Raw genomic sequence first — 72,089 nt, 5'->3', positions numbered from 1 at the left:
CCATTCCATTCCGTTCTACTCGGGTTCATTCCATTCCATTCCTTTCCGTTCCGTTCCGTTCCATTCCATTCTGTTCCATTCCGTTCCATTCCATTCCATTCCATTCCATTCCGTTCTAATCGGGTTGATTCCGTTCCATTCCATTCCATTCCGTTCCGTTCCGTTCCGTTCCGTTCCGTTCCGTTCCGTTCCGTTGCATTCCGTTCCGTTCTACTCGGGTTGATTCCATTCTATTCCATTCCATTCCATTCGATTCCATTCGATTCCATTCGATTCCATTCCATTCCATTCCATTGAATTCCATTCCATTCCATTCCATTCCATTCCATTCCATTCCATTCCATTCCATTCCATTGAATTCCATTGAATTCCACTCCATTTAATACCATTCCATTCCATTCCATTCGATTCCATTGAATTCCATTCCACTCCATTCCATTCCATTCGATTCCATTGAATTCCATTCCATTCCATTCCATTCCATTGAATTCCATTCCATTCCATTCCATTCCATTCCGTTCCATTCCGTTCCATTCCGTTCCATTCCGTTCCATTCCATTGAATTCCGTTCCATTCCTTGGAATTCCATTCCATTCCGTTCCATTCCGTTCCATTCCATTCCGTTCCGTTCCGTTCCATTCCATTCCATTCCATTCCATTCCATTCTATTCCATTCCATTCCATTCCATTCTACTCGGGTTGATTTCATTGTATTCCTTTCCATTCCATTCGAATCCATTCCATTCCATTCCATTCCATTCCATTCCATTCCATTCCATTCCGTTCTACTCGGGTTCATTCCATTCCATTCCTTTCCGTTCCGTTCCGTTCCATTCCATTCTGTTTCATTCCGTTCCATTCCATTCCATTCCATTCCATTCCGTTCTAATCGGGTTGATACCATTCTATTCCATTTCATTCCGTTCCGCTCCGTTCCGTTCCGTTCCGTTCCGTTCCGTTCCATTCCCTTCCGTTCTACTGGGGTTGATTCCATTCTATTCCATTCCATTCCATTCGATTCCATTCGATTCCATTCGATTCCATTCGATTCCATTCGATTCCATTCGATTCCATTCCATTCCATTCCATTCCATTCCATTCCATTCCATTCCATTGAATTCCGTTCCATTCCATTCCGTTCCATTCCATTCCATGGATTTCCATTCCATTCCATTGAATTCCATTCCATTCCATTCCATTCCATTGAATTCCGTTCCATTCCATTCCGTTCCGTTCCGTTCTGTTCCGTTCCGTTCCGTTGCATTCCGTTCCGTTCTACTCGGTTTGATTCCATTCTATTCCATTCCATTCCATTCCATTCCCTTCGATTCCATTTGATTCCATTCCATTCCATTCCATTGCATTCCATTGAATTCCATTCCATTCCATTCCATTCCATTCCATTCCATTGAATTCCATTCTATTCCATTCCATTCCATTCCATTCCATTCCATTCCATTGCATTCCATTCCACTCCATTCCACTCCACTCCACTCCACTCCACTCCACTCCAATCCCCTCCACTCCACTCCATTCCATTCCATTCCATTCCATTGAATTCCATGGAATTCCATTCCGTTCCATTCCATTCCATTCCATTCCATTCCATTCCATTCCATTCCATTCCATTCCATTCCGTTCTACTCGGGTTGATTCCATTCTATTCCATTCCATTCCATTCGATTCCATTCGATTCCATTCCATTCCATTCCATTCTTTTCCATTGAATTCCATTCCATTCCATTCCATTCCATTCCATTCCATTCCAGTCCATTGAATTCCATTCCATTCCATTCCATTCCATTCCATTCCATTCCCTTCCACTCCACTCCACTCCACTATACTCCATTCCACTCCACTCCATTCCATTCCATTCCATTCCATTGAATTCCGTTCCATTCCATTCCATTCCATTCCGTTCCATTCCGTTCCATTCCGTTCCATTCCGTTCCATTCCATTGAATTCCGTTCCATTCCTTTGAATTCCGTTCCATTCCGTTCCATTCCGTTCCATTCCGTTCCGTTCCGTTCCGTTCCATTCCATTCCATTCCATTCCATTCCATTCCATTCCATTCTATTCCATTCCATTCCATTCCATTCTACTCGGGTTGATTTCATTGTATTCCATTCCATTCCATTCGAATCCATTCCATTCCATTCCATTCCTTTCCATTCCATTCCATTCCATTCCGTTCTACTCGGGTTCATTCCATTCCATTCCTTTCCGTTCCGTTCCGTTCCATTCCATTCTGTTTCATTCCGTTCCATTCCATTCCATTCCATTCCATTCCGTTCTAATCGGGTTGATACCATTCTATTCCATTCCATTCCGTTCCGCTCCGTTCCGTTCCGTTCCGTTCCGTTCCGTTCCATTCCCTTCCGTTCTACTGGGGTTGATTCCATTCTATTCCATTCCATTCCATTCGATTCCATTCGATTCCATTCGATTCCATTCGATTCCTTTCGATTCCATTCGATTCCATTCCATTCCATTCCATTCCATTCCATTGAATTCCGTTCCATTCCATTCCGTTCCATTCCATTCCATGGAATTCCATTCCATTCCATTGAATTCCATTCCATTCCATTCCATTCCATTGAATTCCGTTCCATTCCATTCCGTTCCGTTCCATTCTGTTCCGTTCCGTTCCGTTGCATTCCGTTCCGTTCTACTCGGTTTGATTCCATTCTATTCCATTCCATTCCATTCCATTCCATTCCATTCGATTCCATTCGATTCCATTCCATTCCATTCCATTCCATTCCATTCCATTCCATTCCATTGAATTCCATTCCATTCCATTCCATTCCATTCCATTCCATTCCATTGAATTCCATTCTATTCCATTCCATTCCATTCCATTCCATTCCATTCCATTACATTCCATTCCACTCCATTCCATTCTCTCCACTCCACTCCACTCCACTCCAATCCCCTCCACTCCACTCCATTCCATTCCATTCCATTCCATTGAATTCCATTGAATTCCTTTCCGTTCAATTCCATTCCATTCCATTCCATTCCATTCCATTCCATTCCATTCCGTTCTACTCGGGTTGATTCCGTTCTATTCCATTCCATTCCATTCGATTCCATTCGATTCCATTCCATTCCATTCCATTCTATTCCATTGAATTCCATTCCATTCCATTCCATTCCATTCCATTCCAGTCCATTGAATTCCATTCCATTCCATTCCATTCCATTCCATTCCATTCCATTCCATTGCATTCCACTCCACTCCACTCCACTATACTCCATTCCACTCCACTCCATTCCATTCCATTCCATTCCATTGAATTCCATTGAATTCCATTCCATTGAATTCCATTCCGTTCCGTTCCGTTCCGTTCCGTTCCGCTCTACTCGGGTTGATTCCATTCTATTCCATTCCATTCCATTCGATTCCATTCGATTCCATTCGATTCCATTCGATTCCATTCCATTCCATTCCATTCCATTCTACTCGGGTTGATTCCATTGTATTCCATTCCATTCCATTCAAATCCATTCCATTCCATTCCATTCCATTCCATTCCATTCTACTCGTGTTCATTCCATTCCATTCCTTTCCGTTCCATTCCGTTCCATTCCATTCTGTTCCATTCCGTTCCATTCCATTCCATTCCATTCCATTCCGTTCTAATCGGGTTGATTCCGTTCCATTCCATTCCATTCCGTTCCGTTCCGTTCCGTTCCGTACCGTTCCATTCCGTTGCATTCCGTTCCGTTCTACTCGGGTTGATTCCATTCTATTCCATTCCATTCCATTCGTTTCCATTCGATTCCATTCGATTCCATTCGATTCCATTCCATTCCATTCCATTGAATTCCATTCCATTCCATTCCATTGCATTCCATTCCATTCCATTGAATTCCATTGAATTCCACTCCATTTAATACCATTCCATTCCATTCCGTTCGATTCCATTGAATTCCATTCCACTCCATTCCATTCCATTCGATTCCATTGAATTCCATTCCATTCCATTCCATTCCATTGAATTCCGTTCCATTCCATTCCATTCCATTCCGTTCCATTCCGTTCCATTCCGTTCCATTCCAATCCATTCCATTGAATTCCGTTCCATTCCTTTGAATTCCGTTCCATTCCGTTCCATTCCGTTCCATTCCGTTCCGTTCCGTTCCGTTCCGTTCCATTCCATTCCATTCCATTCCATTCCATTCCATTCCATTCCATTCCATTCCATTCCATTCTACTCGGGTTGATTCCATTGTATTCCATTCCATTCCATTCGAATCCATTCCATTTAATTCCATTCCACTCCATTCCATTCTACTCGGGTTCATTCCATTCCATTCCTTTACGTTCCGTTCCGTTCCATTCCATTCTGTTCCATTCCGTTCCATTCCATTCCATTCCATTCCATTCCGTTCTAATCGGGTTGATACCATTCTATTCCATTCCATTCCGTTCCGTTCCGTTCCGTTCCGTTCCCTTCCGTTCTACTGGGGTTGATTCCATTATATTCCATTCCATTCCGTTCGATTCCATTCGATTCCATTCGATTCCATTCGATTCCATTCCATTCCATTCCATTCCATTCCATTCCATTCCATTCCATTGAATTCCGTTCCATTCCATTCCGTTCCGTTCCGTTCCGTTCCGTTCCGTTGCGTTCCGTTCCGTTCTACTCGGGTTGATTCCATTCTATTCCATTCCATTCCATTCGATTCCATTCCATTCCATTCCATTCCATTCCATTCCATTCCATTCCATTCCATTGAATTCCATTCCATTCCATACCATTCCATTGAATTCCGTTCCATTCCATTCCATTCCATTCCATTCCATTCCATTCCATTCCGTTCCATTCCATTCCATTCCATTGAATTCCATTCCAATGAATTCCATTCCATTCCATTCCATTCCATTCCATTCCATTCCATTCCATTCCATTCCACTCTACTCGGGTTGATTCCATTGTATTCCATTCCATTCCATTCGAATCCATTCCATTTAATTCCATTCCACTCCATTCCATTCTACTCGGGTTCATTCCATTCCATTCCTTTCCGTTCCGTTCCGTTCCATTCCATTCTGTTCCATTCCGTTCCATTCCATTCCATTCCATTCCATTCCGTTCTAATCGGGTTGATACCATTCTATTCCATTCCATTCCGTTCCGTTCCATTCCGTTCCGTTCCGTTCCGTTCCCTTCCGTTCTACTGGGGTTGATTCCATTCTATTCCATTCCATTCCGTTCGATTCCATTCGATTCCATTCGATTCCATTCGATTCCATTCCATTCCATTCCATTCCATTCCATTGAATTCCGTTCCATTCCATTCCGTTCCGTTCCGTTCCGTTCCGTTCCGTTGGGTTCCGTTCCGTTCTACTCGGGTTGATTCCATTCTATTCCATTCCATTCCATTCCATTCCATTCCATTCCATTACATTACATTCCATTCCATTCCATTCCACTGAATTCCATTCCATTCCATACCATTCCATTGAATTCCGTTCCATTCCATTCCATTCCATTCCATTCCATTCCGTTCCATTCCATTCCATTCCATTGAATTCTATTCCATTGAATTCCATTCCATTCCATTCCATTCCATTCCATTCCATTCCATTCCATTCCATTCCATTCCATTCCATTGAATTCCATTGAATTCCATTCCATTGAATTCCATTCCATTCCGTTCCGTTCCGTTCCGTTCCGTTCCATTCCGCTCTACTCGGGTTGATTCCATTCTATTCCATTCCATTCCATTCGATTCCATTCGATTCCATTCGATTCCATTCGATTCCATTCCATTCCATTCCATTCCACTCCATTCCATTCCACTCCACTCCACTCCACTCCACTCCACTCCAATCCACTCCACTCCATTCCATTCCATTCCATTCCATTCCATTTCATTCCATTCGATTCCGTTCTACTCGGGTTGATTCCATTCTATTCCATTCCTTTTCATTCGATTCCATTAGATTCCATTCGATTCCATTCAATTCTATTCCATTCCATTCCATTCTATTCCATTGAATTCCATTCCATTCCATTCCTTTCCGTTCCATTCCATTCCATTGAATTCCATTCCATTCCATTCCATTCCATTCCTTTCCATTCCATTGAATTCCATTTCATTCCATTCCATTCCATTGAATTCCGTTACATTCCATTCCATTCCGTTCCGTTCCGTTCCGTTCCGTTCCGTTCCGTTGCATTCCGTTCCGTTCTACTCGGGTTGATTCCATTCTATTCCATTCCATTCCATTCCATTCCATTCCATTCCACTCGGGTTGATCATAACATTCCGTTCCGTTTCGTTCCGTTCCGTTCCGTTCCGTTCCGTTCTACTCGGGTTGATTCCATTCTATTCCATTCCATTCCATTCCATTGAATTCCATTGAATTCCATTCCATAGAATTCCATTCCATTCAATTCCATTGAATTCCATTCCATTCCATTCCATTCCATTCCATTCCATTCCATTGAATTCCATTCCATTCCATTCCATTCCATTCCATTCCATTCCATTGAATTCCATTTCATTCCATTCCATTCCATTGAATTCCGTTCCATTCCATTCCATTCCGTTGCGTTCCGTTCCATTCCGTTCCGTTCCGTTGCATTCCGTTCCGTTCTACTCGGGTTGATTCCATTCTATTCCATTCCATTCCATTCCATTCCATTCGATTCCATTCGAATCCATTCGATTCCATTCCATTCCATTCCATTGAATTCCGTTCCATTCCATTCCATTCCATTCCATTCCATTGAATTCCATTGAATTCCATTCCATTCAATTCCATTCCATTCCATTCCATTCGATTCCATTGAATTCCATTCCACTCCATTCCATTCCATTCGATTCCATTGAATTCCTTTCCATTCCATTCCATTCCATTGAATTCCTTTCCATTCCATTCCATTCCATTCCGTTCCATTCCGTTCCATTCCGTTCCATTCCGTTCCATTCCATTGAATTCCCTTCCATTCCTTTGAATTCCGTTCCATTCCGTTCCGTTCCGTTCCATTCCTTTCCGTTCCGTTCCATTCCATTCCATTCCATTCCATTCCATTCCATTCCATTCCATTCCATTCCATTCTACTCGGGTTGATTCCATTGTATTCCATTCCATTCCATTCGAATCCATTCCATTCCATTCCATTCCATTCCATTCCGTTCTACTCGGGTTCATTCCATTCCTTTCCTTTCCGTTCCGTTCCGTTCCATTCCATTCTGTTCCATTCCGTTCCATTCCATTCCATTCCATTCCGTTCTAATCGGGTTGATTCCGTTCCATTCCATTCCATTCCGTTCCTTTCCGTTCCGTTCCGTTCCGTTCCGTTCCGTTGCATTCCGTTCCGTTCTACTCGGGTTGATTCCATTCTATTCTATTCCATTCCATTCGATTCCATTCGATTCCATTCGATTCCATTCGATTCCATTCCATTCCATTCCATTGAATTCCATTCCATACCATTCCATTCCATTCCATTCCATTCCATTCCATTCCATTCCATTGAATTCCATTGAATTCCATTCCATTTAATTCCATTCCATTCCATTCCATTCGATTCCATTGAATTCCATTCCACTCCATTCCATTCCATTCGATTCCATTGAATTCCATTCCATTCCATTCCATTCCATTGAATTCCGTTCCATTCCATTCCATTCCATTCCGTTCCATTCCGTTCCATTCCGTTCCATTCCGTTCCATTCCATTGAATTCCGTTCCATTCCTTTGAATTCCGTTCCATTCCGTTCCATTCCATTCCATTCCGTTCCGTTCCATTCCATTCCATTCCATTCCATTCCATTCCATTCCATTCTACTCGGGTTGATTCCATTGTATTCCATTCCATTCCATTCGAATCCATTCCATTCCATTCCATTCCATTCCGTTCTACTCGGGTTCATTCCATTCCATTCCTTTCCGTTCCGTTACGTTCCATTCCATTCTGTTCCATTCCGTTCCATTCCATTCCATTCCATTCCGTTCTAATCGGGTTGATACCATTCTATTCCATTCCATTCCGTTCCGTTCCGTTCCGTTCCGTTCCGTTCCGTTCCCTTCCGTTCTACTCGGGTTGATTCCATTCTATTCCATTCCAATCCATTCGATTCCATTCGATTCCATTCGATTCCATTCCATTCCATTCCATTGAAATCCATTCCATTCCATTCCATTCCATTCCATTCCATTCCATTGAATTCCATTGAATTCCATTCCATTTAATTCCATTCCATTCCATTCCATTCGATTCCATTGAATTCCATTCCACTCCATTCCATTCCATTCGATTCCATTGAATTCCATTCCATTCCATTCCATTCCATTGAATTCCGTTCCATTCCATTCCATTCCATTCCGTTCCATTCCGTTCCATTCCGTTCCATTCCGTTCCATTCCATTGAATTCCGCTCCATTCCTTTGAATTCCGTTCCATTCCGTTCCGTTCCGTTCCATTCCGTTCCGTTCCGTTCCATTCCATTCCATTCCATTCCATTCCATTCCATTCCATTCCATTCCATTCCATTCCATTCTACTCGGGTTGATTCCATTGTATTCCTTTCCATTCCATTCAAATCCATTCCATTCCATTCCATTCCATTCCATTCCATTCTACTCGGGTTCATTCCATTCCATTCCTTTCCGTTCCATTCCGTTCCATTTCATTCTGTTCCATTCCGTTCCATTCCATTCCATTCCATTCCATTCCGTTCTAATCGGGTTGATTCCGTTCCATTCCATTCCATTCCGTTCCGTTCCGTTCCGTTCCGTACCGTTCCATTCCGTTGCATTCCGTTCCGTTCTACTCGGGTTGATTCCATTCTATTCCATTCCATTCCATTCGATTCCATTCGATTCCATTCGATTCCATTCGATTCCTTTCCATTCCATTATATTGAATTCCATTCCATTCCATTCCATTGAATTCCATTCCATTCCATTCCATTCCATTCCGTTGAATTCCATTCCATTCCATTCCATTGCATTCCATTCCATTCCATTGAATTCCATTGAATTCCACTCCATTTAATACCATTCCATTCCATTCCATTCGATTCCATTGAATTCCATTCCACTCCATTCCATTCCATTCGATTCCATTGAATTCCATTCCATTCCATTCCATTCCATTGAATTCCGTTCCATTCCGTTCCATTCCGTTCCATTCCGTTCCGTTCCGTTCCGTTCCATTCCATTCCATTCCATTCCATTCCATTCCATTCCATTCTATTCCATTCCATTCCATTCCATTCTACTCGGGTTGATTTCATTGTATTCCATTCCATTCCATTCGAATCCATTGCATTCCATTCCATTCCATTCCATTCCATTCCATGCCGATCTACTCGGGTTCATTCCATTCCATTCCTTTCCGTTCCGTTCCGTTCCATTCCATTCTGTTTCATTCCGTTCCATTCCATTCCATTCCATTCCATTCCGTTCTAATCGGGTTGATACCATTCCATTCCATTCCATTCCGTTCCGCTCCGTTCCGTTCCGTTCCGTTCCGTTCCGTTCCCTTCCGTTCTACTGGGGTTGATTCCATTCTATTCCATTCCATTCCATTCCATTCCATTCGATTCCATTCGATTCCATTCGATTCCATTCGATTCCATTCGATTCCATTCCATTCCATTCCATTCCATTCCATTCCATTCCATTGAATTCCATTCCATTCCATTCCATTCCATTCCATTGAATTCCATTCCGTTCCATTCCATTCCATTCCATTGAATTCCATTCCATTCCATTCCATTCCATTCCATTCCATTGAATTCCATTGAATTCCATTCCATTGAATTCCATTGAATTCCATTCCATTGAATACCATTCCATTCCGTTCCATTCCGTTCCGTTCCGTTCCGTTCCGTAGCGTTCCGTTCCGTTCTACTCGGGTTGATTCCATTCTATTCCATTCTATTCCATTCGATTCCATTCGATTCCATTCGATTCCATTCGATTCCATTCCATTGAATTCCATTCCATTCCATTCCATTCCATTCCATTGCATTCCATTCCGTTCCATTCCATTCCATTCCATTGAATTCCATTCCATTCCATTCCATTCCATTGAATTCCATTGAATTCCATTCCATTGAATTCCATTGAATTCCATTCCATTGAATTCCATTCCATTCCGTTCCGTTCCGTTCCGTTCCGTTCCGCTCTACTCGGGTTGATTCCATTCTATTCCATTCCATTCCATTCAATTCCAATCGATTCCATTCGATTACATTCGATTCCATTCCATTCCATTCCATTCCACTCCATTCCATTCCACTCCACTCCACTCCACTCCACTCCACTCCAATCCACTCCACTCCACTCCATTCCATTCCATTCCATTCCATTGAATTCCATTGAATTCCATTCCATTCCATTCCATTCCATTCCATTTCATTCCATTCGATTCTGTTCTACTCGGGTTGATTCCATTCTATTCCATTCCTTTCCATTCGATTCCATTCGATTCCATTCGATTCCATTCGATTCCATTCAATTCCATTCCATTCTATTCCATTGAATTCCATTCCATTCCATTCCTTTCCATTCCATTCCATTCCATTGAATTCCATTCCATTCCATTCCATTCCATTCCTTTCCATTCCATTCCATTCCATTGAATTCCATTCCATTCCATTCCATTCCATTCCATTCCATTCCATTGAATTCCATTTCATTCCATTCCATTCCATTGAATTCCGTTACATTCCATTCCATTCCGTTCCGTTCCGTTCCGTTCCGTTCCGTTCCGTTGCATTCCGTTCCGTTCTACTCGGGTTGATTCCATTCTATTCCATTGCATTCCATTCCATTCCATTCCATTCCACTCGGGTTGATCATAACATTCCGTTCCGTTTCGTTCCGTTCCGTTCCGTTCCGTTCCGTTCTACTCGGGTTGATTCCATTCTATTCCATTCCATTCCATTCCATTGAATTCCATTGAATTCCATTCCATTGAATTCCATTCCATTCAATTCCATTGAATTCCATTCCATTCCATTCCATTCCATTCCATTCCATTCCATTCCATTCCATTCCATTGAATTACATTCCATTCCATTCCATTCCATTCCATTCCATTCCATTCCATTGAATTCCATTTCATTCCATTCCATTCCATTGAATTCCGTTCCATTCCATTCCATTCCGTTCCGTTCCGTTCCGTTCCGTTCCGTTGCATTCCGTTCCGTTCTACTCGGGTTGATTCCATTCTATTCCATTGCATTCCATTCCATTCCATTCCATTCCACTCGGGTTGATCATAACATTCCGTTCCGTTTCGTTCCGTTCCGTTCCGTTCCGTTCCGTTCTACTCGGGTTGATTCCATTCTATTCCATTCCATTCCATTCCATTGAATTCCATTGAATTCCATTCCATTGAATTCCATTCCATTCAATTCCATAGAATTCCATTCCATTCCATTCCATTCCATTCCATTCCATTGAATTCCATTCCATTCCATTCCATTCCATTCCATTCCATTCCATTGAATTCCATTTCATTCCATTCCATTCCATTGAATTCCGTTCCATTCCATTCCATTCCGTTCCGTTCCATTCCGTTCCGTTCCGTTCCGTTGCATTCCGTTCCGTTCTACTCGGGTTGATTCCATTCTATTCCTTTCCATTCCATTCCATTCCATTCGATTCCATTGAATTCCATTTCATTCCATTCCATTCCATTGAATTCCGTTCCATTCCGTTCCATTCCGTTCCGTTCCGTTCCCTTCCGTTCTACTCGGGTTGATTCCATTCTATTCCATTCCATTCCATTCGATTCCATTCGATTCCATTCGATTCCATTCCATTCCATTCCATTCCATTCCATTGAAGTCCATTCCATTCCATTCCATTCCATTCCATTCCATTCCATTGAATTCCATTGAATTCCATTCCATTTAATTCCATTCCATTCCATTCCATTCGATTCCATTGAATTCCATTCCACTCCATTCCATTCCATTCGATTCCATTGAATTCCATTCCATTCCATTCCATTCCATTGAATTCCGTTCCATTCCATTCCATTCCATTCCGTTCCATTCCATTCCATTCCGTTCCATTCCGTTCCATTCCATTGAATTCCGCTCCATTCCTTTGAATTCCGTTCCATTCCGTTCCGTTGCGTTCCATTCCGTTCCGTTCCGTTCCATTCCATTCCATTCCACTCCATTCCATTCCATTCCATTCCATTCCATTCCATTCTACTCGGGTTGATTCCATTGTATTCCATTCCATTCCATTCAAATCCATTCCATTCCATTCCATTCCATTCCGTTCTACTCGGGTTCATTCCATTCCATTCCTTTCCGTTCCGTTCCGTTCCATTCCATTCTGTTCCATTCCGTTCCATTCCATTCCATTCCATTCCATTCCGTTCTAATCGGGTTGATTCCGTTCCATTCCATTCCATTCCGTTCCGTTCCGTTCCGTTCCGTTCCGTTCCGTTCCGTTCCGTTGCATTCCGTTCCGTTCTACTCGGGTTGATTCCATTCTATTCCATTCCATTCCATTCGATTCCATTCGATTCCTTTCGATTCCATTCCATTCCATTCCATTGAATTCCATTCCATTCCATTCCATTCCATTCCATTCCATGCCATTCCATTCCATTCCATTGAATTCCATTGAATTCCACTCCATTTAATACCATTCCATTCCATTCCATTCGATTCCATTGAATTCCATTCCACTCCATTCCATTCCATTCGATTCCATTGAATTCCATTCCATTCCATTCCATTCCATTGAATTCCATTCCATTCCATTCCATTCCATTCCGTTCCATTCCGTTCCATTCCGTTCCATTCCGTTCCATTCCATTGAATTCCGTTCCATTCCTTGGAATTCCGTTCCATTCCGTTCCATTCCGTTCCATTCCATTCCGTTCCGTTCCGTTCCATTCCATTCCATTCCATTCCATTCCATTCTATTCCATTCCATTCCATTCCATTCTACTCGGGTTGATTTCATTGTATTCCATTCCATTCCATTCGAATCCATTCCATTCCATTCCATTCCATTCCATTCCATTCCATTCCATTCCGTTCTACTCGGGTTCATTCCATTCCATTCCTTTCCGTTCCGTTCCGTTCCATTCCATTCTGTTTCATTCCGTTCCATTCCATTCCATTCCATTCCATTCCGTTCTAATCGGGTTGATACCATTCTATTCCATTTCATTCCGTTCCGCTCCGTTCCGTTCCGTTCCGTTCCGTTCCGTTCCATTCCCTTCCGTTCTACTGGGGTTGATTCCATTCTATTCCATTCCATTCCATTCGATTCCATTCGATTCCATTCGATTCCATTCGATTCCATTCGATTCCATTCGATTCCATTCCATTCCATTCCATTCCATTCCATTCCATTCCATTCCATTGAATTCCGTTCCATTCCATTCCGTTCCATTCCATTCCATGGATTTCCATTCCATTCCATTGAATTCCATTCCATTCCATTCCATTCCATTGAATTCCGTTCCATTCCATTCCGTTCCGTTCCGTTCTGTTCCGTTCCGTTCCGTTGCATTCCGTTCCGTTCTACTCGGTTTGATTCCATTCTATTCCATTCCATTCCATTCCATTCCCTTCGATTCCATTTGATTCCATTCCATTCCATTCCATTGCATTCCATTGAATTCCATTCCATTCCATTCCATTCCATTCCATTCCATTGAATTCCATTCTATTCCATTCCATTCCATTCCATTCCATTCCATTCCATTGCATTCCATTCCACTCCATTCCACTCCACTCCACTCCACTCCACTCCACTCCAATCCCCTCCACTCCACTCCATTCCATTCCATTCCATTCCATTGAATTCCATGGAATTCCATTCCGTTCCATTCCATTCCATTCCATTCCATTCCATTCCATTCCATTCCATTCCATTCCATTCCGTTCTACTCGGGTTGATTCCATTCTATTCCATTCCATTCCATTCGATTCCATTCGATTCCATTCCATTCCATTCCATTCTTTTCCATTGAATTCCATTCCATTCCATTCCATTCCATTCCATTCCATTCCAGTCCATTGAATTCCATTCCATTCCATTCCATTCCATTCCATTCCATTCCATTCCATTCCACTCCACTCCACTCCACTATACTCCATTCCACTCCACTCCATTCCATTCCATTCCATTCCATTGAATTCCGTTCCATTCCATTCCATTCCATTCCGTTCCATTCCGTTCCATTCCGTTCCATTCCGTTCCATTCCATTGAATTCCGTTCCATTCCTTTGAATTCCGTTCCATTCCGTTCCATTCCGTTCCATTCCGTTCCGTTCCGTTCCGTTCCATTCCATTCCATTCCATTCCATTCCATTCCATTCCATTCTATTCCATTCCATTCCATTCCATTCTACTCGGGTTGATTTCATTGTATTCCATTCCATTCCATTCGAATCCATTCCATTCCATTCCATTCCTTTCCATTCCATTCCATTCCATTCCGTTCTACTCGGGTTCATTCCATTCCATTCCTTTCCGTTCCGTTCCGTTCCATTCCATTCTGTTTCATTCCGTTCCATTCCATTCCATTCCATTCCATTCCGTTCTAATCGGGTTGATACCATTCTATTCCATTCCATTCCGTTCCGCTCCGTTCCGTTCCGTTCCGTTCCGTTCCGTTCCATTCCCTTCCGTTCTACTGGGGTTGATTCCATTCTATTCCATTCCATTCCATTCGATTCCATTCGATTCCATTCGATTCCATTCGATTCCTTTCGATTCCATTCGATTCCATTCCATTCCATTCCATTCCATTCCATTGAATTCCGTTCCATTCCATTCCGTTCCATTCCATTCCATGGAATTCCATTCCATTCCATTGAATTCCATTCCATTCCATTCCATTCCATTGAATTCCGTTCCATTCCATTCCGTTCCGTTCCATTCTGTTCCGTTCCGTTCCGTTGCATTCCGTTCCGTTGTACTCGGTTTGATTCCATTCTATTCCATTCCATTCCATTCCATTCCATTCCATTCGATTCCATTCGATTCCAATCCATTCCATTCCATTCCATTCCATTCCATTCCATTCCATTGAATTCCATTCCATTCCATTCCATTCCATTCCATTCCATTCCATTGAATTCCATTCTATTCCATTCCATTCCATTCCATTCCATTCCATTCCATTCCATTCCACTCCATTCCATTCCATTCCACTCCATTCCATTCTCTCCACTCCACTCCACTCCACTCCAATCCCCTCCACTCCACTCCATTCCATTCCATTCCATTCCATTGAATTCCATTGAATTCCTTTCCGTTCAATTCCATTCCATTCCATTCCATTCCATTCCATTCCATTCCATTCCATTCCGTTCTACTCGGGTTGATTCCGTTCTATTCCATTCCATTCCATTCGATTCCATTCGATTCCATTCCATTCCATTCCATTCTATTCCATTGAATTCCATTCCATTCCATTCCATTCCATTCCATTCCAGTCCATTGAATTCCATTCCATTCCATTCCATTCCATTCCATTCCATTCCATTCCATTGCATTCCACTCCACTCCACTCCACTATACTCCATTCCACTCCACTCCATTCCATTCCATTCCATTCCATTGAATTCCATTGAATTCCATTCCATTGAATTCCATTCCGTTCCGTTCCGTTCCGTTCCGTTCCGCTCTACTCGGGTTGATTCCATTCTATTCCATTCCATTCCATTCGATTCCATTCGATTCCATTCGATTCCATTCGATTCCATTCCATTCCATTCCATTCCATTCTACTCGGGTTGATTCCATTGTATTCCATTCCATTCCATTCAAATCCATTCCATTCCATTCCATTCCATTCCATTCCATTCTACTCCTGTTCATTCCATTCCATTCCTTTCCGTTCCATTCCGTTCCATTCCATTCTGTTCCATTCCGTTCCATTCCATTCCATTCCATTCCATTCCGTTCTAATCGGGTTGATTCCGTTCCATTCCATTCCATTCCGTTCCGTTCCGTTCCGTTCCGTACCGTTCCATTCCGTTGCATTCCGTTCCGTTCTACTCGGGTTGATTCCATTCTATTCCATTCCATTCCATTCGTTTCCATTCGATTCCATTCGATTCCATTCGATTCCATTCCATTCCATTCCATTGAATTCCATTCCATTCCATTCCATTGCATTCCATTCCATTCCATTGAATTCCATTGAATTCCACTCCATTTAATACCATTCCATTCCATTCCGTTCGATTCCATTGAATTCCATTCCACTCCATTCCATTCCATTCGATTCCATTGAATTCCATTCCATTCCATTCCATTCCATTGAATTCCGTTCCATTCCATTCCATTCCATTCCGTTCCATTCCGTTCCATTCCGTTCCATTCCAATCCATTCCATTGAATTCCGTTCCATTCCTTTGAATTCCGTTCCATTCCGTTCCATTCCGTTCCGTTCCGTTCCGTTCCGTTCCATTCCATTCCATTCCATTCCATTCCATTCCATTCCATTCCATTCCATTCCATTCCATTCCATTCTACTCGGGTTGATTCCATTGTATTCCATTCCATTCCATTCGAATCCATTCCATTTAATTCCATTCCACTCCATTCCATTCTACTCGGGTTCATTCCATTCCATTCCTTTACGTTCCGTTCCGTTCCATTCCATTCTGTTCCATTCCGTTCCATTCCATTCCATTCCATTCCATTCCGTTCTAATCGGGTTGATACCATTCTATTCCATTCCATTCCGTTCCGTTCCGTTCCGTTCCGTTCCGTTCCGTTCCCTTCCGTTCTACTGGGGTTGATTCCATTATATTCCATTCCATTCCGTTCGATTCCATTCGATTCCATTCGATTCCATTCGATTCCATTCCATTCCATTCCATTCCATTCCATTCCATTCCATTCCATTCCATTGAATTCCGTTCCATTCCATTCCGTTCCGTTCCGTTCCGTTCCGTTCCGTTGCGTTCCGTTCCGTTCTACTCGGGTTGATTCCATTCTATTCCATTCCATTCCATTCGATTCCATTCCATTCCATTCCATTCCATTCCATTCCATTCAATTCCATTGAATTCCATTCCATTCCATACCATTCCATTGAATTCCGTTCCATTCCATTCCATTCCATTCCATTCCATTCCATTCCGTTCCATTCCATTCCATTCCATTGAATTCCATTCCATTGAATTCCATTCCATTCCATTCCATTCCATTCCATTCCATTCCATTCCATTCCATTCCATTCCACTCTACTCGGGTTGATTCCATTGTATTCCATTCCATTCCATTCGAATCCATTCCATTTAATTCCATTCCACTCCATTCCATTCTACTCGGGTTCATTCCATTCCATTCCTTTCCGTTCCGTTCCGTTCCATTCCATTCTGTTCCATTCCGTTCCATTCCATTCCATTCCATTCCATTCCGTTCTAATCGGGTTGATACCATTCTATTCCATTCCATTCCGTTCCGTTCCGTTCCGTTCCGTTCCGTTCCCTTCCGTTCTACTGGGGTTGATTCCATTCTATTCCATTCCATTCCGTTCGATTCCATTCGATTCCATTCGATTCCATTCGATTCCATTCCATTCCATTCCATTCCATTCCATTGAATTCCGTTCCATTCCATTCCGTTCCGTTCCGTTCCGTTCCGTTCCGTTTGGTTCCGTTCCGTTCTACTCGGGTTGATTCCATTCTATTCCATTCCATTCCATTCCATTCCATTCCATTACATTACATTCCATTCCATTCCATTCCACTGAATTCCATTCCATTCCATACCATTCCATTGAATTCCGTTCCATTCCATTCCATTCCATTCCATTCCATTCCGTTCCATTCCATTCCATTCCATTGAATTCCATTCCATTGAATTCCATTCCATTCCATTCCATTCCATTCCATTCCATTCCATTCCATTCCATTCCATTGAATTCCATTGAATTCCATTCCATTGAATTCCATTCCATTCCGTTCCGTTCCGTTCCGTTCCGTTCCGTTCCGCTCTACTCGGGTTGATTCCATTCTATTCCATTCCATTCCATTCGATTCCATTCGATTCCATTCGATTCCATTCGATTCCATTCCATTCCATTCCATTCCACTCCATTCCATTCCACTCCACTCCACTCCACTCCACTCCACTCCAATCCACTCCACTCCATTCCATTCCATTCCATTCCATTCCATTTCATTCCATTCGATTCCGTTCTACTCGGGTTGATTCCATTCTATTCCATTCCTTTTCATTCGATTCCATTAGATTCCATTCGATTCCATTCAATTCTATTCCATTCCATTCCATTCTATTCCATTGAATTCCATTCCATTCCATTCCTTTCCGTTCCATTCCATTCCATTGAATTCCATTCCATTCCATTCCATTCCATTCCTTTCCATTCCATTCCATTCCATTGAATTCCATTCCATTCCATTCCATTCCATTCCATTCCATTCCATTCCATTGAATTCCATTTCATTCCATTCCATTCCATTGAATTCCGTTACATTCCATTCCATTCCGTTCCGTTCCGTTCCGTTCCGTTCCGTTCCGTTGCATTCCGTTCCGTTCTACTCGGGTTGATTCCATTCTATTCCATTCCATTCCATTCCATTCCATTCCATTCCACTCGGGTTGATCATAACATTCCGTTCCGTTTCGTTCCGTTCCGTTCCGTTCCGTTCCGTTCTACTCGGGTTGATTCCATTCTATTCCATTCCATTCCATTCCATTGAATTCCATTGAATTCCATTCCATTGAATTCCATTCCATTCAATTCCATTGAATTCCATTCCATTCCATTCCATTCCATTCCATTCCATTCCATTGAATTCCATTCCATTCCATTCCATTCCATTCCATTCCATTCCATTGAATTCCATTTCATTCCATTCCATTCCATTGAATTCCGTTGCGTTCCGTTCCATTCCGTTCCGTTCCGTTGCATTCCGTTCCGTTCTACTCGGGTTGATTCCATTCTATTCCATTCCATTCCATTCCATTCCATTCGATTCCATTCGAATCCATTCGATTCCATTCCATTCCATTCCATTGAATTCCGTTCCATTCCATTCCATTCCATTCCATTCCATTGAATTCCATTGAATTCCATTCAATTCCATTCCATTCCATTCCATTCCATTCGATTCCATTGAATTCCATTCCACTCCATTCCATTCCATTCGATTCCATTGAATTCCTTTCCATTCCATTCCATTCCATTGAATTCCTTTCCATTCCATTCCATTCCATTCCGTTCCATTCCGTTCCATTCCGTTCCATTCCGTTCCATTCCATTGAATTCCCTTCCATTCCTTTGAATTCCGTTCCATTCCGTTCCGTTCCGTTCCATTCCTTTCCGTTCCGTTCCATTCCATTCCATTCCATTCCATTCCATTCCATTCCATTCCATTCCATTCTACTCGGGTTGATTCCATTGTATTCCATTCCATTCCATTCGAATCCATTCCATTCCATTCCATTCCATTCCATTCCGTTCTACTCGGGTTCATTCCATTCCTTTCCTTTCCGTTCCGTTCCGTTCCATTCCATTCTGTTCCATTCCGTTCCATTCCATTCCATTCCATTCCGTTCTAATCGGGTTGATTCCGTTCCATTCCATTCCATTCCGTTCCTTTCCGTTCCGTTCCGTTCCGTTCCGTTCCGTTCCGTTGCATTCCGTTCCGTTCTACTCGGGTTGATTCCATTCTATTCTATTCCATTCCATTCGATTCCATTCGATTCCATTCGATTCCATTCGATTCCATTCCATTCCATTCCATTGAATTCCATTCCATTCCATTCCATTCCATTCCATTCCATTCCATTCCATTCCATTGAATTCCATTGAATTCCATTCCATTTAATTCCATTCCATTCCATTCCATTCGATTCCATTGAATTCCATTCCACTCCATTCCATTCCATTCGATTCCATTGAATTCCATTCCATTCCATTCCATTCCATTGAATTCCGTTCCATTCCATTCCATTCCATTCCGTTCCATTCCGTTCCATTCCGTTCCATTCCGTTCCATTCCATTGAATTCCGTTCCATTCCTTTGAATTCCGTTCCATTCCGTTCCATTCCATTCCATTCCGTTCCGTTCCATTCCATTCCATTCCATTCCATTCCATTCCATTCCATTCCATTCCATTCTACTCGGGTTGATTCCATTGTATTCCATTCCATTCCATTCGAATCCATTCCATTCCATTCCATTCCATTCCGTTCTACTCGGGTTCATTCCATTCCATTCCTTTCCGTTCCGTTACGTTCCATTCCATTCTGTTCCATTCCGTTCCATTCCATTCCATTCCATTCCGTTCTAATCGGGTTGATACCATTCTATTCCATTCCATTCCGTTCCGTTCCGTTCCGTTCCGTTCCGTTCCGTTCCCTTCCGTTCTACTCGGGTTGATTCCATTCTATTCCATTCCAATCCATTCGATTCCATTCGATTCCATTCGATTCCATTCCATTCCATTCCATTGAAATCCATTCCATTCCATTCCATTCCATTCCATTCCATTCCATTGAATTCCATTGAATTCCATTCCATTTAATTCCATTCCATTCCATTCCATTCGATTCCATTGAATTCCATTCCACTCCATTCCATTCCATTCGATTCCATTGAATTCCATTCCATTCCATTCCATTCCATTGAATTCCGTTCCATTCCATTCCATTCCATTCCGTTCCATTCCGTTCCATTCCGTTCCATTCCGTTCCATTCCATTGAATTCCGCTCCATTCCTTTGAATTCCGTTCCATTCCGTTCCGTTCCGTTCCATTCCGTTCCGTTCCGTTCCATTCCATTCCATTCCATTCCATTCCATTCCATTCCATTCCATTCCATTCCATTCCATTCCATTCTACTCGGGTTGATTCCATTGTATTCCTTTCCATTCCATTCAAATCCATTCCATTCCATTCCATTCCATTCCATTCCATTCTACTCGGGTTCATTCCATTCCATTCCTTTCCGTTCCATTCCGTTCCATTTCATTCTGTTCCATTCCGTTCCATTCCATTCCATTCCATTCCATTCCGTTCTAATCGGGTTGATTCCGTTCCATTCCATTCCATTCCGTTCCGTTCCGTTCCGTTCCGTACCGTTCCATTCCGTTGCATTCCGTTCCGTTCTACTCGGGTTGATTCCATTCTATTCCATTCCATTCCATTCGATTCCATTCGATTCCATTCGATTCCATTCGATTCCATTCCATTCCATTCCGTTGAATTCCATTTCATTCCATTCCATTGCATTCCATTCCATTCCATTGAATTCCATTGAATTCCACTCCATTTAATACCATTCCATTCCATTCCATTCGATTCCATTGAATTCCATTCCACTCCATTCCATTCCATTCGATTCCATTGAATTCCATTCCATTCCATTCCATTCCATTGAATTCCGTTCCATTCCGTTCCATTCCGTTCCATTCCGTTCCGTTCCGTTCCGTTCCATTCCATTCCATTCCATTCCATTCCATTCCATTCCATTCTATTCCATTCCATTCCATTCCATTCTACTCGGGTTGATTTCATTGTATTCCATTCCATTCCATTCGAATCCATTGCATTCCATTCCATTCCATTCCATTCCATTCCATGCCGATCTACTCGGGTTCATTCCATTCCATTCCTTTCCGTTCCGTTCCGTTCCATTCCATTCTGTTTCATTCCGTTCCATTCCATTCCATTCCATTCCATTCCGTTCTAATCGGGTTGATACCATTCCATTCCATTCCATTCCGTTCCGCTCCGTTCCGTTCCGTTCCGTTCCGTTCCGTTCCCTTCCGTTCTACTGGGGTTGATTCCATTCTATTCCATTCCATTCCATTCCATTCCATTCGATACCATTCGATTCCATTCGATTCCATTCGATTCCATTCGATTCCATTCCATTCCATTCCATTCCATTCCATTCCATTCCATTGAATTCCATTCCATTCCATTCCATTCCATTCCATTGAATTCCATTCCGTTCCATTCCATTCCATTCCATTGAATTCCATTCCATTCCATTCCATTCCATTCCATTCCATTGAATTCCATTGAATTCCATTCCATTGAATTCCATTGAATTCCATTCCATTGAATACCATTCCATTCCGTTCCATTCCGTTCCGTTCCGTTCCGTTCCGTAGCGTTCCGTTCCGTTCTACTCGGGTTGATTCCATTCTATTCCATTCTATTCCATTCGATTCCATTCTATTCCATTCGATTCCATTCCATTCCATTCCATTGAATTCCATTCCATTCCATTCCATTCCATTCCATTGCATTCCATTCCGTTCCATTCCATTCCATTCCATTGAATTCCATTCCATTCCATTCCATTCCATTGAATTCCATTGAATTCCATTCCATTGAATTCCATTGAATTCCATTCCATTGAATTCCATTCCATTCCGTTCCGTTCCGTTCCGTTCCGTTCCGCTCTACTCGGGTTGATTCCATTCTATTCCATTCCATTCCATTCGATTCCATTCGATTCCATTCGATTACATTCGATTCCATTCCATTCCATTCCATTCCACTCCATTCCATTCCACTCCACTCCACTCCACTCCACTCCACTCCAATCCACTCCACTCCACTCCATTCCATTCCATTCCATTCCATTGAATTCCATTGAATTCCATTCCATTCCATTCCATTCCATTCCATTCCATTTCATTCCATTCCATTCCATTGAATTCCGTTACATTCCATTCCATTCCGTTCCGTTCCGTTCCGTTCCGTTCCGTTGCATTCCGTTCCGTTCTACTCGGGTTGATTCCATTCTATTCCATTCCATTCCATTCCATTCCATTCCATTCCACTCGGGTTGATCATAACATTCCGTTCCGTTTCGTTCCGTTCCGTTCCGTTCCGTTCCGTTCTACTCGGGTTGATTCCATTCTATTCCATTCCATTCCATTCCATTGAATTCCATTGAATTCCATTCCATTGAATTCCATTCCATTCAATTCCATTGAATTCCATTCCATTCCATTCCATTGAATTCCATTTCATTCCATTCCATTCCATTGAATTCCGTTCCATTCCATTCCATTCCGTTCCGTTCCGTTCCGTTCCGTTCCGTTCCGTTGCATTCCGTTCCGTTCTACTCGAGTTGATTCCATTCTATTCCATTCCATTCCATTCCATTCCATTCGATTCCATTCGATTCCATTCGATGCCATTGGATTCCATTCCATTGAATTCCGTTCCATTCCATTCCATTCCATTCCATTCCATTGAATTCCATTGAATTCCATTCCATTTAATTCCATTCCATTCCATTCCATTCGATTACATTGAATTCCATTCCACTCCATTCCATTCCATTCGATTCCATTGAATTGCATTCCATTCCATTCCATTCCATTCCATTGAATTCCGTTCCATTCCATTCCATTCCATTCCGTTCCATTCCGTTCCATTCCGTTCCATTCTGTTCCATTCCATTGAATTCCCTTCCATTCCTTTGAATTCCGTTCCATTCCGTTCCGTTCCGTTCCATTCCGTTCCGTTCCGTTCCATTCCATTCCATTCCAGTCCATTCCATTCCATTCCATTCCATTCCATTCCATTCCATTCTACTCGGGTTGATTCCATTGTATTCCATTCCATTCCATTCGAATCCATTCCATTCCATTCCATTCCATTCCGTTCTACTCGGGTTCATTCCATTCCATTCCTTTCCGTTCCGTTCCGTTCCATTCCATTCTGTTCCATTCCGTTCCATTCCATTCCATTCCATTCCATTCCATTCCGTTCTAATCGGGTTGATTCCGTTCCATTCCATTCCATTCCGTTCCTTTCCGTTCCGTTCCGTTCCGTTCCGTTGCATTCCGTTCCGTTCTACTCGGGTTGATTCCATTCTATTCCATTCCATTCCATTCGATTCCATTCGATTCCATTCGATTCCATTCGATTTCATTCCATTCCATTCCATTGAATTCCATTCCATTCCATTCCATTCCATTCCATTCCATTCCATTCCATTCCATTCCATTCCATTGAATTCCATTGAATTCCATTCCATTTAGTTCCATTCCATTCCATTCCATTCCATTCCATTGAATTCCATTCCACTCCATTCCATTCCATTCGATTCCATTGAATTCCATTCCATTCCATTCCATTCCATTGAATTCCGTTCCATTCCATTCCATTCCATTCCATTCCATTCCGTTCCATTCCGTTCCATTCCGTTCCATTCCATTGAATTCCGTTCCATTCCTTTGAATTCCGTTCCATTCCGTTCCATTCCGTTCCATTCCATTCCGTTCCATTCCATTCCATTCCATTCCATTCCATTCCATTCCATTCCATTCCATTCCATTCCATTCTACTCGGGTTGATTCCATTGTATTCCATTCCATTCCATTCGAATCCATTCCATTCCATTCCATTCCATTGAATTCCATTCCGTTCCATTCCATTCCGTTCCATTGAATTCCATTCCATTCCATTCCATTCCATTCCATTCCATTCCATTCCATTCCATTGAATTCCATTGAATTCCATTCCATTGAATTCCATTGAATTCCATTCCATTGAATTCCATTCCATTCCGTTCCGTTCCGTTCCGTTCCGTTCCGCTCTACTCGGGTTGATTCCATTCTATTCCATTCCATTCCATTCGATTCCATTCGATTCCATTCGATTACATTCGATTCCATTCCATTCCATTCCATTCCACTCCATTCCATTCCACTCCACTCCACTCCACTCCACTCCAATCCACTCCACTCCACTCCATTCCATTCCATTCCATTCCATTGAATTCCATTGAATTACATTCCATTCCATTCCATTCCATTCCATTTCATTCCATTCCTTTCCATTGAATTCCGTTACATTCCATTCCGTTCCGTTCCGTTCCGTTCCGTTCCGTTGCATTCCGTTCCGTTCTACTCGGGTTGATTCCATTCTATTCCATTCCATTCCATTCCATTCCACTCGGGTTGATCATAACATTCCGTTCCGTTTCGTTCCGTTCCGTTCCGTTCCGTTCCGTTCTACTCGGGTTGATTCCATTCTATTCCATTCCATTCCATTCCATTGAATTCCATTGAATTCCATTCCATTGAATTCCATTCCATTCAATTCCATTGAATTCCATTCCATTCCATTCCATTGAAATCCATTTCATTCCATTCCATTCCATTGAATTCCGTTCCATTCCATTCCATTCCATTCCGTTCCGTTCCGTTCCGTTCCGTTCCGTTGCATTCCGTTCCGTTCTACTCGAGTTGATTCCATTCTATTCCATTCCATTCCATTCCATTCCATTCCATTCGATTCCATTCGATTCCATTCGATTCCATTCGATTCCATTGCATTGAATTCCGTTCCATTCCATTCCATTCCATTCCATTCCATTGAATTCCATTGAATTCCATTCCATTTAATTCCATTCCATTCCATTCCATTCGATTCCATTGAATTCCATTCCACTCCATTCCATTCCATTCGATTCCATTGAATTCCATTCCATTCCATTCCATTCCATTCCATTCCATTGAATTCCGTTCCATTCCATTCCATTCCATTCCGTTCCATTCCGTTCCATTCCGTTCCATTCCGTTCCATTCCATTGAATTCCCTTCTATTCCTTTGAATTCCGTTCCATTCCGTTCCGTTCCGTTCCATTCCGTTCCGTTCCGTTCCATTCCATTCCATTCCAGTCCATTCCATTCCATTCCATTCCATTCCATTCCATTCCATTCTACTCGGGTTGATTCCATTGTATTCCATTCCATTCCATTCGAATCCATTCCATTCCATTCCATTCCATTCCGTTCTACTCGGGTTCATTCCATTCCATTCCTTTCCGTTCCGTTCCGTTCCATTCCATTCGGTTCCATTCCGTTCCATTCCATTCCATTCCATTCCATTCCGTTCTAATCGGGTTGATTCCGTTCCATTCCATTCCATTCCGTTCCTTTCCGTTCCGTTCCGTTCCGTTCCGTTGCATTCCGTTCCGTTCTACTCGGGTTGATTCCATTCTATTCCATTCCATTCCATTCGATTCCATTCGATTCCATTCGATTCCATTCGATTTCATTCCATTCCATTCCATTGAATTCCATTCCATTCCATTCCATTCCATTCCATTCCATTCCATTGAATTCCATTCCATTCCATTCCATTCCATTCCATTCCATTCCATTCCATTCGATTCCATTGAATTCCATTCCATTCCATTCCATTCCATTGAATTCCGTTCCATTCCATTCCATTCCATTCCGTTCCATTCGGTTCCATTCCGTTCCATTCCGTTCCATTCCATTGAATTCCGTTCCATTCCTTTGAATTCCGTTCCATTCCGTTCCATTCCGTTCCATTCCATTCCGTTACATTCCATTCCATTCCATTCCATTCCATTCCATTCCATTCCATTCCATTCCATTCCATTCCATTCCATTCCATTCCATTCTACTCGGGTTGATTCCATTGTATTCCATTCCATTCCATTCGAATCCATTCCATTCCATTCCATTCCATTCCGTTCTACTCGGGTTCATTCCATTCCATTGCTTTCCGTTCCGTTACGTTCCATTCCATTCTGTTCCATTCCGTTCCATTCCATTCCATTCCATTCCATTCCGTTCTAATCGGGTTGATACCATTCTATTCCATTCCATTCCGTTCCGTTCCGTTCCGTTCCCTTCCGTTCTACTCGGGTTGATTCCATTCTATTCCATTCCATTCCATTCGATTCCATTCGATTCCATTCGATTCCATTCGAATCCATTCCATTCCATTCCATTGAAATCCATTCCATTCCATTCCATTCCATTCCATTCCATTCCATTCCATTGAATTCCATTGAATTCCATTCCATTCCATTCAATTCGATTCCATTGAATTCCATTCCACTCCATTCCATTCCATTCGATTCCATTGAATTCCATTCCATTCCATTCCATTCCATTGAATTCCGTTCCATTCCATTCCATTCCATTCCGTTCCATTCCGTTCCATTCCGTTCCATTCCATTGAATTCCGCTCCATTCCTTTGAATTCCGTTCCATTCCGTTCCGTTCCGTTCCATTCCGTTCCGTTCCGTTCCATTCCATTCCATTCCATTCCATTCCATTCCATTCCATTCCATTCTACTCGGGTTGATTCCATTGTATTCCATTCCATTCCATTCAAATCCATTCCATTCCATTCCATTCCATTCCGTTCTACTCGGGTTCATTCCATTCCATTCCTTTCCGTTCCGTTCCGTTCCATTCCATTCTGTTCCATTCCGTTCCATTCCATTCCATTCCATTCCATTCCGTTCTAATCGGGTTGATTCCGTTCCATTCCATTCCATTCCGTTCCATTCCGTTCCGTTCCGTTCCGTTCCGTTCCGTTGCATTCCGTTCCGTTCTACTCGGGTTGATTCCATTCTATTCCATTCCATTCCATTCGATTCCATTCGATTCCATTCGATTCCATTCGATTCCATTCCATTCCATTCCATTGAATTCCATTCCATTCCATTCCATTCCATTCCATTCCATTGAATTCCATTGAATTCCACTCCATTTAATACCATTCCATTCCATTCCATTCGATTCCATTGAATTCCATTCCACTCCATTCCATTCCATTCGATTCCATTGAATTCCATTCCATTCCATTCCATTCCATTCCATTGAATTCCGTTCCATTCCATTCCATTCCATTCCATTCCATTCCATTGAATTCCATTTCATTCCATTCCATTCCATTGAATTCCGTTCCATTCCATTCCATTCCGTTCCGTTCCATTCCGTTCCGTTCCGTTCCGTTGCATTCCGTTCCGTTCTACTCGGGTTGATTCCATTCTATTCCTTTCCATTCCATTCCATTCCATTCGATTCCATTGAATTCCATTCCATTCCATTCCATTCCATTGAATTCCGTTCCATTCCATTCCATTCCATTCCGTTCCATTGAATTCCATTGAATTCCATTCCATTGAATTCCATTCCATTCAATTCCATTGAATTCCATTCCATTCCATTCCATTCCATTCCATTCCATTCCATTCCATTCCATTGAATTCCATTCCATTCCATTCCATTCCATTCCATTCCGTTCCATTGAATTCCATTTCATTCCATTCCATTCCATTGAATTCCGTTCCATTCCATTCCATTCCGTTCCGTTCTGTTCCGTTCCGTTCCGTTCCGTTCCGTTGCGTTCCGTTCCGTTCTACTCGGGTTGATTCCATTCTATTCCATTCCATTCCGTTCCGTTCCGTTCCGTTCCGTTCCGTTCCATTCCCTTCCGTTCTACTCGGGTTGATTCCATTCTATTCCATTCCATTCCATTCGATTCCATTCGATTCCATTCGATTCCATTCCATTCCATTCCATTCCATTCCATTGAAGTCCATTCCATTCCATTCCATTCCATTGAATTCCATTCCATTGAATTCCATTGAATTCCATTCCATTTAATTCCATTCCATTCCATTCCATTCGATTCCATTGAATTCCATTCCACTCCATTCCATTCCATTCGATTCCATTGAATTCCATTCCATTCCATTCCATTCCATTGAATTCCGTTCCATTCCATTCCATTCCATTCCATTCCGTTCTAATCGGGTTGATTCCGTTCCATTCCATTCCATTCCGTTCCGTTCCGTTCCGTTCCGTTCCGTTCCGTTCCGTTGCATTCCGTTCCGTTCTACTCGGGTTGATTCCATTCTATTCCATTCCATTCCATTCGATTCAATTCGATTCCATTCGATTCCATTCGATTCCATTCCATTCCATTCCGTTGAATTCCATTCCATTCCATTCCATTCCATTCCATTCCATTCCATTGAATTCCATTGAATTCCACTCCATTTAATACCATTCCATTCCATTCCATTCGATTCCATTGAATTCCATTCCACTCCATTCCATTCCATTCGATTCCATTGAATTCCATTCCATTCCATTCCATTCCATTGAATTCCATTCCATTCCATTCCATTCCATTCCATTCCGTTCCATTCCGTTCCATTCCGTTCCATTCCGTTCCATTCCATTGAATTCCGTTCCATTCCTTTGAATTCCGTTCCATTCCGTTCCATTCCGTTCCATTCCATTCCGTTCCGTTCCGTTCCATTCCATTCCATTCCATTCCATTCCATTCTATTCCATTCCATTCCATTCCATTCTACTCGGGTTGATTTCATTGTATTCCATTCCATTCCATTCGAATCCATTCCATTCCATTCCATTCCATTCCATTCCATTCCATTCCATTCCGTTCTACTCGGGTTCATTCCATTCCATTCCTTTCCGTTCCGTTCCGTTCCATTCCATTCTGTTTCATTCCGTTCCATTCCATTCCATTCCATTCCATTCCGTTCTAATCGGGTTGATACCATTCTATTCCATTCCATTCCGTTCCGCTCCGTTCCGTTCCGTTCCGTTCCGTTCCGTTCCATTCCCTTCCGTTCTACTGGGGTTGATTCCATTCTATTCCATTCCATTCCATTCGATTCCATTCGATTGCATTCGATTCCATTCGATTCCATTCGATTCCATTCCATTCCATTCCATTCCATTCCATTCCATTCCATTGAATTCCGTTCCATTCCATTCCGTTCCATTCCATTCCATGGAATTCCATTCCATTCCATTGAATTCCATTCCATTCCATTCCATTCCATTGAATTCCGTTCCATTCCATTCCGTTCCGTTCCGTTCTGTTCCGTTCCGTTCTGTTGCATTCCGTTCCGTTCTACTCGGTTTGATTCCATTCTATTCCATTCCATTCCATTCCATTCCCTTCGATTCCATTCGATTCCATTCCATTCCATTCCATTCCATTCCATTCCATTGAATTCCATTCCATTCCTTTCCATTCCATTCCATTGAATTCCATTCTATTCCATTCCATTCCATTCCATTCCATTCCATTGCATTCCATTCCACTCCATTCCATTCCACTCCACTCCACTCCACTCCACTCCAATCCCCTCCACTCCACTCCATTCCATTCCATTCCATTCCATTGAATTCCATGGAATTCCATTCCGTTCCATTCCATTCCATTCCATTCCATTCCATTCCATTCCATTCCATTCCATTCCATTCCATTCCGTTCTACTCGGGTTGATTCCATTCTATTCCATTCCATTCCATTCGATTCCATTCGATTCCATTCCATTCCATTCCATTCTTTTCCATTGAATTCCATTCCATTCCATTCCATTCCATTCCATTCCATTCCAGTCCAGTCCATTGAATTCCATTCCATTCCATTCCATTCCATTCCATTCCATTCCATTCCATTCCACTCCACTCCACTCCACTATACTCCATTCCACTCCACTCCATTCCATTCCATTCCATTCCATTGAATTCCATTCCATTCCATTCCATTCCATTCCGTTCCATTCCGTTCCGTTCCGTTCCATTCCGTTCCATTCCATTGAATTCCGTTCCATTCCTTTGAATTCCGTTCCATTCCGTTCCATTCCGTTCCATTCCGTTCCGTTCCGTTCCGTTCCATTCCATTCCATTCCATTCCATTCCATTCCATTCTATTCCATTCCATTCCATTCCATTCTACTCGGGTTGATTTCATTGTATTCCATTCCATTCCATTCGAATCCATTCCATTCCATTCCATTCCATTCCATTCCATTCCATTCCATTCCGTTCTACTCGGGTTCATTCCATTCCATTCCTTTCCGTTCGGTTCCGTTCCATTCCATTCTGTTTCATTCCGTTCCATTCCATTCCATTCCATTCCATTCCGTTCTAATCGGGTTGATACCATTCTATTCCATTCCATTCCGTTCCGCTCCGTTCCGTTCCGTTCCGTTCCGTTCCGTTCCATTCCCTTCCGTTCTACTGGGGTTGATTCCATTCTATTCCATTCCATTCCATTCGATTCCATTCGATTCCATTCGATTCCATTCGATTCCATTCGATTCCATTCGATTCCATTCCATTCCATTCCATTCCATTCCATTCCATGCCATTGAATTCCGTTCCATTCCATTCCGTTCCATTCCATTCCATGGAATTCCATTCGATTCCATTGAATTCCATTCCATTCCATTCCATTCCATTGAATTCCGTTCCATTCCATTCCGTTCTGTTCCATTCTGTTCCGTTCCGTTCCGTTGCATTCCGTTCCGTTCTACTCGGTTTGATTCCATTCTATTCCATTCCATTCCATTCCATTCCATTCCATTCGATTCCATTCGATTCCATTCCATTCCATTCCATTCCATTCCATTGAATTCCATTCCATTCCATTCCATTCCATTCCATTCCATTGAATTCCATTCTATTCCATTCCATTCCATTCCATTCCATTCCATTCCATTCCATTCCACTCCATTTCATTCCACTCCACTCCACTCCACTCCACTCCAATCCCCTCCACTCCACTCCATTCCATTCCATTCCATTCCATTGAATTCCATTGAATTCCTTTCCGTTCAATTCCATTCCATTCCATTCCATTCCATTCCATTCCATTCCATTCCATTCCATTCCATTCCATTCCGTTCTACTCGGGTTGATTCCGTTCTATTCCATTCCATTCCATTCGATTCCATTCGATTCCATTCCATTCCATTCCATTCTATTCCATTGAATTCCATTCCATTCCATTCCATTCCATTCCATTCCATTCCATTCCAGTCCATTGAATTCCATTCCATTCCATTCCATTCCATTCCATTCCATTCCATTCCATTGCATTACACTCCACTCCACTCCACTATACTCCATTCCACTCCACTCCATTCCATTCCATTCCATTCCATTGAATTCCATTGAATTCCAATCCATTGAATTCCATTCCGTTCCGTTCCGTTCCGTTCCGTTCCGCTCTACTCGGGTTGATTCCATTCTATTCCATTCCATTCCATTCGATTCCATTCGATTCCATTCGACTCCATTCGATTCCATTCCATTCCATTCCATTCCATTCTACTCGGGTTGATTCCATTGTATTCCATTCCATTCCATTCAAATCCATTCCATTCCATTCCATTCCATTCCATTCCATTCCATTCTACTCGGGTTCATTCCATTCCATTCCTTTCCGTTCCATTCCGTTCCATTCCATTCTGTTCCATTCCGTTCCATTCCATTCCATTCCATTCCATTCCGTTCTAATCGGGTTGATTCCGTTCCATTCCATTCCATTCCGTTCCGTTCCGTTCCGTTCCGTTCCGTTCCGTTGCATTCCGTTCCGTTCTACTCGGGTTGATTCCATTCTATTCCATTCCATTCCATTCCATTCCATTCCACTCGGGTTCATCATAACATTCCGTTCCGTTTCGTTCCGTTGCGTTCCGTTCCGTTCCGTTCTACTCGGGTTGATTCCATTCTATTCCATTCCATTCCATTCCATTGAATTCCATTGAATTCCATTCCATTGAATTCCATTCCATTCAATTCCATTGAATTCCATTCCATTCCATTCCATTCCATTCCATTCCATTCCATTCCATTCCATTGAATTCCATTCCATTCCATTCCATTCCATTGAATTCCATTTCATTCCATTCCATTCCATTGAATTCCGTTCCATTCCATTCCATTCCATTCCATTGAATTCCATTGAATTCCATTCCATTTAATTCCATTCCATTCCATTCCATTCCATTCCATTGAATTCCATTCCACTCCATTCCATTCCATTCGATTAAATTGAATTCCATTCCATTCCATTCCATTCCATTGAATTCCGTTCCATTCCATTCCATTCCATTCCGTTCCATTCGATTAAATTCCGTTCCATTCCGTTCCATTCCATTGAATTCCCTTCCATTCCTTTGAATTCCGTTCCATTCCGTTCCGTTACGTTCCATTCCGTTCCGTTCCGTTCCATTCCATTCCATTCCATTCCATTCCATTCCATTCCATTCCATTCCATTCTACTCGGGTTGATTCCATTGTATTCCATTCCATTCCATTCGAATCCATTCCATTCCATTCCATTCCATTCCATTCCGTTCTACTCGGGTTCATTCCATTCCATTCCTTTCCGTTCCGTTCCGTTCCATTCCATTCTGTTCCATTCCGTTCCATTCCATTCCATTCCATTCCATTCCGTTCTAATCGGGTTGATTCCGTTCCATTCCATTCCATTCCGTTCCTTTCCGTTCCGTTCCGTTCCGTTCCGTTCCGTTACATTCCGTTCCGTTCTACTCGGGTTGATTCCATTCTATTCCATTCCATTCCATTCGATTCCTTTCGATTCCATTCGATTCCATTCGATTCCATTCCATTCCATTCCATTGAATTCCATTCCATTCCATTCCATTGAATTCCATTCCATTCCATTCCATTCCATTCCATTCCATTGAATTCCATTGAATTCTATTCCATTTAATTCCATTCCATTCCATTCCATTCGATTCCATTGAATTCCATTCCACTCCATTCCATTCCATTCGATTCCATTGAATTCCATTCCATTCCATTCCATTCCATTGAATTCCGTTCCATTCCATTCCATTCCATTCCGTTACATTCCGTTCCATTCCGTTCCATTCCGTTCCATTCCATTGAATTCCGTTCCATTCCTTTGAATTCCGTTCCATTCCGTTCCATTCCGTTCCATTCCGTTCCGTTCCATTCCATTCCATTCCATTCCATTCCATTCCATTCTATTCCATTCCATTCCATTCTACTCGGGTTGATTCCATTGTATTCCATTCCATTCCATTCGAATCCATTCCATTCCATTCCATTCCATTCCGTTCTACTCGGGTTCATTCCATTCCATTCCTTTCCGTTCCGTTACGTTCCATTCCATTGTGTTCCATTCCGTTCCATTCCATTCCATTCCATTCCATTCCGCTCTAATCAGGTTGATACCATTCTATTAAATTCCATTCCGTTCCGTTCCGTTCCGTTCCGTTCCGTTCCGTTCCGTTCCCTTCCGTTCTACTCGGGTTGATTCCATTCTATTCCATTCCATTCCATTCGATTCCATTCGATTCCATTCGATTCCATTCCATTCCATTCCATTGAAATCCATTCCATTGCATTCCATTCCATTCCATTCCATTCCATTGAATTCCATTGAATTCCATTCCATATAATTCCATTCCATTCCATTCCATTCGATTCCATTGAATTCCATTAGAATCCATTCCATTCCATTCGATTCCATTGAATTCCATTCCATTCCATTCCATTCCATTGAATTCCGTTCCATTCCATTCCATTCCATTCCGTTCCATTCCGTTCCATTCCGTTCCATTCCGTTCCATTAAATTGAATTCCGCTCCATTCCTTTGAATTCCGTTCCATTCCGTTCCGTTCCGTTCCATTCCGTTCCGTTCCGTTCCATTCCGTTCCATTCCATTCCATTCCATTCCATTCCATTCCATTCCATTCCATTCTACTCTGGTTGATTCCATTGTATTCCATTCCATTCCATTCAAATCCATTCCATTCCGTTCCATTCCCTTCCGTTCTACTCGGGTTCATTCCATTCCATTCCTTTCCGTTCCGTTCCGTTCCATTCCATTCTGTTCCATTCCGTTCCATTCCATTCCATTCCATTCCATTCCGTTCTAATCGGGTTGATTCCGTTCCATTCCATTCCATTCCGTTCCGTTCCGTTCCGTTCCGTTCCGATCCATTTTATTCCTTTCCGTTCTACTCGGGTTGATTCCATTCTATTCCATTCCATTCCATTCGATTCCTTTCGATTCCATTCGATTCCATTCGATTCCATTCCATTCCATTCCATTGAATTCCATTCCATTCCATTCCATTCCATTCCATTCCATTCCATTCCATTCCATTGAATTCCATTGAATTCCACTCCATTTAATACCATTCCATTCCATTCCATTCGATTCCATTGAATTCCATTCCACTCCATTCCATTCCGTTCGATTCCATTGAATTCCATTCCATTCCATTCCATTCCATTGAATTCCGTTCCATTCCATTCCATTCCATTCCGTTCCATTCCGTTCCATTCCGTTCCATTCTGATCCATTCCATTGAATTCCGTTCCATTCCTTTGAATTCCGTTCCATTCCGTTCCATTCCGTTCCATTCCGTTCCGTTCCGTTCCGTTCCATTCCATTCCATTCCATTCCATTCCATTCCATTCTATTCCATTCCATTCCATTCCATTCTACTCGGGTTGATTTCATTGTATTCCATTCCATTCCATTCGAATCCATTGCATTCCATTCCATTCCATTCCATTCCATTCCTTTCCGTTCTACTCGGGTTCATTCCATTCCATTCCTTTCCGTTCCGTTCCGTTCCATTCCATTCTGTTTCATTCCGTTCCATTCCATTCCATTCCATTCCGTTCTAATCGGGTTGCTACCATTCTATTCCATTCCATTCCGTTCCGCTCCGTTCCGTTCCATTCTGTTCCGTTCCGTTCCCTTCCGTTCTACTGGGGTTGATTCCATTCTATTCCATTCCATTCCATTCGATTCCATTCGATTCCATTCGATTCCATTCGATTCCATTCCATTCCATTCCATTCCATTCCATTCCATTCCATTCCATTCCATTCCATTCCATTGAATTCCATTGAATTCCACTCCATTTAATACCATTCCATTCCATTCCATTCGATTCCATTGAATTCCATTCCACTCCATTCCATTCCATTCGATTCCATTGAATTCCATTCCATTCCATTCCATTCCATTGAATTCCGTTCCATTCCATTCCATTCCATTCCGTTCCATTCCGTTCCATTCCGTTCCATTCCGTTCCATTCCATTGAATTCCGTTCCATTCCTTTGAATTCCGTTCCATTCCGTTCCATTCCGTTCCATTCTGTTCCGTTCCATTCCATTCCATTCCATTCCATTCCATTCCATTCCATTCCATTCCATTCCATTCCATTCCATTCTACTCGGGTTGATTCCATTGTATTCCATTCCATTCCATTCGAATCCATTCCATTCCATTCCATTCCATTCCGTTCTACTCGGGTTCATTCCATTCCATTCCTTTCCGTTCCGTTACGTTCCATTCCATTCTGTTCCATTCCGTTCCATTCCATTCCATTCCATTCCATTCCGTTCTAATCGGGTTGATACCATTCTATTCCATTCCATTCCGTTCCGTTCCGTTCCGTTCCGTTCCGTTCCGTTCCGTTCCCTTCCGTTCTACTCGGGTTTATTCCATTCTATTCCATTCTATTCCATTCGATTCCATTCGATTCCATTCGATTCCATTCCATTCCATTCCATTGAAATCCATTCCATTGCATTCCATTCCATTCCATTCCATTCCATTGAATTCCATTGAATTCCATTCCATATAATTCCATTCCATTCCATTCCATTCGATTCCATTGAATTCCATTAGAATCCATTCCATTCCATTCGATTCCATTGAATTCCATTCCATTCCATTCCATTCCATTGAATTCCGTTCCATTCCATTCCATTCCATTCCGTTCCATTCCGTTCCATTCCGTTCCATTCCGTTCCATTAAATTGAATTCCGCTCCATTCCTTTGAATTCCGTTCCATTCCGTTCCGTTCCGTTCCATTCCGTTCCGTTCCGTTCCATTCCGTTCCATTCCATTCCATTCCATTCCATTCCATTCCATTCCATTCCATTCTACTCTGGTTGATTCCATTGTATTCCATTCCATTCCATTCAAATCCATTCCATTCCGTTCCATTCCCTTCCGTTCTACTCGGGTTCATTCCATTCCATTCCTTTCCGTTCCTTTCCGTTCCATTCCATTCTGTTCCATTCCGTTCCATTCCATTCCATTCCATTCCATTCCGTTCTAATCGGGTTGATTCCGTTCCATTCCATTCCATTCCGTTCCGTTCCGTTCCGTTCCGTTCCGATCCATTTTATTCCTTTCCGTTCTACTCGGGTTGATTCCATTCTATTCCATTCCATTCCATTCGATTCCTTTCGATTCCATTCGATTCCATTCGATTCCATTCCATTCCATTCCATTGAATTCCATTCCATTCCATTCCATTCCATTCCATTCCATTCCATTCCATTCCATTCCATTGAATTCCATTGAATTCCACTCCATTTAATACCATTCCATTCCATTCCATTCGATTCCATTGAATTCCATTCCACTCCATTCCATTCCGTTCGATTCCATTGAATTCCATTCCATTCCATTCCATTCCATTGAATTCCGTTCCATTCCATTCCATTCCATTCCGTTCCATTCCGTTCCATTCCGTTCCATTCTGATCCATTCCATTGAATTCCGTTCCATTCCTTTGAATTCCGTTCCATTCCGTTCCATTCCGTTCCATTCCGTTCCGTTCCGTTCCGTTCCATTCCATTCCATTCCATTCCATTCCATTCCATTCTATTCCATTCCATTCCATTCCATTCTACTCGGGTTGATTTCATTGTATTCCATTCCATTCCATTCGAATCCATTGCATTCCATTCCATTCCATTCCATTCCATTCCTTTCCGTTCTACTCGGGTTCATTCCATTCCATTCCTTTCCGTTCCGTTCCGTTCCATTCCATTCTGTTTCATTCCGTTCCATTCCATTCCATTCCATTCCGTTCTAATCGGGTTGCTACCATTCTATTCCATTCCATTCCGTTCCGCTCCGTTCCGTTCCATTCTGTTCCGTTCCGTTCCCTTCCGTTCTACTGGGGTTGATTCCATTCTATTCCATTCCATTCCATTCGATTCCATTCGATTCCATTCGATTCCATTCGATTCCATTCCATTCCATTCCATTCCATTCCATTCCATTCCATTCCATTCCATTCCATTGAATTCCATTGAATTCCACTCCATTTAATACCATTCCATTCCATTCCATTCGATTCCATTGAATTCCATTCCACTCCATTCCATTCCATTCGATTCCATTGAATTCCATTCCATTCCATTCCATTCCATTGAATTCCGTTCCATTCCATTCCATTCCATTCCGTTCCATTCCGTTCCATTCCGTTCCATTCCGTTCCATTCCATTGAATTCCGTTCCATTCCTTTGAATTCCGTTCCATTCCGTTCCATTCCGTTCCATTCTGTTCCGTTCCATTCCATTCCATTCCATTCCATTCCATTCCATTCCATTCCATTCCATTCCATTCCATTCTACTCGGGTTGATTCCATTGTATTCCATTCCATTCCATTCGAATCCATTCCATTCCATTCCATTCCATTCCGTTCTACTCGGGTTCATTCCATTCCATTCCTTTCCGTTCCGTTACGTTCCATTCCATTCTGTTCCATTCCGTTCCATTCCATTCCATTCCATTCCATTCCGTTCTAATCGGGTTGATACCATTCTATTCCATTCCATTCCGTTCCGTTCCGTTCCGTTCCGTTCCGTTCCGTTCCGTTCCCTTCCGTTCTACTCGGGTTTATTCCATTCTATTCCATTCTATTCCATTCGATTCCATTCGATTCCATTCGATTCCATTCCATTCCATTCCATTGAAATCCATTCCATTGCATTCCACTCCATTCCATTCCATTCCATTCCATTGAATTCCATTGAATTCCATTCCATTTTATTCCATTCCATTCCATTCCATTCGATTCCATTGAATTCCATTCCACTCCATTCCATTCCATTCGATTCCATTGAATTCCATTCCATTCCATTCCATTCCATTGCATTCCGTTCCATTCCGTTCCATTCCGTTCCATTCCATTGAATTCCGCTCCATTCCTTTGAATTCCGTTCCATTCCGTTCCGTTCCGTTCCATTCCGTTCCTTTCCGTTCCATTCCATTCCATTCCATTCCATTCCATTCCATTCCATTCCATTCCATTCCATTCTACTCGGGTTGATTCCATTGTATTCCATTCCATTCCATTCAAATCCATTCCATTCCGTTCCATTCCCTTCCGTTCTACTCGGGTTCATTCCATTCCATTCCTTTCCGTTCCGTTCCGTTCCATTCCATTCTGTTCCATTCCGTTCCATTCCATTCCATTCCATTCCATTCCGTTCTAATCGGGTTGATTCCGTTCCATTCCATTCCATTCCGTTCCGTTCCGTTCCGTTCCGTTCCGTTCCGTTGCATTCTGTTCCGTTCTACTCGGGTTGATTCCATTCTATTCCATTCCATTCCATTCGATTCCATTCGATTCCATTCGATTCCATTCGATTCCATTCCATTCCATTCCATTGAAATCCATTCCATTCCATTCCATTCCATTCCATTCCATTCCATTCCATTCCATTCCATTGAATTCCATTGAATTCCACTCCATTTAATACCATTCCATTCCATTCCATTCGATTCCATTGAATTCCATTCCACTCCATTCCATTCCATTCGATTCCATTGAATTCCATTCCATTCCATTCCATTCCATTGAATTCCGTTCCATTCCATTCCATTCCATTCCGTTCCATTCCGTTCCATTCCGTTCCATTCCGATCCATTCCATTGAATTCCGTTCCATTCCTTTGAATTCCGTTCCATTCCGTTCCATTCCGTTCCATTCCGTTCCGTTCCATTCCATTCCAATCCATTCCATTCCATTCCATTCTATTCCATTCCATTCCATTCCATTCTACTCGGGTTGATTTCATTGTATTCCATTCCATTCCATTCGAATCCATTGCATTCCATTCCATTCCATTCCATTCCATTCCATTCCGTTCTACTCGGGTTCATTCCATTCCATTCCTTTCCATTCCGTTCCGTTCCATTCCATTCTGTTTCATTCCGTTCCATTCCATTCCATTCCATTCCATTCCGTTCTAATCGGGTTGATACCATTCTATTCCATTCCATTCCGTTCCGCTCCGTTCCGTTCCGTTCTGTTCCGTTCCGTTCCCTTCCGTTCTACTGGGGTTGATTCCATTCTATTCCATTCCATTCCATTCGATTCCATTCGATTCCATTCGATTCCATTCGATTCCATTCCATTCCATTCCATTCCATTCCATTCCATTGAATTCCATTGAATTCCACTCCATTTAATACCATTCCATTCCATTCCATTCGATTCCATTGAATTCCATTCCACTCCATTCCATTCCATTCGATTCCATTGAATTCCATTCCATTCCATTCCATTCCATTGAATTCCGTTCCATTCCATTCCATTCCATTCCGTTCCATTCCGTTCCATTCCGTTCCATTCCGTTCCATTCCATTGAATTCCGTTCCATTCCTTTGAATTCCGTTCCATTCCGTTCCATTCCGTTCCGTTCCGTTCCGTTCCATTCCATTCCATTCCATTCCATTCCATTCCATTCCATTCCGTTCTAATCGGGTTGATACCATTCTATTCCATTCCATTCCGTTCCGTTCCGTTCCGTTCCGTTCCGTTCCCTTCCGTTCTACTCGGGTTTATTCCATTCTATTCCATTCCATTCCATTCGATTCCATTCGATTCCATTCGATTCCATTCCATTCCATTGAAATCCATTCCATTGCATTCCACTCCATTCCATTCCATTCCATTCCATTGAATTCCATTGAATTCCATTCCATTTTATTCCATTCCATTCCATTCCATTCGATTCCATTGAATTCCATTCCACTCCATTCCATTCCATTCGATTCCATTGAATTCCATTCCATTCCATTCCATTCCATTGAATTCCGTTCCATTCCATTCCATTGCATTCCGTTCCATTCCGTTCCATTCCGTTCCATTCCATTGAATTCCGCTCCATTCCTTTGAATTCCGTTCCATTCCGTTCCGTTCCGTTCCATTCCGTTCCTTTCCGTTCCATTCCATTCCATTCCATTCCATTCCATTCCATTCCATTCCATTCCATTCTACTCGGGTTGATTCCATTGTATTCCATTCCATTCCATTCAAATCCATTCCATTCCGTTCCATTCCCTTCCGTTCTACTCGGGTTCATTCCATTCCATTCCTTTCCGTTCCGTTCCGTTCCATTCCATTCTGTTCCATTCCGTTCCATTCCATTCCATTCCATTCCATTCCGTTCTAATCGGGTTGATTCCGTTCCATTCCATTCCATTCCGTTCCGTTCCGTTCCGTTCCGTTCCGTTGCATTCCGTTCCGTTCTACTCGGGTTGATTCCATTCTATTCCATTCCATTCCATTCGATTCCATTCGATTCCATTCGATTCCATTCGATTCCATTCCATTCCATTCCATTGAATTCCATTCCATTCCATTCCATTCCATTCCATTCCATTCCATTCCATTCCATTGAATTCCATTGAATTCCACTCCATTTAATACCATTCCATTCCATTCCATTCCATTCCATTGAATTCCATTCCACTCCATTCCATTCCATTCGATTCCATTGAATTCCATTCCATTCCATTCCATTCCATTGAATTCCGTTCCATTCCATTCCATTCCATTCCGTTCCATTCCGTTCCATTCCGTTCCATTCCGATCCATTCCATTGAATTCCGTTCCATTCCTTTGAATTCCGTTCCATTCCGTTCCATTCCGTTCCATTCCGTTCCATTCCGTTCCGTTCCATTCCATTCCATTCCATTCCATTCCATTCCATTCCATTCTATTCCATTCCATTCCATTCCATTCTACTCGGGTTGATTTCATTGTATTCCATTCCATTCCATTCGAATCCATTGCATTCCATTCCATTCCATTCCATTCCATTCCATTCCGTTCTACTCGGGTTCATTCCATTCCATTCCTTTCCGTTCCGTTCCGTTCCATTCCATTCTGTTTCATTCCGTTCCATTCCATTCCATTCCATTCCATTCCGTTCTAATCGGGTTGATACCATTCTATTCCATTCCATTCCGTTCCGCTCCGTTCCGTTCCGTACCGTTCCGTTCCTTTCCCTTCCGTTCTACTGGGGTTGATTCCATTCTATTCCATTCCATTCCATTCGATTCCATTCGATTCCATTCGATTCCATTCGATTCCATTCGATTCCATTCCATTCCATTCCATTCCATTCCATTTAATTCCGTTCCATTCCATTCCGTTCCATTCCATTCCATGGAATTCCATTCCATTCCATTGAATTCCATTCCATTCCATTCCATTCCATTGAATTCCGTTCCATTCCATTCCGTTCCGTTCCGTTCTGTTCCGTTCCGTTCCGTTGCATTCCGTTCCGTTCTACTCGGTTTGATTCCATTCTATTCCATTCCATTCCATTCCATTCCATTCGATTCCATTCGATTCCATTCGATTCCATTCCATTCCATTCCATTGAATTCCATTCCATTCCATTCCATTCCATTCCATTCCATTGAATTCCATTCTATTCCATTCCATTCCATTCCATTCCATTCCACTCCACTCCACTCCACTCCACTCCAATCCCCTCCACTCCACTCCATTCCATTCCATTCCATTGAATTCCATTGAATTCCATTCCGTTCCATTCCATTCCATTCCATTCCATTCCATTCCATTCCATTCCATTCCATTCCGTTCCATTCCATTCCATTCCATTGAATTCCATTCCATTCCATTCCATTCCATTCCATTCCATTCCATTCCATTGAATTCCATTGAATTCCATTCCACTGAATTCCATTGAATTCCATTCCATTGAATTCCATTCCATTCCGTTCCGTTCCGTTCCTTTCCGCTCCACTCGGGTTGATTTCATTCTATTCCATTCCATTCCATTTGATTCCATTCGATTCCATTCGATTACATTCGATTCCATTCCATTCCATTCCATTCCACTCCATTCCATTCCACTCCACTCCACTCCACTCCACTCCACTCCAATCCACTCCACTCCACTCCATTCCATTCCATTCCATTCCATTGAATTCCATTGAATTCCATTCCATTCCATTCCATTCCATTCCATTTCATTCCATTCGATTCCGTTCTACTCGGGTTGATTCCATTCTATTCCATTCCTTTTCATTCGATTCCATTCGATTCCATTCGATTCCATTCGATTCCATTCAATTCCATTCCATTCTATTCCATTGAATTCCATTCCATTCCATTCCTTTCCATTCCATTCCATTCCATTGAATTCCATTCCATTCCATTCCATTCCATTCCTTTCCATTCCATTCCATTCCATTGAATTCCATTCCATTCCATTCCATTCCATTCCATTCCATTGAATTCCATTTCATTCCATTCCATTCCATTGAATTCCGTTACATTCCATTCCATTCCGTTCCGTTCCATTCCGTTCCATTCCGTTCCGTTGCATTCCGTTCTGTTCTACTCGGGTTGATTCCATTCTATTCCATTCCATTCCATTCCATTCCATTCCATTCCACTCGGGTTGATCATAACATTCCGTTCCGTTTCGTTCCGTTCCGTTCCGTTCCGTTCCGTTCTACTCGGGTTGATTCCATTCTATTCCATTCCATTCCATTCCATTGAATTCCATTGAATTCCATTCCATAGAATTCCATTCCATTCAATTCCATTGAATTCCATTCCATTCCATTCCATTCCATTCCATTCCATTCCATTGTATTCCATTCCATTCCATTCCATTCCATTGAATTCCATTTCATTCCATTCCATTCCATTGAATTCCGTTCCATTCCATTCCATTCCATTCCATTCCATTGAATTCCATTGAATTCCATTCCATTTAATTCCATTCCATTCCATTCCATTCGATTCCATTGAATTCCATTCCACTCCATTCCATTCCATTCGATTAAATTGAATTCCATTCCATTCCATTCCATTCCATTGAATTCCGTTCCATTCCATTCCATTCCATTCCGTTCCATTCGATTCCATTCCGTTCCATTCCGTTCCATTCCATTGAATTCCCTTCCATTCCTTTGAATTCCGTTCCATTCCGTTCCGTTCCGTTCCATTCCGTTCCGTTCCGTTCCATTCCATTCCATTCCATTCCATTCCATTCCATTCCATTCCATTCCATTCCATTCTACTCGGGTTGATTCCATTGTATTCCATTCCATTCCATTCGAATCCATTCGATTCCATTCCATTCCATTCCATTCTTTTCCATTGAATTCCATTCCATTCCATTCCATTCCATTCCATTCCATTCCAGTCCATTGAATTCCATTCCATTCCATTCCATTCCATTCCATTCCATTCCATTCCATTCCATTCCATTCCACTCCACTCCACTCCACTATACTCCATTCCACTCCACTCCATTCCATTCCATTCCTTTCCATTGAATTCCATTCCATTCCATTCCATTCCATTCCGTTCCATTCCGTTCCGTTCCGTTCCATTCCGTTCCATTCCATTGAATTCCGTTCCATTCCTTTGAATTCCGTTCCATTCCGTTCCATTCCGTTCCATTCCGTTCCGTTCCGTTCCGTTCCATTCCATTCCATTCCATTCCATTCTATTCCATTCCATTCCATTCCATTCTACTCGGGTTGATTTCATTGTATTCCATTCCATTCCATTCGAATCCATTCCATTCCATTCCATTCCATTCCATTCCATTCCATTCCATTCCATTCCATTCCGTTCTACTCGGGTTCATTCCATTCCATTCCTTTCCGTTCCGTTCCGTTCCATTCCATTCTGTTTCATTCCGTTCCATTCCATTCCATTCCATTCCATTCCGTTCTAATCGGGTTGATACCATTCTATTCCATTCCATTCCGTTCCGCTCCGTTCCGTTCCGTTCCGTTCCGTTCCGTTCCATTCCCTTCCGTTCTACTGGGGTTGATTCCATTCTATTCCATTCCATTCCATTCGATTCCATTCGATTCCATTCGATTCCATTCGATTCCATTCGATTCCATTCGATTCCATTCCATTCCATTCCATTCCATTCCATTCCATGCCATTGAATTCCGTTCCATTCCATTCCGTTCCATTCCATTCCATGGAATTCCATTCCATTCCATTGAATTCCATTCCATTCCATTCCATTCCATTGAATTCCGTTCCATTCCATTCCGTTCCGTTCCATTCTGTTCCGTTCCGTTCCGTTGCATTCCGTTCCGTTCTACTCGGTTTGATTACATTCTATTCCATTCCATTCCATTCCATTCCATTCGATTCCATTCGATTCCATTCCATTCCATTCCATTCCATTCCATTGAATTCCATTCCATTCCATTCCATTCCATTCCATTCCATTGAATTCCATTCTATTCCATTCCATTCCATTCCATTCCATTCCATTCCATTCCACTCCATTCCATTCCACTCCACTCCACTCCACTCCACTCCAATCCCCTCCACTCCACTCCATTCCATTCCATTCCATTCCATTGAATTCCATTGAATTCCTTTCCGTTCAATTCCATTCCATTCCATTCCATTCCATTCCATTCCATTCCATTCCATTCCATTCCATTCCGTTCTACTCGGGTTGATTCCGTTCTATTCCATTCCATTCCATTCGATTCCATTCGATTCCATTCCATTCCATTCCATTCTATTCCATTGAATTCCATTCCATTCCATTCCATTCCATTCCATTCCATTCCAGTCCATTGAATTCCATTCCATTCCATTCCATTCCATTCCATTCCATTCCATTCCATTCCATTCCATTCCATTGCATTCCACTCCACTCCACTCCACTATACTCCATTCCACTCCACTCCATTCCATTCCATTCCATTCCATTGAATTCCATTGAATTCCATTCCATTTAATTCCATTCCGTTCCGTTCCGTTCCGTTCCGTTCCGCTCTACTCGGGTTGATTCCATTCTATTCCATTCCATTCCATTCGATTCCATTCGATTCCATTCGATTCCATTCGATTCCATTCCATTCCATTCCATTCCATTCTACTCGGGTTGATTCCATTGTATTCCATTCCATTCCATTCAAATCCATTCCATTCCATTCCATTCCATTCCATTCCATTCTACTCGGGTTCATTCCATTCCATTCCTTTCCGTTCCATTCCGTTCCATTCCATTCTGTTCCATTCCGTTCCATTCCATTCCATTCCATTCCATTCCGTTCTAATCGGGTTGATTCCGTTCCATTCCATTCCATTCCGTTCCGTTCCGTTCCGTTCCGTTCCGTTCCGTTGCATTCCGTTCCGTTCTACTCGGGTTGATTCCATTCTATTCCATTCCATTCCATTCCATTCCATTCCACTCGGGTTGATCATAACATTCCGTTCCGTTTCGTTCCGTTGCGTTCCGTTCCGTTCCGTTCTACTCGGGTTGATTCCATTCTATTCCATTCCATTCCATTCCATTGAATTCCATTGAATTCCATTCCATTGAATTCCATTCCATTCAATTCCATTGAATTCCATTCCATTCCATTCCATTCCATTCCATTCCATTCCATTCCATTCCATTGAATTCCATTCCATTCCATTCCATTCCATTGAATTCCATTTCACTCCATTCCATTCCATTTAATTCCGTTCCATTCCATTCCATTCCATTCCATTGAATTCCATTGAATTCCATTCCATTTAATTCCATTCCATTCCATTCCATTCGATTCCATTGAATTCCATTCCACTCCATTCCATTCCATTCGATTAAATTGAATTCCATTCCATTCCATTCCATTCCATTGAATTCCGTTCCATTCCATTCCATTCCATTCCGTTCCATTCGATTAAATTCCGTTCCATTCCGTTCCATTCCATTGAATTCCCTTCCATTCCTTTGAATTCCGTTCCATTCCGTTCCGTTACGTTCCATTCCGTTCCGTTCCGTTCCATTCCATTCCATTCCATTCCATTCCATTCCATTCCATTCCATTCCATTCTACTCGGGTTGATTCCATTGTATTCCATTCCATTCCATTCGAATCCATTCCATTCCATTCCATTCCATTCCATTCCGTTCTACTCGGGTTCATTCCATTCCATTCCTTTCCGTTCCGTTCCGTTCCATTCCATTCTGTTCCATTCCGTTCCATTCCATTCCATTCCATTCTGTTCCATTCCGTTCCATTCCATTCCATTCCATTCCATTCCGTTCTAATCGGGTTGATTCCGTTCCATTCCATTCCATTCCGTTCCTTTCCGTTCCGTTCCGTTCCGTTCCGTTCCGTTACATTCCGTTCCGTTCTACTCGGGTTGATTCCATTCTATTCCATTCCATTCCATTCGATTCCTTTCGATTCCATTCGATTCCATTCGATTCCATTCCATTCCATTCCATTGAATTCCATTCCATTCCATTCCATTGAATTCCATTCCATTCCATTCCATTCCATTCCATTCCATTGAATTCCATTGAATTCTATTCCATTTAATTCCATTCCATTCCATTCCATTCGATTCCATTGAATTCCATTCCACTCCATTCCATTCCATTCGATTCCATTGAATTCCATTCCATTCCATTCCATTCCATTGAATTCCGTTCCATTCCATTCCATTCCATTCCGTTACATTCCGTTCCATTCCGTTCCATTCCGTTCCATTCCATTGAATTCCGTTCCATTCCTTTGAATTCCGTTCCATTCCGTTCCATTCCGTTCCATTCCGTTCCGTTCCATTCCATTCCATTCCATTCCATTCCATTCTATTCCATTCCATTCCATTCTAATCGGGTTGATTCCATTGTATTCCATTCCATTCCATTCGAATCCATTCCATTCCATTCCATTCCATTCCGTTCTACTCGGGTTCATTCCATTCCATTCCTTTCCGTTCCGTTACGTTCCATTCCATTCTGTTCCATTCCGTTCCATTCCATTCCATTCCATTCCATTCCGCTCTAATCAGGTTGATACCATTCTATTAAATTCCATTCCGTTCCGTTCCGTTCCGTTCCGTTCCGTTCCGTTCCGTTCCCTTCCGTTCTACTCGGGTTGATTCCATTCTATTCCATTCCATTCCATTCGATTCCATTCGATTCCATTCGATTCCATTCCATTCCATTCCATTGAAATCCATTCCATTGCATTCCATTCCATTCCATTCCATTCCATTGAATTCCATTGAATTCCATTCCATATAATTCCATTCCATTCCATTCCATTCGATTCCATTGAATTCCATTAGAATCCATTCCATTCCATTCGATTCCATTGAATTCCATTCCATTCCATTCCATTCCATTGAATTCCGTTCCATTCCATTCCATTCCATTCCGTTCCATTCCGTTCCATTCTGTTCCATTCCGTTCCATTAAATTGAATTCCGCTCCATTCCTTTGAATTCCGTTCCATTCCGTTCCGTTCCGTTCCATTCCGTTCCGTTCCGTTCCATTCCATTCCATTCCATTCCATTCCATTCCATTCCATTCCATTCCATTCTACTCTGGTTGATTCCATTGTATTCCATTCCATTCCATTCAAATCCATTCCATTCCGTTCCATTCCCTTCCGTTCTACTCGGGTTCATTCCATTCCATTGCTTTCCGTTCCGTTCCGTTCCATTCCATTCTGTTCCATTCCGTTCCATTCCATTCCATTCCATTCCATTCCGTTCTAATCGGGTTGATTCCGTTCCATTCCATTCCATTCCGTTCCGTTCCGTTCCGTTCCGTTCCGTTCCATTTTATTTCGTTCCGTTCTACTCGGGTTGATTCCATTCTATTCCATTCCATTCCATTCGATTCCTTTCAATTCCATTCGATTCCATTCGATTAGATTCCATTCCATTCCATTGAATTCCATTCCATTCCAATCCATTCCATTCCATTCCATTCCATTCCATTGAATTCCATTGAATTCCACTCCATTTAATACCATTCCATTCCATTCCATTCGATTCCATTGAATTCCATTCCACTCCATTCCATTCCGTTCGATTCCATTGAATTCCATTCCATTCCATTCCATTCCATTGAATTCCGTTCCATTCCATTCCATTCCATTCCGTTCCATTCCGTTCCATTCCGTTCCATTCTGATCCATTCCATTGAATTCCGTTCCATTCCTTTGAATTCCGTTCCATTCCGTTCCATTCCGTTCCATTCCGTTCCGTTCCGTTCCGTTCCATTCCATTCCATTCCATTCCATTCCATTCCATTCTATTCCATTCCATTCCATTCCATTCTACTCGGGTTGATTTTATTGTATTCCATTCCATTCCATTCGAATCCATTGCATTCCATTCCATTCCATTCCATTCCATTCCTTTCCGTTCTACTCGGGTTCATTCCATTCCATTCCTTTCCGTTCCGTTCCGTTCCATTCCATTCTGTTTCATTCCGTTCCATTCCATTCCATTCCATTCCGTTCTAATCGGGTTGCTACCATTCTATTCCATTCCATTCCGTTCCGCTCCGTTCCGTTCCATTCTGTTCCGTTCCGTTCCCTTCCGTTCTACTGGGGTTGATTCCATTCTATTCCATTCCATTCCATTCGATTCCATTCGATTCCATTCGATTCCATTCGATTCCATTCGATTCCATTCCATTCCATTCCATTCCATTCCATTCCATTCCATTGAATTCCATTGAATTCCACTCCATTTAATACCATTCCATTCCATTCCATTCGATTCCATTGAATTCCATTCCACTCCATTCCATTCCATTAGATTCCATTGAATTCCATTCCATTCCATTCCATTCCATTGAATTCCGTTCCATTCCATTCCATTCCATTCCGTTCCATTCCGTTCCATTCCGTTCCATTCCGTTCCATTCCATTGAATTCCGTTCCATTCCTTTGAATTCCGTTCCATTCCGTTCCATTCCGTTCCATTCTGTTCCGTTCCATTCCATTCCATTCCATTCCATTCCGTTCCATTCGATTCCATTCCATTCCATTCCATTCTACTCGGGTTGATTCCATTGTATTCCATTCCATTCCATTCGAATCCATTCCATTCCATTCCATTCCATTCCGTTCTACTCGGGTTCATTCCATTCCATTCCTTTCCGTTCCGTTACGTTCCATTCCATTCTGTTCCATTCCGTTCCATTCCATTCCATTCCATTCCATTCCGTTCTAATCGGGTTGATACCATTCTATTCCATTCCATTCCGTTCCGTTCCGTTCCGTTCCGTTCCGTTCCGTTCCCTTCCGTTCTACTCGGGTTTATTCCATTCTATTCCATTCTATTCCATTCGATTCCATTCGATTCCATTCGATTCCATTCCATTCCATTCCATTGAAATCCATTCCATTGCATTCCACTCCATTCCATTCCATTCCATTCCATTGAATTCCATTGAATTCCATTCCATTTTATTCCATTCCATTCCATTCCATTCGATTCCATTGAATTCCATTCCACTCCATTCCATTCCATTCGATTCCATTGAATTCCATTCCATTCCATTCCATTCCATTGCATTCCGTTCCATTCCGTTCCATTCCGTTCCATTCCATTGAATTCCGCTCCATTCCTTTGAATTCCGTTCCATTCCGTTCCGTTCCGTTCCATTCCGTTCCTTTCCGTTCCATTGCATTCCATTCCATTCCATTCCATTCCATTCCATTCCATTCCATTCTACTCGGGTTGATTCCATTGTATTCCATTCCATTCCATTCAAATCCATTCCATTCCGTTCCATTCCCTTCCGTTCTACTCGGGTTCATTCCATTCCATTCCTTTCCGTTCCGTTCCGTTCCATTCCATTCTGTTCCATTCCGTTCCATTCCATTCCATTCCATTCCATTCCGTTCTAATCGGGTTGATTCCGTTCCATTCCATTCCATTCCGTTCCGTTCCGTTCCGTTCCGTTCCGTTCCGTTGCATTCCGTTCCGTTCTACTCGGGTTGATTCCATTCTATTCCATTCCATTCCATTCGATTCCATTCGATTCCATTCGATTCCATTCGATTCCATTCCATTCCATTCCATTGAAATCCATTCCATTCCATTCCATTCCATTCCATTCCATTCCATTCCATTGAATTCCATTGAATTCCACTCCATTTAATACCATTCCATTCCATTCCATTCGATTCCATTGAATTCCATTCCACTCCATTCCATTCCATTCCATTCCATTCCATTGAATTCCGTTCCACTCCCTTCCATTCCATTCCGTTCCATTCCGTTCCATTCCGTTCCATTCCGATCCATTCCATTGAATTCCGTTCCATTCCTTTGAATTCCGTTCCATTCCGTTCCATTCCGTTCCATTCCGTTCCATTCCGTTCCGTTCCATTCCATTCCATTCCATTCCATTCCATTCCATTCCATTCCATTCTATTCCATTCCATTCCATTCCATTCTACTCGGGTTGATTTCATTGTATTCCATTCCATTCCATTCGAATCCATTGCATTCCATTCCATTCCATTCCATTCCATTCCATTCCGTTCTACTCGGGTTCATTCCATTCCATTCCTTTCCGTTCCGTTCCGTTCCATTCCATTCTGTTTCATTCCGTTCCATTCCATTCCATTCCATTCCATTCCGTTCTAATCGGGTTGATACCATTCTATTCCATTCCATTCCGTTCCGCTCCGTTCCGTTCCGTTCTGTTCCGTTCCGTTCCCTTCCGTTCTACTGGGGTTGATTCCATTCTATTCCATTCCATTCCATTCGATTCCATTCGATTCCATTCGATTCCATTCGATTCCATTCGATTCCATTCCATTCCATTCCATTCCATTCCATTCCATTGAATTCCATTGAATTCCACTCCATTTAATACCATTCCATTCCATTCCATTCGATTCCATTGAATTCCATTCCACTCCATTCCATTCCATTCGATTCCATTGAATTCCATTCCATTCCATTCCATTCCATTGAATTCCGTTCCATTCCATTCCATTCCATTCCGTTCCATTCCGTTCCATTCCGTTCCATTCCGTTCCATTCCATTGAATTCCGTTCCATTCCTTTGAATTCCGTTCCATTCCGTTCCATTCCGTTCCGTTCCGTTCCATTCCATTCCATTCCATTCCATTCCATTCCATTCCATTCCATTCCATTCCATTCTACTCGGGTTGATTCCATTGTATTCCATTCCATTCCATTCGAATCCATTCCATTCCATTCCATTCCATTCCGTTCTACTCGGGTTCATTCCATTCCATTCCTTTCCGTTCCGTTACGTTCCATTCCATTCTGTTCCATTCCGTTCCATTCCATTCCATTCCATTCCATTCCGTTCTAATCGGGTTGATACCATTCTATTCCATTCCATTCCGTTCCATTCCATTCCGCTCCGTTCCGTTCCGTTCCGTTCCGTTGGGTTCCGTTCCGTTCTACTCGGGTTGATTCCATTCTATTCCATTCCATTCCATTCCATTCCATTACATTCCATTCCATTCCATTCCATTCCACTGAATTCCATTCCATTCCATACCATTCCATTGAATTCCGTTCCATTCCATTCCATTCCATTCCATTCCATTCCGTTCCATTCCATTCCATTCCATTGAATTCCATTCCATTGAATTCCATTCCATTCCATTCCATTCCATTCCATTCCATTCCATTCCATTCCATTCCATTGAATTCCATTGAATTCCATTCCATTGAATTCCATTCCATTCCGTTCCGTTCCGTTCCGTTCCGTTCCGTTCCGCTCTACTCGGGTTGATTCCATTCTATTCCATTCCATTCCATTCGATTCCATTCGATTCCATTCGATTCCATTCGATTCCATTCCATTCCATTCCATTCCACTCCATTCCATTCCACTCCACTCCACTCCACTCCACTCCACTCCAATCCACTCCACTCCATTCCATTCCATTCCATTCCATTCCATTTCATTCCATTCGATTCCGTTCTACTCGGGTTGATTCCATTCTATTCCATTCCTTTTCATTCGATTCCATTAGATTCCATTCGATTCCATTCAATTCTATTCCATTCCATTCCATTCTATTCAATTGAATTCCATTCCATTCCATTCCTTTCCGTTCCATTCCATTCCATTGAATTCCATTCCATTCCATTCCATTCCATTCCTTTCCATTCCATTCCATTCCATTGAATTCCATTCCATTCCATTCCATTCCATTCCATTCCATTCCATTGAATTCCATTTCATTCCATTCCATTCCATTGAATTCCGTTACATTCCATTCCATTCCGTTCCGTTCCGTTCCGTTGCATTCCGTTCCGTTCTACTCGGGTTGATTCCATTCTATTCCATTCCATTCCATTCCATTCCATTCCATTCCACTCGGGTTGATCATAACATTCCGTTCCGTTTCGTTCCGTTCCGTTCCGTTCCGTTCCGTTCTACTCGGGTTGATTCCATTCTATTCCATTCCATTCCATTCCATTGAATTCCATTGAATTCCATTCCATTGAATTCCATTCCATTCAATTCCATTGAATTGCATTCCATTCCATTCCATTCCATTCCATTCCATTCCATTGAATTCCATTCCATTCCATTCCATTCCATTCCATTCCATTCCATTCCATTGAATTCCATTTCATTCCATTCCATTCCATTGAATTCCGTTCCATTCCATTCCATTCCGTTGCGTTCCGTTCCATTCCGTTCCGTTCCGTTGCATGCCGTTCCGTTCTACTCGGGTTGATTCCATTCTATTCCATTCCATTCCATTCCATTCCATTCGATTCCATTCGATTCCATTCGATTCCATTCCATTCCATTCCATTGAATTCCGTTCCATTCCATTCCATTCCATTCCATTCCATTGAATTCCAATGAATTCCATTCCATTCAATTCCATTCCATTCCATTCCATTCGATTCCATTGAATTCCATTCCACTCCATTCCATTCCATTCGATTCCATTGAATTCCTTTCCATTCCATTCCATTCCATTGAATTCCTTTCCATTCCATTCCATTCCATTCCGTTCCATTCCGTTCCATTCCGTTCCATTCCGTTCCATTCCATTGAATTCCCTTCCATTCCTTTGAATTCCGTTCCATTCCGTTCCGTTCCGTTCCATTCCTTTCCGTTCCGTTCCATTCCATTCCATTCCATTCCATTCCATTCCATTCCATTCCATTCCATTCTACTCGGGTTGATTCCATTGTATTCCATTCCATTCCATTCGAATCCATTCCATTCCATTCCATTCCATTCCATTCCGTTCTACTCGGGTTCATTCCATTCCTTTCCTTTCCGTTCCGTTCCGTTCCATTCCATTCTGTTCCATTCCGTTCCATTCCATTCCATTCCATTCCGTTCTAATCGGGTTGATTCCGTTCCATTCCATTCCATTCCGTTCCTTTCCGTTCCGTTCCGTTCCGTTCCGTTCCGTTGCATTCCGTTCCGTTCTACTCGGGTTGATTCCATTCTATTCCATTCCATTCCATTCAATTCCATTCGATTCCATTCGATTCCATTCCATTCCATTCCATTGAAATCCATTCCATTGCATTCCACTCCATTCCATTCCATTCCATTCCATTGAATTCCATTGAATTCCATTCCATTTTATTCCATTCCATTCCATTCCATTCGATTCCATTGAATTCCATTCCACTCCATTCCATTCCATTCGATTCCATTGAATTCCATTCCATTCCATTCCATTCCATTGCATTCCGTTCCATTCCGTTCCATTCCGTTCCATTCCATTGAATTCCGCTCCATTCCTTTGAATTCCGTTCCATTCCGTTCCGTTCCGTTCCATTCCGTTCCTTTCCGTTCCATTGCATTCCATTCCATTCCATTCCATTCCATTCCATTCCATTCCATTCTACTCGGGTTGATTCCATTGTATTCAATTCCATTCCATTCAAATCCATTCCATTCCGTTCCATTCCCTTCCGTTCTACTCGGGTTCATTCCATTCCATTCCTTTCCGTTCCGTTCCGTTCCATTCCATTCTGTTCCATTCCGTTCCATTCCATTCCATTCCATTCCATTCCGTTCTAATCGGGTTGATTCCGTTCCATTCCATTCCATTCCGTTCCGTTCCGTTCCGTTCCGTTCCGTTCCGTTGCATTCCGTTCCGTTCTACTCGGGTTGATTCCATTCTATTCCATTCCATTCCATTCGATTCCATTCGATTCCATTCGATTCCATTCGATTCCATTCCATTCCATTCCATTGAAATCCATTCCATTCCATTCCATTCCATTCCATTCCATTCCATTCCATTGAATTCCATTGAATTCCACTCCATTTAATACCATTCCATTCCATTCCATTCGATTCCATTGAATTCCATTCCACTCCATTCCATTCCATTCCATTCCATTCCATTGAATTCCGTTCCACTCCATTCCATTCCATTCCGTTCCATTCCGTTCCATTCCGTTCCATTCCGATCCATTCCATTGAATTCCGTTCCATTCCTTTGAATTCCGTTCCATTCCGTTCCATTCCGTTCCATTCCGTTCCATTCCGTTCCGTTCCATTCCATTCCATTCCATTCCATTCCATTCCATTCCATTCCATTCTATTCCATTCCATTCCATTCCATTCTACTCGGGTTGATTTCATTGTATTCCATTCCATTCCATTCGAATCCATTGCATTCCATTCCATTCCATTCCATTCCATTCCATTCCGTTCTACTCGGGTTCATTCCATTCCATTCCTTTCCGTTCCGTTCCGTTCCATTCCATTCTGTTTCATTCCGTTCCATTCCATTCCATTCCATTCCATTCCGTTCTAATCGGGTTGATACCATTCTATTCCATTCCATTCCGTTCCGCTCCGTTCCGTTCCGTTCTGTTCCGTTCCGTTCCCTTCCGTTCTACTGGGGTTGATTCCATTCTATTCCATTCCATTCCATTCGATTCCATTCGATTCCATTCGATTCCATTCGATTCCATTCGATTCCATTCCATTCCATTCCATTCCATTCCATTCCATTGAATTCCATTGAATTCCACTCCATTTAATACCATTCCATTCCATTCCATTCGATTCCATTGAATTCCATTCCACTCCATTCCATTCCATTCGATTCCATTGAATTCCATTCCATTCCATTCCATTCCATTGAATTCCGTTCCATTCCATTCCATTCCATTCCGTTCCATTCCGTTCCATTCCGTTCCATTCCGTTCCATTCCATTGAATTCCGTTCCATTCCTTTGAATTCCGTTCCATTCCGTTCCATTCCGTTCCGTTCCGTTCCATTCCATTCCATTCCATTCCATTCCATTCCATTCCATTCCATTCCATTCCATTCTACTCGGGTTGATTCCATTGTATTCCATTCCATTCCATTCGAATCCATTCCATTCCATTCCATTCCATTCCGTTCTACTCGGGTTCATTCCATTCCATTCCTTTCCGTTCCGTTACGTTCCATTCCATTCTGTTCCATTCCGTTCCATTCCATTCCATTCCATTCCATTCCGTTCTAATCGGGTTGATACCATTCTATTCCATTCCATTCCGTTCCGTTCCGTTCCGTTCCGTTCCGTTCCCTTCCGTTCTACTGGGGTTGATTCCATTCTATTCCATTCCATTCCGTTCGATTCCATTCGATTCCATTCGATTCCATTCGATTCCATTCCATTCCATTCCATTCCATTCCATTGAATTCCGTTCCATTCCATTCCGCTCCGTTCCGTTCCGTTCCGTTCCGTTGGGTTCCGTTCCGTTCTACTCGGGTTGATTCCATTCTATTCCATTCCATTCCATTCCATTCCATTACATTCCATTCCATTCCATTCCATTCCACTGAATTCCATTCCATTCCATACCATTCCATTGAATTCCGTTCCATTCCATTCCATTCCATTCCATTCCATTCCGTTCCATTCCATTCCATTCCATTGAATTCCATTCCATTGAATTCCATTCCATTCCATTCCATTCCATTCCATTCCATTCCATTCCATTCCATTCCATTGAATTCCATTGAATTCCATTCCATTGAATTCCATTCCATTCCGTTCCGTTCCGTTCCGTTCCGTTCCGTTCCGCTCTACTCGGGTTGATTCCATTCTATTCCATTCCATTCCATTCGATTCCATTCGATTCCATTCGATTCCATTCGATTCCATTCCATTCCATTCCATTCCACTCCATTCCATTCCACTCCACTCCACTCCACTCCACTCCACTCCAATCCACTCCACTCCATTCCATTCCATTCCATTCCATTCCATTTCATTCCATTCGATTCCGTTCTACTCGGGTTGATTCCATTCTATTCCATTCCTTTTCATTCGATTCCATTAGATTCCATTCGATTCCATTCAATTCTATTCCATTCCATTCCATTCTATTCAATTGAATTCCATTCCATTCCATTCCTTTCCGTTCCATTCCATTCCATTGAATTCCATTCCATTCCATTCCATTCCATTCCTTTCCATTCCATTCCATTCCATTGAATTCCATTCCATTCCATTCCATTCCATTCCATTCCATTCCATTGAATTCCATTTCATTCCATTCCATTCCATTGAATTCCGTTACATTCCATTCCATTCCGTTCCGTTCCGTTCCGTTGCATTCCGTTCCGTTCTACTCGGGTTGATTCCATTCTATTCCATTCCATTCCATTCCATTCCATTCCATTCCACTCGGGTTGATCATAACATTCCGTTCCGTTTCGTTCCGTTCCGTTCCGTTCCGTTCCGTTCTACTCGGGTTGATTCCATTCTATTCCATTCCATTCCATTCCATTGAATTCCATTGAATTCCATTCCATTGAATTCCATTCCATTCAATTCCATTGAATTGCATTCCATTCCATTCCATTCCATTCCATTCCATTCCATTGAATTCCATTCCATTCCATTCCATTCCATTCCATTCCATTCCATTCCATTGAATTCCATTTCATTCCATTCCATTCCATTGAATTCCGTTCCATTCCATTCCATTCCGTTGCGTTCCGTTCCATTCCGTTCCGTTCCGTTGCATGCCGTTCCGTTCTACTCGGGTTGATTCCATTCTATTCCATTCCATTCCATTCCATTCCATTCGATTCCATTCGATTCCATTCGATTCCATTCCATTCCATTCCATTGAATTCCGTTCCATTCCATTCCATTCCATTCCATTCCATTGAATTCCAATGAATTCCATTCCATTCAATTCCATTCCATTCCATTCCATTCGATTCCATTGAATTCCATTCCACTCCATTCCATTCCATTCGATTCCATTGAATTCCTTTCCATTCCATTCCATTCCATTGAATTCCTTTCCATTCCATTCCATTCCATTCCGTTCCATTCCGTTCCATTCCGTTCCATTCCGTTCCATTCCATTGAATTCCCTTCCATTCCTTTGAATTCCGTTCCATTCCGTTCCGTTCCGTTCCATTCCTTTCCGTTCCGTTCCATTCCATTCCATTCCATTCCATTCCATTCCATTCCATTCCATTCCATTCTACTCGGGTTGATTCCATTGTATTCCATTCCATTCCATTCGAATCCATTCCATTCCATTCCATTCCATTCCATTCCGTTCTACTCGGGTTCATTCCATTCCTTTCCTTTCCGTTCCGTTCCGTTCCATTCCATTCTGTTCCATTCCGTTCCATTCCATTCCATTCCATTCCGTTCTAATCGGGTTGATTCCGTTCCATTCCATTCCATTCCGTTCCTTTCCGTTCCGTTCCGTTCCGTTCCGTTCCGTTGCATTCCGTTCCGTTCTACTCGGGTTGATTCCATTCTATTCCATTCCATTCCATTCAATTCCATTCGATTCCATTCGATTCCATTCGATTCCATTCCATTCCATTCCATTGAATTCCATTCCATTCCATTCCATTCCATTCCATTCCATTCCATTCCATTCCATTCCATTGAATTCCATTGAATTCCATTCCATTTAATTCCATTCCATTCCATTCCATTCGATTCCATTGAATTCCATTCCACTCCATTCCATTCCATTCGATTCCATTGAATTCCATTCCATTCCATTCCATTCCATTCCATTGAATTCCGTTCCATTCCATTCCATTCCATTCCGTTCCATTCCGTTCCATTCCGTTCCATTCCGTTCCATTCCATTGAATTCCGTTCCATTCCTTTGAATTCCGTTCCATTCCGTTCCATTCCATTCCATTCCATTCCGTTCCGTTCCATTCCATTCCATTCCATTCCATTCCATTCCATTCCATTCCATTCCATTCTACTCGGGTTGATTCCATTGTATTCCATTCCATTCCATTCGAATCCATTCCATTCCATTCCATTCCATTCCGTTCTACTCGGGTTCATTCCATTCCATTCCTTTCCGTTTCGTTACGTTCCATTCCATTCTGTTCCATTCCGTTCCATTCCATTCCATTCCATTCCGTTCTAATCGGGTTGATACCATTCTATTCCATTCCATTCCGTTCCGTTCCGTTCCGTTCCGTTCCGTTCCCTTCCGTTCTACTCGGGTTGATTCCATTCTATTCCATTCCAATCCATTCGATTCCATTCGATTCCATTCGATTCCATTCCATTCCATTCCATTGAAATCCATTCCATTCCATTCCATTCCATTCCATTCCATTCCATTGAATTCCATTGAATTCCATTCCATTTAATTCCATTCCATTCCATTCCATTCGATTCCATTGAATTCCATTCCACTCCATTCCATTCCATTCGATTCCATTGAATTCCATTCCATTCCATTCCATTCCATTGAATTCCGTTCCATTCCATTCCATTCCATTCCGTTCCATTCCGTTCCATTCCGTTCCATTCCGTTCCATTCCATTGAATTCCGCTCCATTCCTTTGAATTCCGTTCCATTCCGTTCCGTTCCGTTCCATTCCGTTCCGTTCCGTTCCATTCCATTCCATTCCATTCCATTCCATTCCATTCCATTCCATTCCATTCTACTCGGGTTGATTCCATTGTATTCCTTTCCATTCCATTCAAATCCATTCCATTCCATTCCATTCCATTCCATTCCATTCCATTCCATTCTACTCGGGTTCATTCCATTCCATTCCTTTCCGTTCCATTCCGTTCCATTTCATTCTGTTCCATTCCGTTCCATTCCATTCCATTCCATTCCATTCCGTTCTAATCGGGTTGATTCCGTTCCATTCCATTCCATTCCGTTCCGTTCCGTTCCGTTCCGTACCGTTCCATTCCGTTGCATTCCGTTCCGTTCTACTCGGGTTGATTCCATTCTATTCCATTCCATTCCATTCGATTCCATTCGATTCCATTCGATTCCATTCGATTCCATTCCATTCCATTCCGTTGAATTCCATTCCATTCCATTCCATTGCATTCCATTCCATTCCATTGAATTCCATTGAATTCCACTCCATTTAATACCATTCCATTCCATTCCATTCGATTCCATTGAATTCCATTCTACTCCATTCCATTCCATTCGATTCCATTGAATTCCATTCCATTCCATTCCATTCCATTGAATTCCGTTCCATTCCATTCCATTCCATTCCGTTCCATTCCGTTCCATTCCGTTCCATTCCAATCCATTCCATTGAATTCCGTTCCATTCCTTTGAATTCCGTTCCATTCCGTTCCATTCCGTTCCATTCCGTTCCGTTCCGTTCCGTTCCATTCCATTCCATTCCATTCCATTCCATTCCATTCCATTCCATTCCATTCCATTCCATTCTACTCGGGTTGATTTCATTGTATTCCATTCCATTCCATTCGAATCCATTGCATTCCATTCCATTCCATTCCATTCCATTCCATGCCGATCTACTCGGGTTCATTCCATTCCATTCCTTTCCGTTCCGTTCCGTTCCATTCCATTCTGTTTCATTCCGTTCCATTCCATTCCATTCCATTCCATTCCGTTCTAATCGGGTTGATACCATTCCATTCCATTCCATTCCGTTCCGCTCCGTTCCGTTCCGTTCCGTTCCGTTCCGTTCCCTTCCGTTCTACTGGGGTTGATTCCATTCTATTCCATTCCATTCCATTCCATTCCATTCGATTCCATTCGATTCCATTCGATTCCATTCGATTCCATTCCATTCCATTCCATTCCATTCCATTCCATTGAATTCCATTCCATTCCATTCCATTCCATTCCATTGAATTCCATTCCGTTCCATTCCATTCCATTCCATTGAATTCCATTCCATTCCATTCCATTCCATTCCATTCCATTGAATTCCATTGAATTCCATTCCATTGAATTCCATTGAATTCCATTCCATTGAATACCATTCCATTCCGTTCCATTCCGTTCCGTTCCGTTCCGTTCCATAGCGTTCCGTTCCGTTCTACTCGGGTTGATTCCATTCTATTCCATTCTATTCCATTCGATTCCATTCTATTCCATTCGATTCCATTCCATTCCATTCCATTGAATTCCATTCCATTCCATTCCATTCCATTCCATTGCATTCCATTCCGTTCCATTCCATTCCATTCCATTGAATTCCTTTCCATTCCATTCCATTCCATTCCATTCCATTCCATTGAATTCCATTGAATTCCATTCCATTGAATTCCATTGAATTCCATTCCATTGAATTCCATTCCATTCCGTTCCGTTCCGTTCCGTTCCGTTCCGCTCTACTCGGGTTGATTCCATTCTATTCCATTCCATTCCATTCGATTCCATTCGATTCCATTCGATTACATTCGATTCCATTCCATTCCATTCAATTCCACTCCATTCCATTCCACTCCACTCCACTCCACTCCACTCCACTCCACTCCACTCCAATCAACTCCACTCCACTCCATTCCATTCCATTCCATTCCATTGAATTCCATTGAATTCCATTCCATTCCATTCCATTCCATTCCATTTCATTCCATTCCATTCCATTGAATTCCGTTACATTCCATTCCATTCCGTTCCGTTCCGTTCCGTTCCGTTCCGTTGCATTCCGTTCCGTTCTACTCGGGTTGATTCCATTCTATTCCATTCCATTCCATTCCATTCCATTCCATTCCACTCGGGTTGATCATAACATTCCGTTCCGTTTCGTTCCGTTCCGTTCCGTTCCGTTCCGTTCTACTCGGGTTGATTCCATTCTATTCCATTCCATTCCATTCCATTGAATTCCATTGAATTCCATTCCATTGAATTCCATTCCATTCAATTCCATTGAATTCCATTCCATTCCATTCCATTGAATTCCATTTCATTCCATTCCATTCCATTGAATTCCGTTCCATTCCATTCCATTCCGTTCCGTTCCGTTCCGTTCCGTTCCGTTCCGTTGCATTCCGTTCCGTTCTACTCGAGTTGATTCCATTCTATTCCATTCCATTCCATTCCATTCCATTCGATTCCATTCGATTCCATTCGATGCCATTCGATTCCATTCCATTGAATTCCGTTCCATTCCATTCCATTCCATTCCATTCCATTGAATTCCATTGAATTCCATTCCATTTAATTCCATTCCATTCCATTCCATTCGATTCCATTGAATTCCATTCCACTCCATTCCATTCCATTCGATTCCATTGAATTGCATTCCATTCCATTCCATTCCATTCCATTGAATTCCGTTCCATTCCATTCCATTCCATTCCGTTCCATTCCGTTCCATTCCGTTCCATTCTGTTCCATTCCATTGAATTCCCTTCCATTCCTTTGAATTCCGTTCCATTCCGTTCCGTTCCGTTCCATTCCGTTCCGTTCCGTTCCATTCCATTCCATTCCAGTCCATTCCATTCCATTCCATTCCATTCCATTCCATTCCATTCTACTCGGGTTGATTCCATTGTATTCCATTCCATTCCATTCGAATCCATTCCATTCCATTCCATTCCATTCCGTTCTACTCGGGTTCATTCCATTCCATTCCTTTCCGTTCCGTTCCGTTCCATTCCATTCTGTTCCATTCCGTTCCATTCCATTCCATTCCATTCCATTCCGTTCTAATCGGGTTGATTCCGTTCCATTCCATTCCATTCCGTTCCTTTCCGTTCCGTTCCGTTCCGTTCCGTTGCATTCCGTTCCGTTCTACTCGGGTTGATTCCATTCTATTCCATTCCATTCCATTCGATTCCATTCGATTCCATTCGATTCCATTCGATTTCATTCCATTCCATTCCATTGAATTCCATTCCATTCCATTCCATTCCATTCCATTCCATTCCATTCCATTCCATTCCATTGAATTCCATTGAATTCCATTCCATTTAGTTCCATTCCATTCCATTCCATTCGATTCCATTGAATTCCATTCCACTCCATTCCATTCCATTCGATTCCATTGAATTCCATTCCATTCCATTCCATTCCATTGAATTCCGTTCCATTCCATTCCATTCCATTCCATTCCATTCCGTTCCATTCCGTTCCATTCCGTTCCATTCCATTGAATTCCGTTCCATTCCTTTGAATTCCGTTCCATTCCGTTCCATTCCGTTCCATTCCATTCCGTTCCATTCCATTCCATTCCATTCCATTCCATTCCATTCCATTCCATTCAATTCCATTCCATTCTACTCGGGTTGATTCCATTGTATTCCATTCCATTCCATTCGAATCCATTCCATTCCATTCCATTCCATTGAATTCCATTCCGTTCCATTCCATTCCGTTCCATTGAATTCCATTCCATTCCATTCCATTCCATTCCATTCCATTCCATTCCATTCCATTGAATTCCATTGAATTCCATTCCATTGAATTCCATTGAATTCCATTCCATTGAATTCCATTCCATTCCGTTCCGTTCCGTTCCGTTCCGTTCCGCTCTACTCGGGTGATTCCATTCTATTCCATTCCATTCCATTCGATTCCATTCGATTCCATTCGATTACATTCGATTCCATTCCATTCCATTCCATTCCACTCCATTCCATTCCACTCCACTCCACTCCACTCCACTCCAATCCACTCCACTCCACTCCATTCCATTCCATTCCATTCCATTGAATTCCATTGAATTACATTCCATTCCATTCCATTCCATTCCATTTCATTCCATTCCATTCCATTGAATTCCGTTACATTCCATTCCGTTCCGTTCCGTTCCGTTCCGTTCCGTTGCATTCCGTTCCGTTTTACTCGGGTTGATTCCATTCTATTCCATTCCATTCCATTCCAATCCATTCCATTCCACTCGGGTTGATCATAACATTCCGTTCCGTTTCGTTCCGTTCCGTTCCGTTCCGTTCCGTTCTACTCGGGTTGATTCCATTCTATTCCATTCCATTCCATTCCATTGAATTCCATTGAATTCCATTCCATTGAATTCCATTCCATTCAATTCCATTGAATTCCATTCCATTCCATTCCATTGAATTCCATTTCATTCCATTCCATTCCATTGAATTCCGTTCCATTCCATTCCATTCCATTCCGTTCCGTTCCGTTCCGTTCCGTTCCGTTGCATTCCGTTCCGTTCTACTCGAGTTGATTCCATTCTATTCCATTCCATTCCATTCCATTCCATTCGATTCCATTCGATTCCATTCGATTCCATTCGATTCCATTGCATTGAATTCCGTTCCATTCCATTCCATTCCATTCCATTCCATTGAATTCCATTGAATTCCATTCCATTTAATTCCATTCCATTCCATTCCATTCGATTCCATTGAATTCCATTCCACTCCATTCCATTCCATTCGATTCCATTGAATTCCATTCCATTCCATTCCATTCCATTCCATTGAATTCCGTTCCATTCCATTCCATTCCATTCCGTTCCATTCCGTTCCATTCCGTTCCATTCCGTTCCATTCCATTGAATTCCCTTCCATTCCTTTGAATTCCGTTCCATTCCGTTCCGTTCCGTTCCATTCCGTTCCGTTCCGTTCCATTCCATTCCATTCCAGTCCATTCCATTCCATTCCATTCCATTCCATTCCATTCCATTCTACTCGGGTTGATTCCATTGTATTCCATTCCATTCCATTCGAATCCATTCCATTCCATTCCATTCCATTCCGTTCTACTCGGGTTCATTCCATTCCATTCCTTTCCGTTCCGTTCCGTTCCATTCCATTCGGTTCCATTCCGTTCCATTCCATTCCATTCCATTCCATTCCGTTCTAATCGGGTTGATTCCGTTCCATTCCATTCCATTCCGTTCCTTTCCGTTCCGTTCCGTTCCGTTCCGTTGCATTCCGTTCCGTTCTACTCGGGTTGATTCCATTCTATTCCATTCCATTCCATTCGATTCCATTCGATTCCATTCGATTCCATTCGATTTCATTCCATTCCATTCCATTGAATTCCATTCCATTCCATTCCATTCCATTCCATTCCATTCCATTCCATTCCATTGAATTCCATTGAATTCCATTCCATTTAGTTCCATTCCATTCCATTCCATTCGATTCCATTGAATTCCATTCCACTCCATTCCATTCCATTCGATTCCATTGAATTCCATTCCATTCCATTCCATTCCATTGAATTCCGTTCCATTCCATTCCATTCCATTCCGTTCCATTCGGTTCCATTCCGTTCCATTCCGTTCCATTCCATTGAATTCCGTTCCATTCCTTTGAATTCCGTTCCATTCCGTTCCATTCCGTTCCATTCCATTCCGTTCCATTCCATTCCATTCCATTCCATTCCATTCCATTCCATTCCATTCCATTCCATTCCATTCTACTCGGGTTGATTCCATTGTATTCCATTCCATTCCATTCGAATCCATTCCATTCCATTCCATTCCATTCCGTTCTACTCGGGTTCATTCCATTCCATTGCTTTCCGTTCCGTTACGTTCCATTCCATTCTGTTCCATTCCGTTCCATTCCATTCCATTCCATTCCATTCCGTTCTAATCGGGTTGATACCATTCTATTCCATTCCATTCCGTTCCGTTCCGTTCCGTTCCGTTCCGTTCCCTTCCGTTCTACTCGGGTTGATTCCATTCTATTCCATTCCATTCCATTCGATTCCATTCGATTCCATTCGATTCCATTCGAATCCATTCCATTCCATTCCATTGAAATCCATTCCATTCCATTACATTCCATTCCATTCCATTCCATTCCATTGAATTCCATTGAATTCCATTCCATTCCATTCAATTCGATTCCATTGAATTCCATTCCACTCCATTCCATTCCATTCGATTCCATTGAATTCCATTCCATTCCATTCCATTCCATTGAATTCCGTTCCATTCCATTCCATTCCATTCCGTTCCATTCCGTTCCATTCCGTTCCATTCCATTGAATTCCGCTCCATTCCTTTGAATTCCGTTCCATTCCGTTCCGTTCCGTTCCATTCCGTTCCGTTCCGTTCCATTCCATTCCATTCCATTCCATTCCATTCCATTCCATTCCATTCCATTCTACTCGGGTTGATTCCATTGTATTCAATTCCATTCCATTCAAATCCATTCCATTCCATTCCATTCCATTCCGTTCTACTCGGGTTCATTCCATTCCATTCCTTTCCGTTCCGTTCCGTTCCATTCCATTCTGTTCCATTCCGTTCCATTCCATTCCATTCCATTCCATTCCGTTCTAATCGGGTTGATTCCGTTCCATTCCATTCCATTCCGTTTCATTCCGTTCCGTTCCGTTCCGTTCCGTTCCGTTGCATTCCGTTCCGTTCTACTCGGGTTGATTCCATTCTATTCCATTCCATTCCATTCGATTCCATTCGATTCCATTCGATTCCATTCGATTCCATTCCATTCCATTCCATTGAATTCCATTCCATTCCATTCCATTCCATTCCATTCCATTGAATTCCATTGAATTCCACTCCATTTAATACCATTCCATTCCATTCCATTCGATTCCATTGAATTCCATTCCACTCCATTCCATTCCATTCGATTCCATTGAATTCCATTCCATTCCATTCCATTCCATTCCATTGAATTCCGTTCCATTCCATTCCATTCCATTCCATTCCATTCCATTCCATTGAATTCCATTTCATTCCATTCCATTCCATTGAATTCCGTTCCATTCCATTCCATTCCGTTCCGTTCCATTCCGTTCCGTTCCGTTCCGTTGCATTCCGTTCCGTTCTACTCGGGTTGATTCCATTCTATTCCTTTCCATTCCATTCCATTCCATTCGATTCCATTGAATTCCATTCCATTCCATTCCATTCCATTGAATTCCGTTCCATTCCATTCCATTCCATTCCGTTCCATTGAATTCCATTGAATTCCATTCCATTGAATTCCATTCCATTCAATTCCATTGAATTCCATTCCATTCCATTCCATTCCATTCCATTCCATTCCATTCCATTGAATTCCATTCCATTCCATTCCATTCCATTCCATTCCGTTCCATTGAATTCCATTGAATTCCATTCCATTGAATTCCATTCCATTCAATTCCATTGAATTCCATTCCATTCCATTCCATTCCATTCCATTCCATTCCATTGAATTCCATTCCATTCCATTCCATTCCATTCCATTCCATTCCATTCCATTGAATTCCATTTCATTCCATTCCATTCCATTGAATTCCGTTCCATTCCATTCCATTCCGTTGCGTTCCGTTCCATTCCGTTCCGTTCCGTTGCATGCCGTTCCGTTCTACTCGGGTTGATTCCATTCTATTCCATTCCATTCCATTCCATTCCATTCGATTCCATTCGATTCCATTCGATTCCATTCCATTCCATTCCATTGAATTCCGTTCCATTCCATTCCATTCCATTCCATTCCATTGAATTCCAATGAATTCCATTCCATTCAATTCCATTCCATTCCATTCCATTCGATTCCATTGAATTCCATTCCACTCCATTCCATTCCATTCGATTCCATTGAATTCCTTTCCATTCCATTCCATTCCATTGAATTCCTTTCCATTCCATTCCATTCCATTCCGTTCCATTCCGTTCCATTCCGTTCCATTCCGTTCCATTCCATTGAATTCCCTTCCATTCCTTTGAATTCCGTTCCATTCCGTTCCGTTCCGTTCCATTCCTTTCCGTTCCGTTCCATTCCATTCCATTCCATTCCATTCCATTCCATTCCATTCCATTCCATTCTACTCGGGTTGATTCCATTGTATTCCATTCCATTCCATTCGAATCCATTCCATTCCATTCCATTCCATTCCATTCCGTTCTACTCGGGTTCATTCCATTCCTTTCCTTTCCGTTCCGTTCCGTTCCATTCCATTCTGTTCCATTCCGTTCCATTCCATTCCATTCCATTCCGTTCTAATCGGGTTGATTCCGTTCCATTCCATTCCATTCCGTTCCTTTCCGTTCCGTTCCGTTCCGTTCCGTTCCGTTGCATTCCGTTCCGTTCTACTCGGGTTGATTCCATTCTATTCCATTCCATTCCATTCAATTCCATTCGATTCCATTCGATTCCATTCGATTCCATTCCATTCCATTCCATTGAATTCCATTCCATTCCATTCCATTCCATTCCATTCCATTCCATTCCATTCCATTCCATTGAATTCCATTGAATTCCATTCCATTTAATTCCATTCCATTCCATTCCATTCGATTCCATTGAATTCCATTCCACTCCATTCCATTCCATTCGATTCCATTGAATTCCATTCCATTCCATTCCATTCCATTGAATTCCGTTCCATTCCATTCCATTCCATTCCGTTCCATTCCGTTCCATTCCGTTCCATTCCGTTCCATTCCATTGAATTCCGTTCCATTCCTTTGAATTCCGTTCCATTCCGTTCCATTCCATTCCATTCCATTCCGTTCCGTTCCATTCCATTCCATTCCATTCCATTCCATTCCATTCCATTCCATTCTACTCGGGTTGATTCCATTGTATTCCATTCCATTCCATTCGAATCCATTCCATTCCATTCCATTCCATTCCGTTCTACTCGGGTTCATTCCATTCCATTCCTTTCCGTTCCGTTACGTTCCATTCCATTCTGTTCCATTCCGTTCCATTCCATTCCATTCCATTCCGTTCTAATCGGGTTGATACCATTCTATTCCATTCCATTCCGTTCCGTTCCGTTCCGTTCCGTTCCGTTCCCTTCCGTTCTACTCGGGTTGATTCCATTCTATTCCATTCCAATCCATTCGATTCCATTCGATTCCATTCGATTCCATTCCATTCCATTCCATTGAAATCCATTCCATTCCATTCCATTCCATTCCATTCCATTCCATTGAATTCCATTGAATTCCATTCCATTTAATTCCATTCCATTCCATTCCATTCGATTCCATTGAATTCCATTCCACTCCATTCCATTCCATTCGATTCCATTGAATTCCATTCCATTCCATTCCATTCCATTGAATTCCGTTCCATTCCATTCCATTCCATTCCGTTCCATTCCGTTCCATTCCGTTCCATTCCGTTCCATTCCATTGAATTCCGCTCCATTCCTTTGAATTCCGTTCCATTCCGTTCCGTTCCGTTCCATTCCGTTCCGTTCCATTCCATTCCATTCCATTCCATTCCATTCCATTCCATTCCATTCCATTCTACTCGGGTTGATTCCATTGTATTCCTTTCCATTCCATTCAAATCCATTCCATTCCATTCCATTCCATTCCATTCCATTCCATTCTACTCGGGTTCATTCCATTCCATTCCTTTCCGTTCCATTCCGTTCCATTTCATTCTGTTCCATTCCGTTCCATTCCATTCCATTCCATTCCATTCCGTTCTAATCGGGTTGATTCCGTTCCATTCCATTCCATTCCGTTCCGTTCCGTTCCGTTCCGTACCGTTCCATTCCGTTGCATTCCGTTCCGTTCTACTCGGGTTGATTCCATTCTATTCCATTCCATTCCATTCCATTCCATTCGATTCCATTCGATTCCATTCGATTCCATTCCATTCCATTCCGTTGAATTCCATTCCATTCCATTCCATTGCATTCCATTCCATTCCATTGAATTCCATTGAATTCCACTCCATTTAATACCATTCCATTCCATTCCATTCGATTCCATTGAATTCCATTCTACTCCATTCCATTCCATTCGATTCCATTGAATTCCATTCCATTCCATTCCATTCCATTGAATTCCGTTCCATTCCATTCCATTCCATTCCGTTCCATTCCGTTCCATTCCGTTCCATTCCAATCCATTCCATTGAATTCCGTTCCATTCCTTTGAATTCCGTTCCATTCCGTTCCATTCCGTTCCATTCCGTTCCGTTCCGTTCCGTTCCATTCCATTCCATTCCATTCCATTCCATTCCATTCTATTCCATTCCATTCCATTCCATTCTACTCGGGTTGATTTCATTGTATTCCATTCCATTCCATTCGAATCCATTGCATTCCATTCCATTCCATTCCATTCCATTCCATGCCGATCTACTCGGGTTCATTCCATTCCATTCCTTTCCGTTCCGTTCCGTTCCATTCCATTCTGTTTCATTCCGTTCCATTCCATTCCATTCCATTCCATTCCGTTCTAATCGGGTTGATACCATTCCATTCCATTCCATTCCGTTCCGCTCCGTTCCGTTCCGTTCCGTTCCGTTCCGTTCCCTTCCGTTCTACTGGGGTTGATTCCATTCTATTCCATTCCATTCCATTCCATTCCATTCGATTCCATTCGATTCCATTCGATTCCATTCGATTCCATTCCATTCCATTCCATTCCATACCATTCCATTGAATTCCATTCCATTCCATTCCATTCCATTCCATTGAATTCCATTCCGTTCCATTCCATTCCATTCCATTGAATTCCATTCCATTCCATTCCATTCCATTCCATTCCATTGAATTCCATTGAATTCCATTCCATTGAATTCCATTGAATTCCATTCCATTGAATACCATTCCATTCCGTTCCATTCCGTTCCGTTCCGTTCCGTTCCGTAGCGTTCCGTTCCGTTCTACTCGGGTTGATTCCATTCTATTCCATTCTATTCCATTCGATTCCATTCTATTCCATTCGATTCCATTCCATTCCATTCCATTGAATTCCATTCCATTCCATTCCATTCCATTCCATTGCATTCCATTCCGTTCCATTCCATTCCATTCCATTGAATTCCATTCCATTCCATTCCATTCCATTCCATTCCATTCCATTGAATTCCATTGAATTCCATTCCATGGAATTCCATTGAATTCCATTCCATTGAATTCCATTCCATTCCGTTCCGTTCCGTTCCGTTCCGTTCCGCTCTACTCGGGTTGATTCCATTCTATTCCATTCCATTCCATTCGATTCCATTCGATTCCATTCGATTACATTCGATTCCATTCCATTCCATTCAATTCCACTCCATTCCATTCCACTCCACTCCACTCCACTCCACTCCACTCCACTCCAATCAACTCCACTCCACTCCATTCCATTCCATTCCATTCCATTGAATTCCATTGAATTCCATTCCATTCCATTCCATTCCATTCCATTTCATTCCATTCCATTCCATTGAATTCCGTTACATTCCATTCCATTCCGTTCCGTTCCGTTCCGTTCCGTTCCGTTGCATTCCGTTCCGTTCTACTCGGGTTGATTCCATTCTATTCCATTCCATTCCATTCCATTCCATTCCATTCCACTCGGGTTGATCATAACATTCCGTTCCGTTTCGTTCCGTTCCGTTCCGTTCCGTTCCGTTCTACTCGGGTTGATTCCATTCTATTCCATTCCATTCCATTCCATTGAATTCCATTGAATTCCATTCCATTGAATTCCATTCCATTCAATTCCATTGAATTCCATTCCATTCCATTCCATTGAATTCCATTTCATTCCATTCCATTCCATTGAATTCCGTTCCATTCCATTCCATTCCGTTCCGTTCCGTTCCGTTCCGTTCCGTTCCGTTGCATTCCGTTCCGTTCTACTCGAGTTGATTCCATTCTATTCCATTCCATTCCATTCCATTCCATTCGATTCCATTCGATTCCATTCGATGCCATTCGATTCCATTCCATTGAATTCCGTTCCATTCCATTCCATTCCATTCCATTCCATTGAATTCCATTGAATTCCATTCCATTTAATTCCATTCCATTCCATTCCATTCGATTCCATTGAATTCCATTCCACTCCATTCCATTCCATTCGATTCCATTGAATTGCATTCCATTCCATTCCATTCCATTCCATTGAATTCCGTTCCATTCCATTCCATTCCATTCCGTTCCATTCCGTTCCATTCCGTTCCATTCTGTTCCATTCCATTGAATTCCCTTCCATTCCTTTGAATTCCGTTCCATTCCGTTCCGTTCCGTTCCATTCCGTTCCGTTCCGTTCCATTCCATTCCATTCCAGTCCATTCCATTCCATTCCATTCCATTCCATTCCATTCCATTCTACTCGGGTTGATTCCATTGTATTCCATTCCATTCCATTCGAATCCATTCCATTCCATTCCATTCCATTCCGTTCTACTCGGGTTCATTCCATTCCATTCCTTTCCGTTCCGTTCCGTTCCATTCCATTCTGTTCCATTCCGTTCCATTCCATTCCATTCCATTCCATTCCGTTCTAATCGGGTTGATTCCGTTCCATTCCATTCCATTCCGTTCCTTTCCGTTCCGTTCCGTTCCGTTCCGTTGCATTCCGTTCCGTTCTACTCGGGTTGATTCCATTCTATTCCATTCCATTCCATTCGATTCCATTCGATTCCATTCGATTCCATTCGATTTCATTCCATTTCATTCCATTGAATTCCATTCCATTCCATT

The sequence above is a fragment of the Gorilla gorilla genome, chromosome 14 (genome assembly GCF_029281585.2).
Source record: "Gorilla gorilla gorilla isolate KB3781 chromosome 14, NHGRI_mGorGor1-v2.1_pri, whole genome shotgun sequence".
NCBI lineage: Eukaryota > Metazoa > Chordata > Mammalia > Primates > Hominidae > Gorilla > Gorilla gorilla.
This window is presented reverse-complemented; position numbering follows the sequence as displayed.